Raw genomic sequence first — 72,089 nt, forward strand, 5'->3', positions numbered from 1 at the left:
GCACTCAGGGTAGAGTTAATAGTAGAGGGAACTACATCTGAGTGCCACACTAAAATAGGTAAAAATTTATCGGGTCGGGACGCCCCGAGGGTAGAGAAGGGTGCAATGTTGTGGATATGGGACTTGGCCTCAATATCCGCTTGTAAATACTCCCCTATTTCCCCAATACTCCCCAACTATCCCCAATCCCCCATTCCCTAGTCCCATTGCCTGTAAATAACACTCTGTAGAACCGACCTTCCCCTTTTTCCCCCATTAAATGTCGTGCCCAGGTCCACCGCATCTCACGTAGACAACTTTCGGACATCTTGCTAGTTATTCTTAGTCTATGTCAGTTAAGGACTCGTTTCCATTAATTCTGACTCTTCGTTGCACCAGAATGTGATTATATGGCACCAGTAGTGAGTTTAGGACCTTCCCAAACCTCCTCCCATCTTCTTCCCCAAACAACAACTACAACAACAACTACAACAACAACTACAACAACAACTACAACAACAACTACAACAACAGAGGGGCGCGGCGCGGCGTGCGGGGAGTGTGCGTCCTCACACCGGCGTGGTTAGCCGCCATTGCCCATGCGCTCCACGGGGTTACCACGAAGGGGCTGGCTGTCAGCTCCTCGTCAGGGGCGGAGCCAGTAACCCCCCTGCACCCAATAAGAAGGGCGGACCGATTCCATCTGGGGCGGAGCTAACTAGCCGAGGGCGTGTCACTCCCCGCCGGATATACGCAGCGACTTGCCGGACGTGACGTGAGATGCGCCCCCAGCTTGAAGAAGAGCCAGTCACCACCTCCAAGCGCTGAGCGAGCTCCACGCATCGACCCGGTATTGCAGTACCTCCGAGAACGGTGCACCCCCTCCGAGAACGGTGCACCTTGAGCCATCGACTGCCCGCTTTCCTTGCCATCAATCCCCGTGTGAGTCAGTTTTTGTCCTGTTTATCTGTCGTCTGTCAGGGAATAAGATAAGTGTGTCTAAGTGCCTGTCTTTCTATGCTGTCCCTCTTGTAGTTGTAATCTGACCTTCCGCCCTAATATAACCTCCTCCGGAGGTCTTGAGAACTGAACCCTTGGTGTCGTGTCATTTTAATCCCAGCCGTTGTGTCCTTTTCCATCATTGATTCAGCGTAGCGCGACTCGGCAACGTTCGAGTATAATCGGGTAACTTGTGCGGACACGGCGGCCATTCCGCTCGGCCCACCATAACATCAAAGTCGTGTCTGTAACAATATACAACTGCCGGGCAAACTGGATTTCCAAGCAGCCAAATTGCCGCAGACGTGGAGACGCTGGAAGGAGGAGTTGGAATTGTACTTGGACCTTGCAATGCATGATCAATCAGACGAGAGGAAGGTGAAGTTGATTCTCTACTTGATCGGCACAGAGGGTAGGGAGATCTATCGCACCATGTCATTCGACACGGCTAAAGATGAACGCACCGCAGCTGAACTCATGCAAGCTTTTGATGCCCATTGCCACCCACGTACAAACGAGATGGTGGAACGCTATCGTTTCTTCACCAGAGACCAAGAGAGTGGTGAGAACATTGACAAATATGTCACAGAACTGAGAATCCGAGCATCCACCTGCAATTTCGGAACGCTCCGGGTATCGTTAATTCGTGATCACATCATCTGTGGCATTAATGATTCCATGCAGCGTGAACGTTTACTCCGAGAGGCAGAGCTTGACTTGGCTAAGTGTTTGCAGCTTAGCTATGTCGTGCTCCAGAATTGTCGAAGGAACGTACACGAGCTATTGAAGTCATGCCTACATCATCAGTACATGCAGTTGTCCAACGCACAATGGGGGTCAGACCTAAGGCAAATATGTACAGAACAGACCGGAAAATGCCTGATACAACAGTTTTACCAAGTAATTGGAAGCAGACTCCTAATAGGAGAGATGCGTGCATGTATTGTGGTCAGATGCATCCCTGTGGGCCACGTTACTGCCCAGCTTATGGACAACGTTGTCGAAATTGCTCCGCATTGAATCATTTCAGTTCGGTCTGTATGCGGGCCCAGCAAGGCTCTGTCCACATTGTTCATATGGATAGCGAGTCTGCCGAAGATCCGAGCCCAGGTGAGGATATTTTAACGGTCACACTATCTCCAAATGTCTCAACCACCATGGAACAAATGAATGCTGTACGGACATCCTATCCAAAGCGGCTCCTCACAAATATGGACATCCATGGTAACTTGGTAACCTTCCAAGTTGATAGTGGTGCGACGTGCAATATTTTACCAATCAAACACCTGCAGGGACTGTGTTACGAGATTGAGGCAACTGAGCAGATTCTGTCGTTCTACAACAAGACCAAGGCAAAGCCGTTCGGTCGCTGTCGGGTGAAGTTGACCAACCCAAAGAACGGCAGACGGTACCGTGTGGAGTTCGTTATCATGGGAAATGACTGTTGCCGCTACTGGGAAGCAGAGCCGCATTGCAGATGCAGCTGATTGCTCTTCAACCGGAGAATATAAACCAGATTGTTACATCTCCGGATTGTCAACCTGGGCAGCATGTACAAGCACCACTATCGCTCAAAAAGGTCAGGCAGCGGTATGGAGATGTCTTTGAAGGCACAGGGCTGCTTGAAGCTGATTATCACATAGAAATTGACCCGCACATACAACCAGTTGTACACCCACCACGTAGAGTTCCTGTTGCACTCAGAGAGAAACTAAAAGAGGAACTTGACAGACTCCAGTATCTCAACATTATCACTCCGGTTACTACACTGACACCATGGGTCAATAGCATGGTGACTGTTGTAAAGCCAGCGAAAGGGAAATTGAGAGTGTGCATCGACCCGAAGGACCTCAACACGGCCATCAGACGTAGTCACTACCCCATGCCAACAATTGAAGAGATCCTTCCGGATCTGACCAATGCCAAGGTTTTCAGTACATTTGATGCCAAGAATGGTTTCTGGCATGTCAAACTCGACCACACAAGTTCTTATGCAACGACGTTCAACTCGCCATTTGGACGCTACCGTTGGCTGAGGATGCCATTTGGCATGAAATCCTCACCGGAGGAATTTCAACGTCTGGTCGACCAGGCTTTGGGAGGTCTGCCTGGATGCAAGAAAGTACATGATGATATACTCCTGTATGGGGAGGGACAGACGGTAGAGGGTGCCATCGCTGATCATGATCACAAGTTGATCCAGCTACTGGAAAGTTGCAGGGAGAAAGGGTTACATTTGAACCCAGAAAAAGTCAAATTTCGTCAGTCACAGGTTGCATATATTGGACATTTGCTTACATGTGACGGTGTGCAACCTGATCCGCAGAAATCACAAGCTGTGATGGAGATGTCAAAACCTAAGGATGTGTCAGCAGTACGTCGCTTCATCGGTTTTGTGATGTACCTTAGCAAGTTTCTTCCGAAACTGAGTGATTTGTGTTACCCGTTACGTCAACTTACACAAACAGATGTGGATTGGCATTGGTCAAACAACCATGACAAGGCATGCGATCAGATCAAGAAGCTTATCACCGCACACCCTGTCCTGAGATATTGTGATGCTGGACAAGAATTAACGCCACAAATAGATGCCTCAGCAAAGGGATTGGGTGTGGCGTTGTTGCAGCATGATCAACCTGTTGCATTTGCCAGCAGGGCCCTGACCGATCCAGAAACAAGGTATGCCCAGATTTTTTAAAATCAGTTTTAGCTTACTGAAAGATCTCTCGCCACCAGCAACAGTCACAGGCAGTGTGCAAAATATACGTAAAGCAATGCACACTTCTCCAAAAATGCTTTGCAGCTGCATCTTACAAATTGCATTCAGGAGACCAAGAGGGGACAAGTTAGGGGAGAAAGTGGTTAATAATTTAACATTGAGAATTTTTACCTAATGTTCTAATAATTTTTAGGGCCCCTGTCAGTGCAGGGCCCTTGGAATCATCCTAACTTTTTTCCCCCCCTACAGCACCCCTGGACGTATCACCGAGTCGTGGACATCCAGGCTGTAGGCCGGCCCTGTTCATGGCTGGGGTATAAAATGGCCCGTTTACATGTACACGATCGGGGAGGCCAGTCCGACGCCCAGTAACACTGAAGGACTACGTGTGACTTTGGCCGGTACATTTGAAAGCTTGGACAATTGATCCTGGAGGGTTGGAGAATGTTGTGGTTGTTTATTTTTCATAATTTAGTTATCATTAATTACTTCTGGTTTATAATTTAGATGTTATTATTAATTACTGGGTCATGATTACTTGTTCATATAGTTTAATTCATCAATGGGAAAAGGGGATGTTACAGTGTTCAAATGTTGTACAGTCCATGAGGCCGGTGCGCATGCGCGGATTCTCACTGGTGGGAATGGCGATGCTTGAGAATGGTGCTGGCTGAACGTGCTTCATTAAAGCCTGAATGACCCACCGATCTTTGTTCATGACTACTCATTGAAACACCAAGGGACCAAAATGGTGGCCATTTTGAAATCCAAGATGGCCACCGTGGATATCCGTGGATAAACTGGCAACATAATTTATATTACGAAGGTTTAAACACTGTTGCTAAGATTCTACGCAAAATAACATTTTTTACATTAGCTGGTATACTATAGGGCAGGTTCTGATAGATCAGGAACATGTCACATTGGGCACATTTGTCTCATTGGGCAGGGACCCATCTTTCAATGTGACAGCGACCCCAAACATACAGCCAATGTGGTGACAAACCATCTGGAACATAAAGAGGCTTATGGAGCACTCCCAAAGATGCCATGACCTGAACAAAATTATGAAATGAACACTATTAAGGTCTAATTGCTGCTATATCGGGTTACATGGATACTGAGAAAATAAAAAAGCAATCAAACACCTTGAATGAATTGTGAAAAGTGCAACAAAATACTTGGATAAACTGCAGTATGGGAGCATGGAAAAAGTGATATTGATATAATTAAACCAAAAACACTTTGTTTGTCATCAACTGTGATGTGTAGCGTATAACGCCACCTGGTGGTGGGAAAGGGTATTGCAAGTCAGCTGGGGAGATCACATACAATTTTGCACTGTTGGTCTCTTTCTTTCACCACACAGACAGGTTGGTGGTCTCTCTGTATTCTATCACCTCCTCTTTAGGATTGCACCCTCTGCCCTCTATTGGCTCTGTCGGTGGCCAGGTCAGGTTTCTACAGGGTGCACCTGGTATGCCAATAACCATCTTCTTGTTGAACTCCCAAAATCCAGGTTCACTGCTCACCTCCATTCATTCCTCTCCTCACTTCTCCCCTGCCCTCATTTCTTCCTCTTTTTTCTCGCCTGTGGAACCAACTTCCCCAGTCTGGTCAGCTCCGTTCTTCTTTACAGGGCTTCATGACAGCTGTTCACCACTTCCTCAGGTCAGCTCCCATCCATACTCATGATCTCTTCTACCCCCAAATGACCCCATTTCCAAGCACTCCGTTTGTCCAGGTTATTGTGATTTTTTCCCCCCTTCTCTCACCTCTTTTCATTTGTTAGTTGTCGGTTGGTTTGTTCCTTTTCTGTTTCAACCCCACTTTCCCTTTCCTCTTCTTGCTGAGTTCCATTCCGCTTGTAAGCCCGGTTTCCCAATTCAGTGAAGCACTTTGCAAATGCTGTTCAATTTGCAAGTCAATTGGACGAAAATTGACGATTTTTCAGATGAAAATTGATGAATTTGAAAGTTTGACATTGAGTTGACCTTTGACCCTTTGACCTCAAAAATAGTTGGTTTCCCAATTCAGTGAGGCACTATGAAAATGCTGTTCAATTTTCAAGTCAATTGGACAAAAATTGACGATTTTTCAGATGAAAATGGATGAATTTGGAAGTTTGACCTTGAGTTGACCTTTGACCCTTTGACCTCAAAAATAGTTGGTTTCCCAATTCAGTGAGGCACAATGCAAATGCTGTTCAATTTTCAAGCCAATTGGACGAAAATTGACTATTTTTCAGATGAAAATTGATGAATTCGGAAGTTTGACCTTGAGTTGACCTTTGACCCTTTGACCTCAAAAATGGGTGGTTTCCCAATTTATTGACAACATGCAAATGTTCAATTTTCAAGTCAATCGGATGAAAAATGGTAATTTTAGAAATTTGACCTCAAGATGACCTTTGTCCTCAAAATCAATGGGCTTCTTCCTTATAACCAACTCTACCATGTGGTGAAGTTTTGGGAAGTTCGGTTAAAAATTGTGACCTGTAGGCGATTGACAAACAAACAAACAAGAAGATGTCATGTGGAGCACGATACTTGCAAAATACGCCCCCCACCTCCCCAAGAAAAAAAAATTCCATTGATACAGCAAATTGTCCATTTCATCAAGATTAAAACTGACAATCTTGATTAAAGCTCGGGTCAATAGGAAGAAAATTGACGATTTTTCAGATCAAAATGATGATTTTGGAAGGTTGACCTTGAGTTGACTTTTGACCTTTTGACCTCAAAAATAGTTGGTTTCCCTATTTAATGACTCAATGTGCAAACGCTGTTCAATTTTCAAGTCAATCGAATGAAAATTGACGGTTTTTTCAGATAAAAGGTGATGATTTTGGAAGTTTCACCTTGAGTTGACCTTTGACCCTTTGACCTCAAAAATAGTTGGTTTCCCAATTCAGTGAGGCACTATGAAAATGCTGTTCAATTTTCAAGTCAATTGGACGAAAATTGACGATTTTTCAGATGAAAATGGATGAATTTGGAAGTTTGACCTTGAGTTGACCTTTGACCCTTTGACCTCAAAAATAGTTGGTTTCCCAATTCAGTGAGGCACAATGCAAATGCTGTTCAATTTTCAAGCCAATTGGACGAAAATTGACTATTTTTCAGATGAAAATTGATGAATTCGGAAGTTTGACCTTGAGTTGACCTTTGACCCTTTGACCTCAAAAATGGGTGGTTTCCCAATTTATTGACAACATGCAAATGTTCAATTTTCAAGTCAATCGGATGAAAAATGGTAATTTTAGAAATTTGACCTCAAGATGACCTTTGTCCTCAAAATCAATGGGCTTCTTCCTTATAACCAACTCTACCATGTGGTGAAGTTTTGGGAAGTTCGGTTAAAAATTGTGACCTGTAGGCGATTGACAAACAAACAAACAAGAAGATGTCATGTGGAGCACGATACTTGCAAAATACGCCCCCCACCTCCCCAAGAAAAAAAAATTCCATTGATACAGCAAATTGTCCATTTCATCAAGATTAAAACTGACAATCTTGATTAAAGCTCGGGTCAATAGGAAGAAAATTGACGATTTTTCAGATCAAAATGATGATTTTGGAAGGTTGACCTTGAGTTGACTTTTGACCTTTTGACCTCAAAAATAGTTGGTTTCCCTATTTAATGACTCAATGTGCAAACGCTGTTCAATTTTCAAGTCAATCGAATGAAAATTGACGGTTTTTTCAGATAAAAGGTGATGATTTTGGAAGTTTCACCTTGAGTTGACCTTTGACCTTTCGACCTAAAAATAGTATGTTTCCCAATTTGGTGACTCGATATGCAAATGCTGTTCAATTTTCAAGTCAATCGGTTGAGAATTTATGGCTTTTTAGATGAAAATTTATGATTTTAAAAATTTGACCTTGAGTTGATCTTTGACCTTTTGACCTCAACAATAGTATGTTTCCCAATTTGGTGACTCGATATGCAAATGCTGTTCAATTTTCAAGTCAATCGGATTTAAAATCGCGATTTTGGAAATTTGACTTCCAGATGACCTTTGACCTTTGACCTCAAAATCAATAGGCTTCTCAATTGGGACAACTTATACAACTTGGTGAAGTTTCGTGACGATCGGTTTAGAATTGTGACCTGTAGGCCGGTGACAAACAGACAAACAGACAGAACCACAAACGCAACTGCCCAATTTACTTGACACGATTCGTGTACTTTGTGATGCGATTATACAATCCGTGCGGTGTATAGGAAGGAGTAACACAACGTTCTTGGTATGCTGAAACTTAATATTGCATTGTAGAAACCAGGAATATCTATTAAAATTAAGAGAATTTAAATATATTGAATAAAATATAAATAAGGACGCTGAAATGAATCACTCTCTCAACGACATTCACCCCAGGAAGCTCAAACCCCTCAAACGGGTGAACATGACGTCACTGTTCGAGCGATCCAATCAGGACAGAGCTCTAAGCGTCGTGTGGTGTTTCTATGGAAACGGACAGCATGGTGAATCAAACAATCCAGGTATTCGCCAGGATCAGGCCAACGAAAAAGCCAACCGGTGTAAGTGGCTTTACATGTACGCGGAAGACTGCAGATTTATCTGAGATAAAAAGTTAATAATGGTTGTGATTACTTTTATTGTTTAATTGGATGGAGCAAATGGAGCACATACAACACACGCTGAGCTTTGATCTGTTTTGCGTGGGTTTAAGTTGTGCAAGTGGCTTTCCCACCGGTGGGGTGTGAGTTAGCACCGGTGGGGTTTGGGTTAGCACCGGTGGGGTTTGGGTTAGCACCGGTCGGGTGCGAGTTAGCACCGGTGGAGTGCGAGTTAGCGCCTGCGGGGTGTGAGTTAGCGCCTGCGGGGTGTGAGTTAGCGCCGGCGGGGTGTGAGTTGGCGCCTGCGGGGTGTGAGTTGGCGCCTGCGGGGTGTGAGTTAGCACCGGTGGGGTGCGAGTTAGCGCCTGCGGGGTGTGAGTTAGCGCCTGCGGGGTGTGAGTTAGCACCGGTGGAGTGCGAGCTAGCACCGGTGGGATGCGAGTTAGCGCCTGCGGGGTGTGAGTTAGAGCCTGCGGGGTGTGAGTTAGCACCGGTGGGGTGCGAGTTAGCACCGGTGGGGTGCGAGTTAGCGCCTGCGGGGTGCGAGTTAGCGCCTGCGGGGTGCGAGTTGGCGCCTGCGGGGGTGTGAGTTAGTGCCTGCGGGGTGTGAGTTAGCACTGGTGGGGTGTGAGTTAGCACCGGTGGGGTGTGAGTTAGCACCGGTGGGGTGTGAGTTAGCACCGGTGGAGTGTGAGTTAGCACCGGTGGGGTGTGAGTTAGCGCCTGCGAGGTGTGAGTTAGCGCCGGCGGGGTGTGAGTTAGCGCGGGCGGGGTGTGAGTTAGCGCGGGCGGGGTGTGAGTTAGCGCCGGCGGGATTTGAGTTAGCGCCGGCGGGGTGTGAGTTAGCGCCTGTGGGGTGTGAGTTAGCGCCGGCGAGGTGTGAGTTAGCGCCTGCGAGGTGTGAGTTAGCGCTTGCGGGGTGTGAGTTAGCGCCTGCGGGGTGTGAATTAGCGCCTGCGAGGTGTGAGTTAGCGCCTGCGAGGTGTGAGTTAGCGCCTGCGGGATGTGAGTTAGCGCCTGCGGGGTGTGAGTTAGCACCTGTGGGATGTGAGTTAGCGCCGGCGGGGTGTGAGTTAGCGCCTGTGGGATGTGAGTTAGCGCCGGCGGGGTGTGAGTTAGCGCCGGCGGGGTGTGAGTTAGCGCCGGTGGGGTGTGAGTTAGCGCCGGTGGGGTGTGAGTTAGCGCCGGCGGGGTGTGAGTTAGCGCCGGCGGGGTGTGAGTTAGCGCCGGCGGGGTGTGAGTTAGCGCCGGCGGAGTGTGAGTTAGCGCCGGCGGGGTGTGTTAGCGCCGGCGGGGTGTGAGTTAGTGCCGGCGGGGTGTGAGTTAGCGCCGGCGGGGTGTGACTTAGCGCCGGCGGGGTGTGAGTTAACGCCGGCGGGGTGTGAGTTAGCGCCTGCGGGGTTAGAGTTAGCGCCTGCGGGGTGTGAGTTAGCGCCTGCGGGGTGTGAGTTAGCGCCTGCGGGGTGTGAGTTAGCGCCTGCGGGGTGTGAGTTAGCGCCTGCGGGGTGTGAGTTAGCGCCGGCGGGGTGTGAGTTAGTGCCTGCGGGGTGTGAGCGGGCGCCGGCGGGGTGTGAGCGGGCGCCTGCGGGGTGTGAGCGGGCGCCGGCGGGGTGTGAGTTAGCGCCTGCGGGGTGTGAGTGGGCGCCTGCGGGGTGTGAGTTAGCGCCTGCGGGGTGTGAGTGGGCGCCTGCGGGGTGTGAGTTAGCGCCTGCGGGGTGTGAGTTAGCGCCTGCGGGTGTGAGTTAGCGCCTGCGGGGTGTGAGTTAGCGCTGGCGGTGTGTGAGTTAGCGCCAGCATGGTGCTGGTTGAAGCCTGTGGAGGTTGTAGTGGCATCCGCAGAGGTTAAGGTAGCACCTGCAGAGGGGGAAGTAACACCCGCAGAGGTTGAGGTAGCACCCGCGGAGATTGAGGTACTGCCAATGGGAACAGCGTTGGAGTTCCACGTAACTACGGAAAAACAGAAAGGGTTCAGTGGGATCCCCTATTGCATGACCTTGGTATGGCGACCGTCAAGAAGGAGCAGCTGAGGTGGAAAAGGTTGCTCAAGACCAGAAGCAGCTGCCTGGCCAGGTAAGTGGGTGCAAGAGGCAGTTGTCTCAGAGGATCATTACCTGCAGCTATGTTTTGACACACGAAGCTCCAAACTTATACAAGAAACAGCCTTGGGGGAATGTTATCCCCAGTGTGAATTTGGACCATGGGGAGATGTTGGGGCAGCAGTTAGACTAGCTTTGGTGGAAATTACCACCTTGTAAATTGGTATATGCCAGGAAGCCTGCGGGTTTACCTGGCTCGTCTTGCATTTAGTGGTGAAACCATCCCCCCACTGCAAGACCACATTTTGCAGAATTGCATGAAAACCACCCAGGTATGTGTTGGTGAAGGTACTAGCCAGGTCATTCGTTTGGTGGCCAGGGCTGGATATGAACGTAGAGGACATGGTTGGGTCATGTCCTGGTTGTGCAGACACTCAAATGTCTCCAAAAGCTGATCCGCTTTTCTTGTGGCCGTGGCCTACAGAACTGTGTCAACGGATCCCCATAAACTTTGCCAAAGAGAAAGGGCAAAAACATTTGATAGTGGTAGACAGCTATTCAAAATGGCGTAGATGGGAGGGTTTTGTGAAAGTTTTTCCTCTGTCCACTTCTTCAGCAAATGCTACCATTGTTGTGCTTCCAGTAGAAGCCGAGAACCAAATTTCAGTCCCTGTGTTGAAGTTACATACAGAGAAACGATCCCATATATAAACGGAGGGATGCTTTGCGCTTCCCTTGGTATTTTCGCCATTTTTCATCCAGCAAGTGGATGCTGGGGTTAAGCCGCAGCTCCTTAGGTTAGAGCAGCGATTTGGAACTTGCAGGTAATGGCTCCCCACTCTTCGTGAAGCACAAACACCAGGATGATGAGTCTATAACTCGGCCGAGATTCAAGCGAGACCGCTCAGAGGCGAGTAAGAGTGGGTTATATCTGGGAATTTGAAAAGGTCTGATATTTTTGTTTGGCCATGTTATGTTTCTGTAAACAGTTTCACTCCATAGAAGAACCTGAGAATGAGGACCCAAAACTGGAGTTTATGGTTCCACGTGATCTAGCAGATGGCTTTGTCAACAATAAAAGAGAGATTTACCAGTTCACGTAAGTTTTTCCTGTTTTATTTTTTAATCGTGGTCGTTGTATATATTAGATACTGTATCCCAGAGATTTGCTATATAACTATCTCACTTATATCAGCATGTTGGGTATCAAACATGCTATTTCTACTAAACACCTTGAACAATACGAGCTCATTAAAACGTATTCGATAGATCACTGTCGTGGGTCAATCTTCCCACCAAAATGGCCGTCTGACAACCCTCCCATCTACGTTCTTAACAATCCTCTTGCGGAAGTTCAGTCATTCAAACTCCTAGGTCTCACTATCAGCCATGATCTTTACCACATTTCAAAAGTTGACCACCGAAGCCAGTCGCTGACAGGATGTCCTCCATCCTACAAAGTCCTTCCTTGGCAAACCTGAACTTCTATCTACGAACAAGGCCTTCATTCGCAGCTTGATGGAGTACTGCTCTCCTCTCTGGGCTGGCTCTCCTGCCTCATATGTTGCTCAGCTTGACGCCATGGAAACCAAACCCTTTAAGATCATTGGAAATTCCCGTGATTAAGCCGAGACTATGGGCCTCTTACTTTGCCAGAACAGACAACGAAGTGGTCTTTAGTTCTTCTTCCGCCTCCTTTCTGGTCTTGCACCCCTGCCCTCTCAATCCTTTGTTTCCCCCTCCCTGGTTTCTGCGCACGGTCCACGATCAACCCACTGATAGTGAAACTCCCACAATGCAGAATCACTGCTCACCTCCCTCCACTCATTCGTTCCTCCTTTTCCCCACTTGTGGAATTAACTTCCACACTCTGAAATCTCATTCTTCCCTCCAGGTCTTCAAGACAGCTGTTCACCACCACATCGGATAATCCCCAATCCAAAATCATGATTTTTTTCTACCTCCGTTAAACCGCCACCCCAATTCCGAAATTTCCAATTTTTCCTTCCTGAAAGTTTGCTTCTGTGTCCATCTTATCCACAACCTGCATTCTCAACTACCCCTCATCCTTACCCGCATATCCCATCTCCATTTATTTATTTTCTCTCTCGGCCCTACTGTTGGCATTTCCCCTTCTCTCTCGACTGTTCCTTTCGTCCTTTTGCGTCCTGGTCCATTCTGTGCTCCAACTCTTCCAACTCTGTAAACAATTTTTTTTTGTAAATGATGAAACCATTTTATACAGCAAGCAAAATATCTGGAAAGAACCAGGAATATTGGAATTTCACGAAATGGGATTGACAGACAGGATACCTCCGGTTGGGTGCGGGTGTTAACTGAAGTATTAAAGCAAGAAATCACCGCATAGAGGAATTGTCGTCATGTCGCATACGTAACTCTTTCTTTCCTTGTCTTCTATTTCATGGAACAAATTGATAGGTTCCAGAAAGTATTCAACCAGAAAACGAAACAGGAAGAAATATTTGAAGTGATTGCAAGATCTGTTGCTGATAGGTAATGTTTTTGATAACAACCACCAAGTCAGCATCTGCTATATCCCAGCACATCATTTGAACATGCGTCTTTTGGTTTCGCCTCGATATGTTCACCTGGCAATTTAAACGGCTTGTGTTAGTGCTCTTTCAGGTTACAATGGAACTATATTTGCTTATGGACAGACCGGCAGTGGAAAGACCTTCACCATCACGGGTGGAGTTGAGAGATACGTCGACAGAGGAATAATTCCCAGAACCCTTTCCCATCTTTTCGAACAGATCAACAAGGTATGTTGTCACACAGACTTGCACTTATTACTGTCGTGTTGACTCATTGATTCGGCTACTGAAGGAAAGGACACCACGACATCAACTTCCGGTGATGTCAGCCATTGCCGGTTAATCGTTGCGGTTGTTCATCGACAGTCCAATTTAACTTTGGGCATTGTTACCTCATTCCCAAATGATAAAATACCTGAAACTTCTTCCTGTTAAATAACATAAAGCCTGATACATTTTCAAATAAAGGGCATTTAAACTCCAATTTCAAATTTGGCCCCTCCTCACATCTCTTTGGGATCCCTGGGTAATGGTGGGTGAGGCTGTGCAGTTGCCTGGTAGTCTGCCAACAGCTGACGTAGTTTCTAAGAATTTTCCATTGCTTACCCCATGAAGGTGTGCGACGTTAACAAGTGTCGTCACTGCAGAGAGACCACCATGAGTGACAACAAGGCAGTTCTGAATAGAATCACTGACCAGTTGCAGTTCTATAGACTCGACGACACCACTGACGACACCTGCAACCGCTGCCAGGTCGCTCCACACGCAATAAAACATATCATGGAAGACTTGCGGTCCTGGCTTAATGTAGCCAAGAGCACAACACCTTGGATGTGAGGGATCTCTGGGTCGCTCCTGTGAGATCGATCGGCTATCTCCAACCAGAACTGACCTGGGCAACACAACAATAACAATAACAACAACAACAACAAGGCAGTTCTTAGTTCTGGGTGTGTTTGTGTATGTGTGCACATACTTATTATTGTCGTATGCTTAGGGGTCATGACCACCCATAGACCACACTCAGGTGACCATACCCAGAAAGGCGATAACCACACCATGAGTCACGGAAACAGTTGAGGCCTCGATTCTGAGCGGTTGGAGTAAACAGGCTGTTTAAACAAATACGAGTGAAACAGGACTCATGCCACAAATAGCTGATCTGGTCCCCACTGAAGCCATGGCTCCAACAGAGCCCTTCTTTGGAAGGGAGATTTACCGAGCAGGCCAGCAATGGGAACCCTTCTGGTGAAATCATTTCACCAATCCGCTTCGTCTATCAACATCCTCTCCCTTAGTACCACGTGTTAACATCCGTCTCTCTAACTCCTTCCTCCATCTCTTACTGTTGTCTGTCTTCTGGACGTCTGGTTCACCAATTGTTATGGCGCGCATACCTGGCAGGCCCATGCCTCTCAAGGACCAATCACACAGCAGCATACATCCTCTCAGTCCAAACTTGTCGAGGCATGCTCTTGCCTCTTCCTTATCCACCACACCATGGACCTTTTTGATGACGATTATCTATCTATAATTCCAGCAATCTCTGTGTGTATGTTTGTATGTTTGTATGTTTGTATGTTTGTATGTTTGTATGTATGTTTGTCTGTGACCGCTGTTTCTCGACAACTACCGGTCCGATATACTTGAAACTTGCCAGGTATATTGCTGGGGACCCGAGGATGTGCCTTTTCAAGGTTTGAAATTAATCGGACAAGCAGTTACCGAGCTATGTCCAAAAAACGATTCAACCAATCAGAGAGCAGCGAGCTATCACGTGTGCCGAACGTGGCGAACAGACTCTGCCTCGGACGGCACATTTGAGAGCGTATTCATTTATTTCACGTTTGCAAACTATGTTGGCGCTATGTTGGCGTTAAACTATGTTTTAAAACTAATAAAAACTAATTTGCGATTCATCGTAACTGCGATATACGACCTTCCGGAGCTCCCGTGAGAGCGTGCGCCATTACGGATAGTAATTCAATTAAAAACATAAAAACATTGTCCCAATTCAGTCAGAGCGAAGGGCGTTGTTTTAAGCGAAGAGCGTTTTATTTTTCCCCTTAAATTCAGTCGCCGGACGGTGAAAGCTTTTTTTTGGGGGCAGCTACTGGCAGCGACGTACGGCCAATCACAGGACACGTTGTTGTGTCGACGTGCCGTGTTGTTTTCCCTCGCGGTTTGGAATGTTTTTCCTTTTCATTTCTTTTCTCTTCCTTACGGAAGTACGGGCATTTCCTTAAATTTGCGATTCTTTCGCTTTCCTGCGCGTTTGGGCACGCTATGGCGATTTCTTTACCAAACTCCGAAGCCGTTCGCTTTGGACCAAACCATTTCATGTAAATAGAGGGGGGGGATTGTCACCGTACTCGCAAGCCGTTCGCTTTGGACCAAACCATTTCATGTAAATAGAGGGGGGGGGATATAATTTTAGATATAGATATAGTACGGGCATGCCCTAGTCTATCTATAATTCCAGTAATCTCTGTGTGTATGTTTGTTTGTATGTTTGTCTGTGACCGCTGTTTCTCGACAACTACCGGTCCGATATACTTGAAACTTGCCAGGTATATTGCTGGGGACCCGAGGATGTGCCTTTTCAAGGTTTTAAATTAATCGCAGAAGTAGTTACCGAGCTATGTCCAAAAAACGATTCAACCAATCAGAGAGCAGCGAGCTATCACGTGTGCCGAACGTGGCGAACAGACTCTGCCTCGGATGGCACATTTGAGAGCGTATTCATTTATTTCCCGTCGGCAAACTATGTTGCCGTTAAACTATGTTTTAAAACTAATTAAAACTAATTTGCGATTCATCGTAACTGCGATTTGCGACCTTCCGGACAGTCAAATGAGGACGTCACTTCCGGACTTACGTAGCGGCTAGCGGGCGCCATTTGGAGGAGCTGGGAGGACTCAGTCGTGATAGAGTGAGCCTGAGTGAGTATATCAAGACAAGAACAAGATCTAGAAGGAGGTATGTACGGTGCGATTCATATAATATATTGTTTAGTTATCGTCGATGAGGAATTTGGGGGCCCGATTAACTGCAGCGCCATCCGAGCTGCGGCGTCGGGACGATACATTCATTGTACGGTAACATCACGCACTTACGGGCACGTCCTATATATATAGTACGGGCATGCCCTAGTAATAATAATAATAACAATAATACATTTATTTTATATAGCGCTTTTCAAGAAGCCCAAAGACGCTTTGACAGAGTACAAAAAACAAGTGCAAAAAGACAAAAATAAATAGGTAAATAATCAAAGCAAAAGGAAGGAGAAGGAGAAGAGATAGTCAGGGGTTAAATGCTGTGGGTTAATTGTTAAATATCAACCTAATTCGCGTTTCACTACTCTTTAGTAACTAACGAGGCATTCGGTAGAGCGCATACCTCCGCCAGGCTGAACAGTTTACGTTTCGTATCCCACTGAGAGGCCGGATCTGGATTCGGACCTGAACCAAAATCGAATCGATTCGTCCTTGTCACACACCCAATCGGTCTACAAAGTTTCGTCCAAATCCGTCCACAACTTTTTGAGATGTCCTGCTATATATCGGTTTTAGTCCTATCCATCACTCAATGGTGAAGAATCACCTAAAATTTAAATAATTCTCATATCCGAATACAAATTCAGATCTTCACCAAAATCGATTCGATTAGTTCTTGTCACATACCCAACCGGTGCGTCAGGTTTCATCCAAATCTGTCCATAACTTTTTGAGATATCCTGCTATGTATCGGTTTTGGCCCTATCACCCAATGGTGAAGAATCACCTAAAAGAATTATACGAGCCGGATCTTCACCAAAATCGAATCATTTAGTGCGTGTCACATTCCCTACCTCTCCACCAAATTTCGTCCAAATCCGTTGATAACTTTTGGAGATATCCTGTTCAGACACAGACAGACAAACAAACAGACAAAAAAAAAAAAGACAGACAAACAGATAAACAGAGATGTGTGAAAACATAACCTCCATCCACCTTTGGTGGCAGAGGTAATTATTGTATCCGTATCCGGATCCGGATCTTCACCCAAATAGAATCAATTTGTCCTTGTCGCACACCCAATCTGTCCACCAAAGTTTGTCCAAAGATATCCTGCTCACAGACAGACACAGGCAAACAAGGATGAAAACATAACCTCCGTCCACCTTCATTGGCAGATGTAATAATTCTACGACAAAGAAAAAACAATTGTGCAGGTACGAAATTCCAAGTCTCATAACAACAATAATTTCATCATCAAACATTCCACCAAGTCAAAGCAAAACATCAGACGCTCTAAGAATATGAATGAATGAATTATATTATTTATTAATATATTTCAGACGCTCTAAGAACTATATGGTATTCATAGAATACTAACCATGCGCAGTCAACTTGTTGCGAGCCAACTCTTCTGTTTTTGAACATTTTTTTCCTTGATCCAATATGGCTGCCAGACCACGTGAGCGATGACATCATAAATTTATATGCTCTAATATAATTGTTGCATAGATCACGCTCAATACATTTCAAACTGATCAAACTAAGCGTTGTCCCTGTCGAATTATGTCGTCATAATTATGGCACCAAAGACGTCATCGTTAACAACACCTATTCCCCATATGGAGTTCTTTACAATGAGCCATGTTTAAATTTTTTTCCATGCAGCGCTTTCAGAGATATAGAGGTGCAACATTTTTCGGTTTTTCCAAGATGGCGCCTGTACCACATGACCTATGACGTCATGTTATCATTAAAATATTCAAAAGGAGGGGGTGCTCCGATGGTGAAAATTTCGTGTCCATCAGACTAACAGTTGCTGAAAAAATAATCACAATGATCAGGTGGATAAGTGTTGTATTTGTCGAATTATGACGTCATAATGAAGGCACCGATGACATCATCATTAACATATCTTATTCCCCATGGGGAGTAGTTGACAATGAGCCAGGTCTCAATTTTTTCCATGGAGTAGTTTCAGAGATATAGAGGTGCGAAGTTTTTCCAATATGGCGCCTGTATCACGTGACCTATGACGTCCTAGTAATCATTAAAATATTCCACAGGAGGAGGCCCTCCTACGGTGAAAATTTCATGTCAATCGGACCAAAGGTTTGCGAGAAAACGAATTTTTAAAATGCAGACACGTACGGCACACGGCACACGCAACACGTACGTAACTGAATGCTTAACCCCGTTTTCGCTTCGCGAGCGCAGGGTAATAAAGCCACCAGCTTTGGTGTCCTCTCTGAGTCTGGGAGGTCAGTTTTGGTATGACCCCGGCCGAGTCATACCAAAGACTTTTAAAATGCTATGTGCTGCTTCCTTGCTTTGACACTCAGCATTTAAAAAGGAGAGAGCACTGACCAACATTCATAGGTTGGTAATAATAGCGTGGGCTTCGATTGGCCAAAATGGCTTCCTCCCGCATTGGCGTTCCTTGCAAGGGAACTCGTATTCTTATTACAATATTACATTACAGAAAGTCCCCGAGTTATGGACGGGTTCAGTTCCCGGACCCCGTTCGTAAGTCAAATTGTTCGTAAGTCGGATCCATGTTAAATCAATTTCTGCTTAGGGTTAAACACACATGACGTCATTACATACACCGATAATGTTCGTAAGTGCGGGTTTTCGTTACCCAGACGTTCATAAGTCGGGGACATCCTGCATATCACAACAGAATGCAGTACAGAAATTCGAATTTTTGTAACATATTTCATATTTGTCATTATTTATTTATTTCAAAATCACGAAGCTGGATTTGCTGCCGACTCGTCATTTTCTGGTGATTCTCAACTTTAATAAAACTGAATTTACTTTCCTTTGTCTTTTCATTGCTTATAGAACATGTCAATTTTTTATTTACAAACCATGACTGTTTAAGAAGTTCAAAAGGTGTTCTTCGTGCAAAAAAAATAATTTCCGATAAGTATTTTATTACATTTATATTCAAAGGAAACAAGTCAAGTTTTCACGATGCACGTTTCATATTTGGAAATATACAATGAAAATGGATACGATCTTCTTGATCCTCGACACGAAGTCTTGGGCCTTGAAAACATGCCGTGAGTCCTGAATACTACCCTTCCAATTTACATTCATCACACAGTCATTTGCTTGTTTGTAATTTGGATTTTAAAAAGAATTTCCCCAATTTATTGGCTTGCAGGAAGGTGGCAATGATGGAGGACATGGAGCAAAATATACACCTGAAGAATTTATCTCTTCATCAAACTAACAATGAAGAAGAAGCCCTAAATCTGTTATTCTTAGGAGACACCAACCGCATGATAGCAGAGGTTAGTGCAACTCCTGCACTTTTAATAAAAACCCCGAGCTTACTCCCATTCTCTGTCTGATTGAGTTTACTGTTGCGAATGCAAAGTTGATGAATCTGTACATTGGGAGATACGACTGAAAATTGTGATCAACTTTAATAATGTGTTTAATCTGAATTCCTATTGCCCGAGTTAGACTCCAATGAACCAAGCATCGACACGCTCGCATTGCATCTTCACTGTGCACTTGGCGTCTCATGAACCCAGTTCTTCAACCATTCGCCATTCCAAGCTGCATTTGGTCGACCTCGCCGGCTCAGAACGTGTGGGCAAGATGGGACTCGGAGGACAACTTCTGACGGAAGCTAAATACATCAATTTGTCTTTGCACTACCTTGAGCAGGTGAGGCCGAGTTGCACCGTTGCTGTGGAACTGGTGACAGGAATTCTAAGCATGTTCAGATTAACAATGCCTATGGTCAGGGTTCTTCCTGCTGGGGTGAAAGCAATGGAAACCACCTTTAGAGGCCATTTTTCCCCACAGAGCAGGGGTTGGCCTTTTTTGGGCACCGCGGTCCCCTTTTTGAAGCAATGTTTTTATGGCGTGATGCCCTTCCTGCCGCCAACCCTGTTAGTCGCCTCTTACGACACACAGGGAATTACCAGTGATCTGGTACTCAATTTGCCGACCTCGGAGGGATGACAGGCTGAGTCAACCCCCCTGGTGTTAATTCAGCGAGCGACCAGGATTCGAACCCAGGATCATAGGATCCCAAGCCAGCACCATAACCGCTAAGCCAACACCAGGCTAAGAGTCAGCCTAAGAGCAGAATGGGTTCAGATTGTTGCGTGAGACGACCTGCAACTGGCTAGGCCAGATGGAGGACTTGCGGCCACAAAAGGTACCCAGAGAGCGCTGAGCTCATGTAAAAGGAATCATCGCGGGCCGTTTGGCCAGCAGACCACAGGCCATGACGGCGAGATGAGCTGTAGAGCCTTGGGTGAGGGTGCAACACTTTATCTAAAGGCCGTCCCACAGAGCGGGACAGCCCGCAAGTAGTGGGCGGCCAATGACGGGACGTCAGGACCCGCTGCCCACATCCCCAGTGACGTCATTAGATATAAATTACGTTTAACCAATTATCGATTATTTTCGCGGAATTTTCACGGGTTCAACTAGTAATCATAGATAGGAGGGGGGTAGACTGAAAAACTGGACCCACAGGACAACATTGAGGCTCCTAACTAAATAATATCCAAACGTATAGGAGGTCGTTTTGCCTTCATTCAACAAAAATGCACAAGGAGGGTTGCCACTCTTTCCCAGCCATGCAACAATATGAATAATTGAAGTTGGATAAAAATCAAAAGAGAAATATATTCTGCTCACCTTTAATGATCCTTTAAATATATTAAATTATTTCAATGACTTCCCAAACCGTTCATGTACAGTGTACACTTTGTGTCTGTGTTGCATCAAACATATTTAGTGCAGGATAGTCACACTCAACCTTCATATGCATTGAATGAAAACAAAAAGTTACATCAATACATCTCAGTTCATTTCTCAGGTTCAAATAATTGACCATATGATGCATGAAACCCTGCAGGTGATAACAGCGCTGTCTGAGAAGAAACGGGTTCACATTCCATACAGGAACTCCATGATGACGTCTGTACTACGAGACAGCTTAGGAGGAAACTGCATGACCTACATGATTGCCACGTTATCTGTCGAGAAGAGCAACATTGACGTATGCCCAAACACTGCCTCCAATGTATGCCCAAACACTGCCCCCAATGTATTCCCAAACACTGCTCATGATGTATGCCCAAACACTGCTCCTGATGTATGCCCAAACACTGCCCCTGATGTATGCCCAAACACTGCCCCCGATGTATGCCCAAACACTGCTCCTGATGTATGCCCAAACACTGCTCCTGATGTATGCCCAAACACTGCCCCCGATGTATGCCAAAACACTGCTCCTGATGTATGCCCAAACACTGCTCCTGATGTATGCCCAAACACTGCCCCCGATGTATGCCCAAACACTGCCCCCGATGTATGCCAAAACACTGCTCCTGATGTATGCCCAAACACTGCTCCTGATGTATGCCCAAACACTGCCCCCGATGTATGCCCAAACACTGCCCCCGATGTATGCCCAAACACTGCTCCTGATGTATGCCCAAACACTGCTCCCGATGTATGCCAAAACACTGCCTCCAATGTATGCCCAAACACTGCTCCTGATGTATGCCCAAACACTGCTCCTGATGTATGCCCAAACACTGCCCCCGATGTATGCCCAAACACTGCCCCCGATGTATGCCCAAACACTGCTCCTGATGTATGCCCAAACACTGCTCCCGATGTATGCCAAAACACTGCCTCCAATGTATGCCCAAACACTGCCCCCGATGTATGCCCAAGCTGTCTTGTTATACCGCTCGCTTATGCTGATGCCCTGTGATTTACTAACATTGCAATTATGGAGCCCAGAGAACGTAGGAGTAGTAAATATTTCGGTGAAGAAAGCATCACTGTCTGGATAGTAACCATGGTTACCCACTGACACAGCTCTTGAATGGCAGTCTGACATTATTTATTTTGCAGGAGTCCATTTCTACATGCAGGTTCGCTCAGCGAGTAGCACTTATAAAGAATGAAGCCGTGTTGAATGAGGCACTTGAACCAAAGTTGGTAAGATACTGAACATGAAACAAAAAACTTTTGAGCTGCATTTGCATTTATTTTTGAGGAAAAAAAACGTTTTTTCAAAAAATTTGGATGGCTTCTTAAAGTATTTTCATCTGAAGCCTTGGCTCGTGATGCAGGGACATGATGGCATACACGTGCACCTCACTTTATTTTGCGATCTGATCAAAGATGGCCGACTGGTAGACTGGCGGCCATTTTGTTATTTACATGTGTCCCCAACCATTTCTCGACATGCATGCTCAGATTTTGTTCAAACTTGGCACAAAGACAATACATGAGAGTATACATAAGAAGAAGATTTAGTTTTGGAATCAAACCAAAGATGGCCGACTGACGGCCTTCAACTCTGTACAGCAAAATTACTAAAACCACGAGGGCTATATGACATTTTATGTCTCGTTATTTTATACCACGTGTTGTTCACTATCTTCGCAAAGATGTGCTTATTACAAAATACATTTGCTTCTACCTGTTTATAGACCGATCCGACGGAAGGATCAATGGACGGGCACCCTCTGTAGACGCCACCATAGTTGGGAGGCTTCCGCTTCATTTGGCTTGCTCTCCAGCATTCAGATTACATGCAGTTACCGGTCTCAGTTCACTTTGCCGAAAGAATATCGATACAAAATATATTTGTTTGTTAGATTCATAGGAGAAGATGGAATCGTGGACGATACGACCGGTCCACCGAGCTATACGACCGGTGAGGAGCCGGTGTGGCGGCCTGCGCGGAGGTGGACTCTGAGGGAAGAATCCATGCGGGGCGGCAGTGATACACCCGCCGTGACCTGGCCGTATGGAAGAGACGATGAAGCGATGAGGAGCCGGTGAGGCGGCCCGCGCGAAGGGACGGAGGCCCAGTAGGGTCTGCCAGATGAGTCGCGACCCTAGTGATAAAGGAACTTGGGGCTCGGCAGCGGCCACTTTGCGCCTAGCCGTAGTTGCCAGAGGTGGCCAGCCCGGGCAGGGGTGGACTCTGAGGGAAGAATCCATGGTATGGCCGCCAAGACCTGGACGTATGGAGGAGTCGATGAAGGGACGGGCACCTAGTCGGGTCGGTCAGAAGAGTCGTTATCGTAGTGGTCGAGAAACTCGGGGCTAAGGCGGAAGTAGGCTCGGCATGGCGTACCATAGGGTACACGGTTGCTAACAAAATAGGTTTGGTGCAGGTGGAAGTGGAAACTGGGTACCCCCAGGTGTCAGGTGCCTTCAGGGCGGCATGGCCGTGCACCTACGGCACCCGGCGATATCGCTGAAAACGGGGTTTGTATCGTGTGCCTTCAGGTGCCAGGTGTCCACGACCGCTCCACACGTATGGAGAAACACTTGAGAACGATTATCACGGACACTTTTCATGTACGATCGCGATGATAGTTGTGCTGGCGCAGCCAGCTGGAGTTAAGTTTGGGTCGGAGCGCCTCCCAGTAATGGCGGATGCAAGAGCGCCGCCTATCGGCGAAGGGGGCACCATCGTCCTTATCGGATCGGTCTATAGCTTGCAACAGAGCATTGATTGGTATTTGATTGTTACTTAGTGAAATACTCATTTCCATATTGACATATTGACCATTTGCTGCTCAGTGGTTTTGATGACGTTTCATAATGCAATGTTGCAGGAAATTATTCAGCTGAAGCGAGAAGTGCAACAACTCAAGGATGAACTCAAACTGGTGACAGGAGAGCAGCAAGTTGACAGCCTCAGCCAAGAGGACAAAGACAGGTCACTCGGAACAATAATATTAATATGTGTAACAATTCAGCGGGTGGATTTCGTGATATCAGGACCTATCATCCAACATATTGCAATTTTTTTGATTTCAATGCAGGAGGCCATCCGGCCCTTCAAAGTCTGTGTAATGTTTGCCAACACATGGTTGTTTTCCATGCTCTATCTTTTTTAATTTCAAGGAAGTCGCACGTACCGTTCTTGGTCTATGGTATGACTCGGCCGAGGTCAGGTTCGAACCATTACCCTCCCCGACTCAGAGTGGACGCTCTATTACGCCACCAAGTCGTTATACAGTTTTATAACGAAAAATGCACAAGAATATTTTTATATTGTGGCGCACACAAGCAAGGGAAACGAATTCAGCGCACCAGCAGGTGGCGCGAACGTCCAGGTGGGGAACTGGAATGCATGCCCCGCCTATCGACCGATCGGCCACGCCCGTGGACGAGGCGTGGCCTCGGCACATATATGCGGGCTCTAAGCTCGAGCCCGCCCAGTGCTGCAGTTCGAGCTTTCACAATAAAGACTCTTGGTTTTATCAAACGTGTTGTGGCCTACCTCTTTGGCAAGCAAGTTTTGTGCGCAGCACCACACTTCACTGGTGACCCCGATTGGTTCAGCCGTTGCTGACCACCGAACGCGCCATGGCCAACAACGCCGTCGCGGTAAAACTCCCAGAGTTTTGGGAAGCACAGGCCGATGTGCGGTTCGTGCAGGCCGAAGCGCAATTTCAGCTTCGAGGCATAACGGCGGACGAGACCCGTTACTACCACGTGGTCGCCGCCCTCAGGCCCGGCACGGCCGCCCGAGTCATGTCCATCCTGCGGTACCCGCCGGCCGACCACAAGTACAGGGCGCTCAAACATCTCCTCATCGCCACGTTCGGCCTCACGGAGATCGAACGGGCCGACCGCCTCCTGGACCTTCCCGAACTCGGCGACACACGACCATCCGTGCGGATGGATTAAATGCTGTCGCTGCTGGGTGACCAAGCCCCGGATTTCTTATTCCGGGCGCTTTTCCTATGCCAGCTACCTCTACAGGTACGCCTCGTGCTGGCCGGTTCCAACATAAGGGAACCCCGCGCCCTGGCCGTAGAGGCCGACAAGTTCTTCGCGGCTTGCGACACGCGGTCGAGTTACGGTGCGGCCATCGTGGATCCCGAGGCTGATGCTACTGCGTCCCTCGTGGCCGCTGCCGCGCCCCGACCACCATCGCCGCCGAGAAAACCGCGGCCGCCGAAGCCCCCGCCGCCGCAAGCCTGGTGCTCTTACCATGCCAGGTTCGGCCACAAGGCTAAGAAGTGTTGCCCGCCGTGCTTGTTTGACAAGTCGGGAAACGACCGGGCCGGCGCTCGGTAGCGGCCCTGAGCGTCGGCCATTCCGGCAGCCTCCTATTCATCACGGACACCTTGTCCGGGCGCCGTTTCCTCTGCGATACAGGAGCGCAGGTAAGCGTCATCCCAGCCTACACGTCCGACAAGCGTACCGCGGGCCGGGGCCCCATGTTGCTTGCCGCCAACGGTACACCCATCTGCACGTTCGGGAAGCGCTGCCTCTCCCTGCGGTTCGGAGGGCAGCGCTTTCAATGGTCGTTCGTGACCGCCAGCGTGCCCATGGCATTGCTCGGTGCGGACTTCCTATGTGCGCATGGGTTGTTGGTCGACGTAAAGCGCAGACGGCTCGTTCAGGCCGAAACCTTTAGCTCGCTCGCTTGTTCGCTGAGCAGCTCGTTGAGCGGCTCACTGAGCGGCTCACCGAGCGGCTTGCCAAGCGGCTTGCTGGACGGTTCCGTCCCGGCGAGTTTAATTTGCACGCTTCCGGCAGCGGACGACTTTACCCGCCTCCTCACCAGTTTCCCGGCCCTCACGCGGCCCACCTTTTCAGCGGTGGCCGTCAAACACGGGGTGGAGCATCACATCCCCACGGTCGGGCCGCCGGTCTATGCCTGGGCACGCCGACTCGAGCCCACGAAACTCGCGGTGGTGAAAGCGGAGTTCGCCATGCTGGAGCGGCTGGGGATCGTGCGGCGCTCCAACAGCGCGTGGGCTTCCCCGCTGCACATCGTGCCGAAGCCCGGCAGAGGATGGCGGCCGTGCGGGGACTACCGCCGGCTCAACGATGCCACCACCCCCGACCGCTACCCGGTCCCACACATTCAGGACTTTTCCACCCGGTTGGCCAACACGACCGTGTTTTCGAAGGCGGACCTCATCCGGGGCTACCATCAGGTCCCCGTCCAACCGGACGAAGTCCCGGAGACGGCCGTCATCACCCCTTTCGGCCTCTTCGAATTTCTAAGGATGCCCTTCGGGTTGAAGAATGCGGCTCAGGCGTTCCAGCGGCTTATGGATAGCGTCTTGCGCGACTGACCTTTCCTGTTCGTCTACCTGTACGACATCCTAGTCGCGAGCGCGTCCCGGGAGGACCACCTGCTCCACCTCCGCACGCTGTTCGAATGCCTGGGTCAGCATGGCCTAATCATCAACCCTGCCAAGTGCCGTTTCGGTGTCACCACCATCGACTTCTTGGGGCACTGCATCACCGAGCACGTGGCCGTCCCTTTACCGGCCAAGGTGGAGGCGGTCAGGGATTTCCCGTGGCCCCGCACGATCAAGGGGCTCCAGGAGTTCCTGGGCATGGTAAACTTTTACCACCGCTTCGTGCCCCACGTCGCCCAGCTCCTCCGCCCCTTGCACGAGGCCCTTCGGGGCAATCCGGGCAAAGGTGACATCGCATGGTCTGAGCCGATGGCCGCGGCGTTCGCGGGCGCAAAGCTGGCTCTGGCCGACGCTATCATGCTGGCGCACCCGGCGCCCGATGCATCGATCGCCCTCACCACCGACGCGTCGGATTACGCGGTGGGCGCGGTGCACGAGCAATGGGTGCGTGGTGCTTGGCAACCGCTGGCGTTTTTCAGCCGGCAGCTTCGCCCGCACGAACGCCGGTACAGCACCTTCGACCGCGAGTTGCTCGGACTCCACCTGGCGGTCCGACACTTCCGCCATCTGCTGGAGGGCCGCCCGTTCACGGCCTTCGTTGACCACAAGCCCCTTGTGTTCGCGATGGCTAAGGTCGCCGAGCCATGGTCAGTACGGCAGCAGCGCCACCTCTCTGCCGTGTCCGAGTACACGATGGACATCCGTTACGTGGCGGGTAAGGACAACCCGGTGGCGGATTGCCTTTCCCGGTCCGTCATGCACGCGGTCCACCTCGGGGTCGACTATGCCCGGATGGCGGAGGCCCAGACCGCCGACCCCGGCGTCCAGGCCTTGCGGACCGCCGTCACTGGCCTCCGCATCACCGAGGTGCCGTTCGACGCCACGGGCACGGCCCACCTATGCGATGTCTCCCTCGGCCGGCCTCGCCCCATCGTGCCCGCTGGCTGGTAGCGCCCGGTGTTCGACGTCATCCACGGCCTGTCCCACCCTGGCGCGAGGGCATCCCAGAAACTCGTCGGGGCAAAGTTTGTCTGGCATGGCCTCCGGAAGGACGTCCGCGACTGGGCCAGGACGTGCCTCGCGTGCCAGCGCGCAAAGGTCCACCGCCACACCCAGGCACCGTTGGCCCCGTTTACGGTGCCCTAGCGGCGGTTCGACCACGTGCACGTCGACTTGGTGGGACCTCTGCCCCCCTCGCGAGGGTTCATCCACCTCCTCACCTTGATCGACCGCACCACACGGTGGCCGGAGGCCGTCCCATTGGCGGCGACGTCTGCGGCTGAGGTGGCGCAAGCCTTTATCGCCACTTGGGTTGCCCGGTTCGGTGCCCCCTGGGACATCTCGTCCGACCGCGGCCCCCAGTTCACCTCGGAGCTCTGGGCCGCGGTGGCGCAAGGGCTCAGGGTGAAACTACACCGCACCAAGGCCTACCCCCCCCCCCCCCCCCCAGGCCAATGGCCTGTGCGAGCGCTTTCATCGCTCCATGAAGGCTGCGCTCCGGGCCAGCCTCTGCGACGGCGGCTGGGTCGACAGACTCCCCTGGGTCCTGCTGGGCCTTAGGACGGCACCCAAGGACGACCTGCGCGCGTCCTCGGTGTAGCTGGTCTTCGGGCAACCACTGCGGGTACCGGGTGAATCTATCCCCGACTCCAGGAGACCGCCCGGAGGTTCGCCCCGGTGCCAACGGCACACCATGGTTGCCCGCCTTCCCACGTCGCCCCGGAGCTTCGCACGACGAAGTACGTGTTCGTCCGGCACGACGCCTACCGGGCACCGCTACGGCCCCCGTACGACTAGCCCTTCCGCGTGTTGGAGGCCGGGTACAAATTTTTCACGGTCGACATCGGCGGTGCCCCGGATCGCATTTCCGTGGACCGCCTCAAGCCAGTCCACCTCAATCCTGACCACCCCACGCCAGCGGCTCTGCCTCCGCGTCGAGGCCGCCCCCCGGCGGTCGGACCCCCGGCACCCCCGCCAGCAGCTCTGCCTCCGCGTCGAGGCCGCCCCCCGGCGGTCGGACCCCCGGCACCCCCAGCCCCGCCGGCCCGCCACCCCCCAGACCGGCACCCATCGCCAGGGGGCGTTTCGGCCGGGTCATCCGGCTTCCCCGCAAACTCACCCTTCAGGTGCGCGGGAATTCTGGGGGGGCGCCTGTGGCGGACACAAGCAAGGGACACGAATTCAGCGCACAAGCAGGTGGCGCGAACGTCCAGGCGGGGAACTGGAATGCATGCCCCGCCTATCGACCGATCGGCCACGCCCGGGGAGGAGGCGTGGCCTCGGCACATATATGCGGGCTCTAAGCTCGAGCCTGCCCAGTGCTGCAGTTCAAGCTTTCACAATAAAGACTCTTGGTTTTATCAAACGCGTTGTGGCCTACCTCTTTGGCAAGCAAGTTGTGTGCGCAGCACCACACTTCAATATACTACTAGCAGAAGTACCTGGCGTTGCCAGGCGGGGGAGGGTGGGAGGTGGGTATGGGTGGGGGGATTGGGAGGAGGTGAGGGGGGCAAGGGGGGGGAAGGGGGTTCATATATATGCTGGTGGGTGAATGTGGCGTTCATCACATTTCTGAATTAACTGTGATGCCGATTAGGAAGAAGAAGAAGCCGTACTACCAACTTCGTACTCTTCCAGAATTGTTTGATTTATTTGTATTCAAATGTCTAGTGATTGTTTTGTATTTATTTATGCGAATGTATACTTGTATATAACTGTCATTAATTTAAAAAGGCCAAGGCTCTATCAAGCGATTTTTTTTTTACTCCAAAAAACCGATCTTTTTTTTCATAATTTTTTTCCCTTCCTTGCCTAAACGACTCCCAGGCATTCACTGATGAACCTCTGAAAGTTTGACGAAGATCCGTTCAGCCATCTCTGAGAAAAATGGCGACACAGACACACAGACAGACATCTCTCTTATATAGTAGACTAGCAAAAGTATCCGGCATTGCCAGGTGAGTCAAACAATGAGTCACTTCCTAATGGGAAGATGAAGAGAGGAGGGGGGGGAGAGAGGGGAAGGGAGTGGGGGTAAAAGAGGATGGAAGGGGAGGAGTGGGGAAGGGGAGGTGAGGAGAGAGAGGGAGGGGGGGGGAGCGTGGAAGGGAGGAGGAGGATTAGTATAATCGCACAAAAATGTTGGTCAATAAAAAAAGGGAGCTCTGTCTGTCTACTCTAACGCCATGGCTTGCAAAAGCAGCCTGAATAAAAACAAAAAGGGAGCTCTGTCTTGCCGCTCTGAGAATGAAGGCTCAGAAGTCAGGGGCAATAGGGTGGAAGTGGTTTAAGGTGAAGAGAGTCATTCTTCAGTGCCGGTAACACCAGGTAGTAAGGAGACGGAGAAGGAGGTGTTAAATAGTGGGGGGGGGGGGGGGGGGAGGGAGGAGGGAGGCAAGGTGAGTGAGAAGACAGCCACCAAGGGTGCGATGGATTGGGACTCAGTGCATCAGGAAGAAGGGGCAGAGGAACCTGCATTTAAATTGGTTAGATGGAGGTCCACAAGACTGATGCAGGGTTCAAAGAAATCATGGGACAGTAGAACTTCCAGAGGAAGGGATCGTTCTCCACTAAACTACTCCTCAGATGGACCGCCTCAAGATTCTGTCAGTAAACGTTCGAAGTATTCCAAGGCCAAGTCGGAGGGCTGCGGTCTTGAGGGAGCAGGAAGATAAGCAAAATGAAGGAATCACAAAGCCTAAACCAAGTTACATACATGAGTGATGAGTGCAATAACAAATTGATACTGGATGAACAAAAATATATAATTATTGAATCATGGAGTGCTTACAGTTATCAGTTGTTAAACACATCACATTACCTTACAAGGGACTGCAATGCAGGAGGAGGCCATTAGGCCCATCAGGCCTATGCAATGGTTGTCACCCAATGCTTGTTCGTTTGACGTTTAAAAGAAAAAAAGCCTTCAATTTCTGATATTTAGCCTTTTCATTTGGGCCTCCCAATTGAAGCCCTGCCCGTAGGACGGGTACCGTTGCTCGTGTATGTAACTTGGTTGAGGGTTTGTGATTCCTTAATTTTGCTTTATACTTTGCGTTTGACTTTTGCAATTACACCTTGACCCCAGGCTTCGCCTCATATAAATCAGAGGTATATCATCGGTTGAAGTTCATGTCTTTCATCACAAGGATACTTCGTTTTTTCTTCACCACAAAATAATTTGATCATAATGCGTGTTTTTTTTTTTTAACAGGCTTTGGAAAAGGGTTCAGACTTTTATGGAAGATACCGATGTGGAGGCAATCCTGGATGTTGATGCTGACATGAGAAAGATTAATTATTCTTTCATGTTATTAAAGGTGATTACCGAAATGGCATGTGCCACTTAATACGCATTTTAAACCTTAATGTGCAGCACATTAGTGTTCTTTTTTTCCCCCAAATGCAGTGATGTTCAAAAGTGTCATATTTCTTTCTAGCGATACCCGCTCCCACTGGATGCAAAATATGGTGTCAGGAGATCACTTGCATTATGCCACATCTACAGGTGTGAAAATTGCAAGTGCTAAAGCACAGTATAGCAAAACAGAAGTCTACGCATGTTTTAATGGGCAAATTCATTTTATACACACAAAGACAATTGGAGTATTTCCGTATGAAGACTGAAGTACGATAATATTCCCTGGCAATTACCTAGTAATAAAACATGGACCGTGAATTGTATAGGTATAGCATGGTTAATACCTCAGCACACTCATTGACCTTGTGAGAAATTTTAATGCAAAATTTCACGACACAGGTGAATCCTTGAGATATTTGCACTTGCGGGGACTTTCCAACACGTTTTTCTTGCGATTAATGATCATGCAGTGCTGGCACATCAAGCGAAGATATTAATGCACTTTAACATCAATTTCAAAGGCATATTAGTAAACGATTGATAAACACAGATGGTATATGCGATTTGAACCTGCATTTCCTACACGGTGAGCCAACAATTCAGATGAAAACACTACTGTGGCCAACACACCTTTACAGGTTTTTGGCTTTAACCCGAGTTTTGGCTCTAACTGGCTTGGGGTTTATTCTTGTCTTAAATGAAAGCTGAGAAGTAACCATACCCCCATTGATATTGTTACATTTGTGGGTGTACCATTTAGGGTGGCCCAAAACCAAAAAAGTTTGAAAAGTCACACTCCTACCTCTTGCCCCTGTTCCTTTGACCATTAAAAGTATACACCATAAATTTCAGTCAAATTGAATAGTATTTAGAGGTCGCTCCAAAATGCACATTTCCACCCCAACAACAAGAAATACAGATTTTGTAATTTAATGTACACAAATTGACCAACCAAAGCTACTAAGTTAAACGGATATTTCAAACACATATATGAAACACGGATATTTCTAACTCAAACACATTCTAGCATTATTAGATGGGTAATTCAAAATCAGAACACTGAATCAATCATACAACAATAATTATTTAAAAATCCAAAGCAACGATCCATAGTTAGTTGGCACACATCACATCCAAAATCACATCTTGACTATTGCCTTGGTGGACGTGGGCTTCCCTTTGCGGTGGGTTGCCACAAGGAGGAGGAGATCCTGCAGTTCATCCTCCTTAGTCGTCAACTGGCTTCTGTAAGCCTGGATGTGTGCTATAACTCGCTCGGCTAGTCGTTTACGACCTTGAGGTGCTTAACCCTGGCGCTCAGCTCCATGTAGTTTGCATCGGTCATCCAAGCAGTGGGTGGTTTGGTCAGGAATATCGCTGCCTTCTCACGGCCGGCTGTGGCCAGGAGGTCGAACAGCAGCATCGACCTGGTCGACACGTAGCTTTCCAGTGGTGCTTGCAGGTCGAAGGTTTTGCCATCAAAATGCCTGAGTACCTGAGGGTCGGCATGCCGCCAGAAATTGGCGACCATTCTCCCTTTGGTCACATCGGGCACGCGGTCATCGAAGAGGGCGAGGCAGATGAGGTGTTCCGAAAAATACCACAGATGCCGCCGAAATGTTTTCTCTGCTACATCGCACACGGGGCTATTGGGGAAGTAACTGATGCTAGTGAGGAATTGGATGTCATTGCGAGGGGCGCACTCGGACAGCGAGGCCTTGTGCCAGAAGCGAGCGTAAACGAGAGCAACGAATACTCCCACTTGTGTCAGACCCGCCTTCTCACACGCATTCAGCTTGAACTGCGACTGGAATAAAAGCATCTTCAGTGTGTAGATGGCCTTGGTCATCCACCGGGCGTTGTGCATGGCCCCCGGAGCGCGGAATGGAGGAATGTAATCTCCACCACTCAGGAACGCCAGGGAAAACTGCAGCAACTCGTGATAATCCTCGCGCACCTGGCTTTCCTGGACAGCATTGACGTAGAATGCCTTAACTTCCTCATGCATGATGCCCAGTGGACCCGGGAAAAGCTCGTCCTCCGCCGCGCTGACCTCCGCTTTATCGATGAACACCCAAGCCTTTTGGAAGCGCTTGAAGAGAGCGATGTTGGGGCCGTCCGATGGCCCAAGGGCAGTGGCAAAAACAGCGGCGAGTACGATTTCGTACACGTGGTGGTGGCATGCGATCCAGATCAGCTCCCGGCCCAGAGCCTCTTCAATGAAGGTGCACGCTCCCAGCTTCAGGCCGGTGTTGGACGCAGTGGTGTCAAACACCAATCCTCGCACGAGATTGGCGATCCCCCACTCCTTCAACCAGCGAAGACAGGCTTGGGCCTGGTTCTGGCCAGTTCCCCGACCCATTTTCGGTACGGCCAAGAGCTGCTCCTCGTTGCAGCCAGTCACCAGTATGGCGACCCGATCCACCAACTCCTTTCCTCCGGAAATGTTGGGAATTTACTTTCCATCCCAGGCTGCTTGGGGGGAAAAGCGGTGCTTGACGGCGTCCAAGATGGCTTTCCGAGCGGCGTTCCGGGTGTGGTGGATAGTGTTTCGGGACGTCGTTAAGGTTGCAGCCGAGGCCCTGAATGACGGCCGCCGTTACAAAAGTGGTGCCTCGGTCCATCGCAACCGCTACTTCTGGAGTGATGATCGTGCAGTGGCGCTTGCACCTGGGGGACGACGGCTGCAGCTTTGGTCGGTACTCGTCGTCGTCGTTTTCGCTGCTCTCCTCTTCGCTGCTGGTGGCAGTCCCTGAAGGGCCGGCTGTTTCAAAGGAACTTGGCAAAGCATTTGCCTTTTGCTTTTGCGTGTCCTCGGCAGCCTTGCGCTGTTGCTTGCAGGTTTCTTTTTGGGCTTGCATGACATCCATCCCAGCCATAGAACAACTCTGCGGGTCGTCCCGCTGCATGAGGAGAAACTGCATGTCCTCCTCGTTCTTCATTAGCATGAGTGCATCTTGATGAGCAATGTCGAAAATATCATGTAGGTCTGCCATGAATATTTCCTCCTTAGCACGGTCCGAATCTCTCTTTCAGCCTCAATTCTTCTTCAGAAGGAGGTAAGCATTCCATTGCTTCGTGAGCTTGGTTGCGGCGTTATCAGGGCGCTGGGTGGGAATACCGGCTTTCTCCCAGAACTCATTGACAGCTTGGATTGTGAGTTTCGCGCTCTCTCGTACACTCATCCCGTTCTCCACATGGTGGTGAGCAAAGAGCCGGAGCACACTGCCTTTTCTAGGCAAACCGGCGCCTTGGGTACTGGACTGGGCTTTTCCGAGAAACCAAACTTCGGACGAACTCCTTGTCATTGACATCGTGCGTGCCTCACTACAACCATGAGATGGAATGAATCAAAAACTGACAAAATTCTTTATAGATGACAATGACCTTAAAGCAGAAGATTGAGGTCGTCCAATCACGACAGCTGGAGGCAAATTCAAATATTCAAAAAGTCACTCACAAAACGCAGGCAGAAACATAGATATCTACAACAACAGACAGCATAGAAAATATCAATGGAAAGAACACACACACTCAACTGACGACAACAGCAAAAGTCGTCATTTGGAGCGACCTCTAAATGTAATCCAATTGTCTTGATTTTTAGTTTTCCAACTCCTATTGTCTAATGGAACAAGGGCATCGGGTAGGAGCGGTATATTTCAGACTTTGAGACTTTACCCTCTAGGCTTGGGCCAGCCTAGTGTACATGATGGAATCCCAAGGTACAGGTAGGATTGTATAGGTATAGCATGGATGCGTAGGAGACATCTCAATGTATTTAAGTAGGGAAACTAGCTTAAGATTGTTTGTGTCTTCACGTGAGGGGTGAAGCTGGGTTAACTAGTTATGGATTAAGGTTAGTTCTCCCCAGTACGTGATATTCCCTCTGTGATTTTGTCCCTATGTTTTTACAATTACAAGGCTGGCCATGCAAAACTCCCATGAAACCACCACAACTGCCGACAAAACCTGAACATTGCCGATCGGCAAGTATGCCCCGCCTTAATTAACACTCACGCCATGCAAGGTCGGCAGGCCACGCCCCTGAGCAGAGACGGTTGGTCAGGGTGACGTCAGAGCAGAGACGGTTCGAGAGGAGTGAGAGGAAGAAGAGAGCACGTCTCTCTCTCTGGGCTCGGCTGGGTTTTTGCTCGAACAAGAAAGGGGTTATCTTGCCATTTGTGAGCTGGTCGTTTTGGTGTCACCAAGGAGCTCTGAACTGCATTGGCAGTGTTTCGGCGTCTGCTGGGCTTGTGGTGGGTTCCAGGCTGTGATGTTCGCCACAAGGACGAGGAGGGTCAATCTCAAAGGTGGCTGTCTTGGCTGCTTGCTTCGAGCCTGGGCATTTTCGACACACGGCGCCGGCGCCATTTTGGACGGGAGCCTTTGAGTATCTCTCTCTCTCTATATATATATATATATATATATATATATATATATATATATATATATATATATATATATATATATATATATGTATTTATATATATATATATATATATATATATATATATATATATATTGTTACAGACGTGGCTTGGATGTTATTTACCGAGCGGTTTTGGTATGACCACGTCTGCACAAGTTACCCGATTATACCCGAACGTCGACTAATCGCGCTGCGCTAGGTCAATAAAGGCAATAAAGGAAAAGGACACACGGCTGGGTTTCAAATGACACGACACCCAGGGTTCAGTTCTCAAGACCTCCGGAGGAGATTATATTCGTTCGGAAGGTCAGATTACAGGGACGAGAGGTACAACATAGAAAGACAAGCACTTAGACACAATCTTATATTATTCCCAACAGACGACAGATAAACGGGACAAAAGGCTGACTCACACGGGGTTTGATGGCGAGGAAAGCGGGTATCGATGGCTCAAGGTGCACTCTTGGCTCAAGGACAGGGTACAGTACGGTCCAGTAGATGCAGGGAGGTCGCAGCGCTCGGATGGCGTCTTGTCTGCTCAAGCTGGGGGCGCATCTGACGTCACGTCCGCTACGTGGCCGCGTATATCCGGCGGGGAGTGACACGCCCTCGGCTCGTTAGCTCCGCCTCGTGGAATCGGCACGTTGCTTCTCATTGGGTGCGTGCGGGGGGTTTACCAGGCCCCGCCCTTGACGAGGAGCTGACAGCCAGCCCCTTTGTGGTAACCCCGTGGAGCGCATGGTCTGGAGCGCATTGTCAATGGCGGCTAACCGAGCCGGTGTCAGGACGCACACTCCCCCCCGCGCAGCGCCGTGCCCCTCTGTTGTTGTTGTTGTTGTTTGGGGAAGAAGATGGGAGGAGGTATGGGAAAGGTCCTAAACTCACTACTGGTGCCATATAATCACATTCTGGTGCAACGAAGAGTCATAATTAATGGAAACGAGTCCTTAACTGACATAGACTAAGAATAACTAGCAAGATGTCCGAAAGTTGTCTACGTGTGGTGCGGTGGACCTGGGCAAGACATTTAATGGGGGAATAAGGGGAAGGTCGGCTCTACTGATTGTTGTTTACAGACAATGGGACTAGGGAATGGGGGATTGGGGATAGTTGGGGAGTATTTGGGAAAATAGGGGAATATTTACAAGCGGATATGGAGGCCAAATTCCATATTCGCAACATTGCACCCTTCTCTACCCTCGGGGCGTCCCGACCCGATAAATTTTTACCTACTTTAGTGTGGCACGCAATGTAGTTCCCTCTACTATTAACTCTACCCTGAGTGCGACAGTTTTACAGATATTCACGAATGAGTAAATATGTCCCCCTGCGACGTTGCACCCTTCTCCTCACAGAAACACACCCACAGGATAACCGAATCCGGAAAGAATTCTCAAACTAAACATACAGCCGGTAGGGAGCATTATTTACACAAGACTACGCTGATATTTACACTACGATCCAGGACCTGTTTTTGGAGGAACACATGCAGATGTTATGCATAGAGAGAGCACGCATGCTAGCATCGATACACCAACCCACGAGTGCTCTGTGGCCTACGGCCTTTAATAATGTGCAGAGCACCCCTTCCAAGCATCAAGCACCACCCCATCACACAGTGAGCACCATCCGGTGCACCAATAAAGTGTCTATAAATCACCGGTGGTGTCGCAGCCGGCCGATGTTCTGCCGCTGGTCTTGCCTTCGTGTGGTGCACTTGGCCTTCTTGCCTCTTTCAAAAAATAAAGAAAGGCGCCAACCGCGTCCATTTCTATATTGTGGCCTTCAGTGGTGTCAACTGTTAGTGGTTCACCTGTTTGGCATAGGTGCCACGTTGACCCATAGGTCCTTCCACGGGTGGTGCTTGGCCGCAAAAGAGCTGCGGTCCATTGTGGGTGGCCACAAACATTGCGGTCCATATGGTGTATCGATCCAAGCAGCAAGCAGCGAAAGTGCAGGCCCACAACTGCGTAGCCAGCACCTCTCTCTCCTCTCTCTCTACCCCAAAGCCAGATCCTCGGAGGTGGGAGACAAAAGAAGCAGACAAGTGAGTAAGGTGGTAAGAGCGCAAAAGTGCACGCAATACAAGATGATGCACACTGGGGGCACATGGGAACCAGGTGAGACAGGTACGTTTCTATCGTACGCCCCCCCCCCCCCACCAGGTAACCTACATGGCCCCTCCCTTACCCCTTACTGTATCCACACAACACAACACTACCCATAAACATCTACTTTACAAATCAACAAACATCCCTACTGTCTTCCCCGTTCCTCCCATAAACCAAATTCGTCTTCTCTCCCTCCTAACCAATCAAATTTGCCATTTTCAACTTTCATCAAAATTTGCCATCTCCAACTCAACATCATAATTTGCCATCACCAATTCATCATCAGTCCCTCCTAGGGAGGGAGAGATGGAATCACTCCAATGTCTCATCCACGTCGTGATGCGTCTCACAATCCACACAGCAATTTCATTTCCTGCAACAAAACAAAGAAAACACAGGTGTGGAGTCATCATCATCACCACAGGTAAGTGGCTGCGTATGGTGCGACAGGTTCATCAATCCTAACTATTTCCTAAATGACTTTAACAACTTTACACTACCCGGGGTCTTTCTCCGGCCAAACCATTGGCCCTCTTACACTATGGGTTCTAAAAACCAATTCCCATTGGCCAAACTGTGGTGCTTTTCAATTTGGGGTCTCACTCCCCCGATTCATCTCCCGGTGCCCTCGCACAATTTCTGGGCTGTGGCGTGTACCTCTCCCAGTGGGTCTACCCACCTGCACACCTCCACCACTGCAGTTGCCTCCGAGCTTACCTGCTCCTCACCCTAACCTAACTACCTGGGGAAGGCCCTCTGGCACTCTCCCCACTCGGTGCCCTCTCTGGCACTGGGCTACCCGGGTCCATCCTCCGGATCCTCGGGCCCCATCCACAACTCTACCGGCTCCCAGAGCCCACCTGCGGCCTCACCTGGCCGACATCCTCACAGTGGTGGAGTGCCCAACCAACTACACACACTAACAGGCTACACGCCCCGCCATTTCCACAACACTAATGCACCCATTCACAACACCATTCTGCAACCGCACCACAAATGCCAATATCCAACCACAACTTACCTATACCCTCTACCTAACACTTACACTACCCGCCCCGGGTATTCGTGAAAGGGGTCCACTCTTCCCCCATCCACACCTTCGCACCATGCACACCACTCCGTACCACTTACTCCAACTCTCTCCACACACCTGTACTTGCACACCTGTGCTCTCACACTTGGTGCCACCTGCACCCTTCTCTCCCCAAGCGCATTCGCGCTGATCCACACACTCACTACTCATACACTGCTCCACACACCTGTCCAGTTGCACACCTGTGCAATCACACCTGTTCAATTCTCACACACACGGCATCATCTCAGCTAACTACTCCCTTCTGAAACTTGCGCTTCCCAGTCGTCCCTTTAAACTATTGCGCTCCCTCGTCATTATCATCCACACTAATCTACCTGCGTCCCCACCACAGGTATCAGTCACTAACTAATCTTAACGTTACCTACTGTCATCTTCTAGGTCCCTATCAATATCCTAACCCACCCGGGCTAGTTTTCACTGCCATACACCCCATAATCTATTGCGCATTTGCCCCCACTTGGGCAGGATGGTGGATTTGCCATCCCACCACATCGGGGGTCTCTCACTACCAATTTTGCACATCAAATTTCCACAAATTAAAAATTTGCCAATCACTGCCCATCATCTGCCAATCACTACTGCCAATCCCTTGCCAATCATCAAATTTTGTTTTTCTCTAATTTTGGGGCCAAAACACTCCTCATCACCCAGTCGACTCACTAATACCTCTCGGTGCGCCAATCCCTGTCCAAAGCCCGGCTTCGTAAAGCCAAGCAATGGATGCTGGTTGTTTTGTGCCAGCGGCTGGATGCGTCCGGCACTCGGTGCAGGGACGGGGGCTTACCCGGGCCGAGATCCCACGCATCACCTCGGCGTGGAGCCATCCAATGTCCCGATCTCGACCTGCCGGCACGTCTCAACAAAACGTGGTCGCCATAACGACCCTTCCTATCGGGCTGCCCGCTCCGCCTAGTGGAGCACGGACGCGGCCGTTCAAAGCGAGGCCCAGCACGCACCGAGGGCCCGATTCGGCTATAAGTCGTTCTAAACTCTACCCCGGTCACCGTTGATGCTTCACCTGGATGCTTACACCCCGCAGCCCGTTCCTTGCTCACACATCCAGCTGTGCCCATGCTCCTCGTACCTTTCCTTACACACCCAGGTACCCTCATTCCACTCACAGCCTTGGTCACACACCTGACCACCGAACACTTTGGCACACATTCGTTGCTCGCACACCTCACCAATACACCGCTTCGCGCCCCCTCCTCGGTCACCTCCTCTGTGACAATCACAGGTGTGCCCTCATTCGCACACCCAACCATGTGCCTCACCACCAACTCCAGCGTGCATTCCCACTCACGCTCTACCATTCCAGGTGTGCATCCTTCCATCCCAGGTGTACATCCTCGCTCACCTGTCACAACCAACTCACTCTCCTTGTCACTCTCAATACTCTCACCACCACTCTTGACAACGCACTCACCCTTACTCTTGACAGCGCACTCTTTCCTCATGCACCTGTCCGTCACACACCTTTCTCGCGCACACTCTCCAGTTACACCCTCTGTAACACTCACCACAGGTGGACACTCTTCCTTACTTCTGACAGCGCGCTCTTCCCTCATGCACCTGTCCGTCACACACCTTTCTCGCGCACACTCCGGCACACACTCTCCCGTCACACCCTCTGTAACACTCACCACACCGCGCTTCCATGTGCTCCCTCGCACACACGCTACGACCGACTCACTCTCGCCAGCACCCTCACTCCTTGGCACACACTTTTTCCTCACACACCCCAGAGTCGGACTTTCTCGCACACCTCCTTTTTCGCACACCAGACCTGTCGCACACTTCACCAACGGCCTCTCACGAACACCCGGGTCTATCTCGACCCCCAAGCTTCTTAAATCCCCTGGCGCATCATACGCACGACCATATTGGTCACCACTTACACCGGGTCCTCTTCCTCTTCGCTTCTCCTCCATCACCTGCGAATCCCTCATCCGGTTAATGGGCACATCATCACGATCCAAACACAGACTTTGGACCAATTCTTTTATCTCCTCTTTTATCTCTTTCTTATCCCCTCTCCGTCGCTTCTTAATTTCGCTCATCCCTTCTTCCACTTCTTCTAGTTTCTGCTTCACCTCTTTTATTCCCCGGTACGTCTCCTCAAGCTCATCCTCTAAGGCTACCTTGACCGTTTCCAGGTGCGTCCTCACCTGCCGGTCCTTCGTCTCCATTACCTCTATCACCTCGTCCAACCTCGTTGTCAGTCCCTCACGTACCATCTGACATTCCCTCTTTGTCGCTATCAGGTCGTTTTTTATGTCGTTTTGTGTCGCTTTTAAACCTCCTAATACCGCAGTGTTCCTTTGAACCTGCTCCACTAACTCCGTTTGTCCCACCGTCAGCTGCTCCACCTCCTGCGTCAGGTCCTCTATGCCCCCTTGTAACTTTACAGTCCCCTTTCTCACCTCCTTCTCCATGTGCTCCCTACAGTGCCTCACCTCCTCGCGCACTCCTCCGACCTCCTCACTCACTCCTCTCCTGATCTCCTCTCCCATCACTTGCATCTCCTGCCCAGATGCCACCCTCATCTGCTCCATTTCCTCCCTGTGAGCATCCAGTTTGGTTTCTACCCCCATTCTGACCCCCTCTATCTGCTGCCCCATTTGGTTAACTTCCCTTTCCGCTTGGTCCCTCATGTCCCTCAATTTGCCTTCCATGGTGTTTTCTAACCCCTCTAACCCTTTTTGCATCCCTTCCATTTGATTCTCTTGAGCGGCCATTCTGTTTTCTACCCCCGTTAACCCCTCCTGTATTTCCCCTAATCTATCGTCTAATTTCCCAAATTTCATGTCTAATCCCTTAAAATTATTGTCTAATCCCTTAAAATTATTGTCTAATCCCTCACTGGTACCCCTCGCTTCGTCCCTCATTACCCCCATTTGGTTTCCCATTACCCCCAATTGCTCACTCCGAGCCCTCGCTTGCTCACTCTGAGCCCTCATTTGCTCACTCTGAGCCCTCATTCCGTTCGTTATTTCTTCAATTTGGTTTCCCAATTTGTTCGTTATTGCTTCCATTTCAGCCATAATTAATTGCATGTCTTCCACCGTTGGTACAAAGGGCGCGGCAAAATTTGGTGCCGCTACACCCACATGCGTGAGGACGCCATTTTGTGCACCTGATACTTCGTGCGTGACGGCGCTATTTTGCGAACCTGCTACCCTCACTGCTTCGCTCTCCTCGCGTCCCTCAATTTGGTCCTGGATCGACCCTACCTCACTCTCCCCTACCGGACCCCAGCTGTCTTGGTCTGCCATAGCGCGACTTTCAAAATTCGGGTTTTTATACAACAAAACAAATTTCGGCCGTTATAATTTCGCGCGGGAAACGCGCTCCGAATCGATTCTACTTGTTACAAATTTGGGCCTAATAACGCGCGGGAAACGCGCTCCGAATCGTTTCTACTTGTTACAAATTTGGGCCTAATAAATTTAGTCCCGGGTTCGAATTCCACTCCTCGACACCAATTGTTACAGACGTGGCTTGGATGTTATTTACCGAGCGGTTTTGGTATGACCACGTCTGCACAAGTTACCCGATTATACCCGAACGTCGACTAATCGCGCTGCGCTAGGTCAATAAAGGCAATAAAGGAAAAGGACACACGGCTGGGTTTCAAATGACACGACACCCAGGGTTCAGTTCTCAAGACCTCCGGAGGAGATTATATTCGTTCGGAAGGTCAGATTACAGGGACGAGAGGTACAACATAGAAAGACAAGCACTTAGACACAATCTTATATTATTCCCAACAGACGACAGATAAACGGGACAAAAGGCTGACTCACACGGGGTTTGATGGCTAGGAAAGCGGGTATCGATGGCTCAAGGTGCACTCTTGGCTCAAGGACAGGGTACAGTACGGTCCAGTAGATGCAGGGAGGTCGCAGCGCTCGGATGGCGTCTTGTCTGCTCAAGCTGGGGGCGCATCTGACGTCACGTCCGCTACGTGGCCGCGTATATCCGGCGGGGAGTGACACGCCCTCGGCTCGTTAGCTCCGCCTCGTGGAATCGGCACGTTGCTTCTCATTGGGTGCGTGCGGGGGGTTTACCAGGCCCCGCCCTTGACGAGGAGCTGACAGCCAGCCCCTTTGTGGTAACCCCGTGGAGCGCATGGTCTGGAGCGCATTGTCAATGGCGGCTAACCGAGCCGGTGTCAGGACGCACACTCCCCCCCGCGCAGCGCCGTGCCCCTCTGTTGTTGTTGTTGTTGTTTGGGGAAGAAGTTGGGAGGAGGTATGGGAAAGGTCCTAAACTCACTACTGGTGCCATATAATCACATTCTGGTGCAACGAAGAGTCATAATTAATGGAAACGAGTCCTTAACTGACATAGACTAAGAATAACTAGCAAGATGTCCGAAAGTTGTCTACGTGTGGTGCGGTGGACCTGGGCACGACATTTAATGGGGGAATAAGGGGAAGGTCGGCTCTACTGATTGTTGTTTACAGACAATGGGACTAGGGAATGGGGGATTGGGGATAGTTGGGGAGTATTGGGGAAAATAGGGGAATATTTACAAGCGGATATGGAGGCCAAATTCCATATTCGCAACAATATATATATATATATATATATATATATATATATATATATATATATATATATATATATATCTATGTCTATCTCTATCTCTATCTCTCTCTCTCTCCTTTGGAGACATCTGAGGGCTGGCCAGATAAAATAAACATTTTATTTTCATTTCCCTGTGTGCGTATTTGAGTCTGCATGTGCGTTTGAACCTCAGTTAGAATTTTAGTCTTTACTTCAACTTTTATTTCGGCATTTACATCTTGCATTTACTTTCATTAAATTATTTGTTGAATTTATTTGTCGTGTCGTGTTTGTTCATTGTGGGTTTCGGATTAAACCCGTGTGCTTTGTCCAGGTAAGTACTCCGTTTCCTTCATTCCCGCGCGCGCCAAAAACAACCGCCATTTTTCGGGCAGTCACCTCGGAATTAAAGACCATCTGGCTATTCGTCCAAGGCTGGTGTTCATCGGCTATGGACAGGACAATATGAAATGAATTTCACTTGGACTACATTCTGTAATTATTCAACCAAGTTTATTGAACCAGCGACAATGACAGAGTAACCTAACAATTTTTTGAAGGGAGATAGAGTGAGAGAGAGATAGAGTGAGAGAGAGATAGAGTGAGAGAGAGATAGAGTGAGAGAGAGATAGAGTGAGAGAGAGATAGAGTGAGAGAGAGATAGAGTGAGAGAGAGATAGAGTGAGAGAGAGATAGAGAGAGATAGAGTGAGAGAGAGATAGAGTGAGAGAGTGAGAGAGTGAGAGAGTGAGAGAGAGAGAAGGGAGGGAGAGTAGGAGAGTGAGAGGAAGAATGGAGAGAGCGAAGGGAGTGAGAGGGAGAAGGGAGAGAGCGAAAGGAGTGAGGGGGAGAAGGGAGAGAGCGAAAGGAGTGAGAGGGAGAAGGGAGAGAGCAAAGGGAGGGAGAGTAGGAGAGAGAGGGAGAAGGGAGAGAGTGAAGGGAGAAAGAGAGTGATGGAGAGAGTGAGGAAGAAGGAGAGTGATAGAGTGAGAGGGAGAAGGAGAGTGACGGGGAGAGAGAGTGAGAGAGTGAGAGAGATAGAATGAGAGAGTGAGAGAGAAAGAAAGAAGGAGAGTGATGGAGAGAGAGTGAGAGGGAGAAGGAGAGTGAGATAGGGAAGTGAGTGAGAGTAGGAGAGAGAGAGGGCGAGTAGGAGAGAGAGGGAGAGTAGGAGGGAGAGTGAAAGTGAGAGTAGGAGAGAGTGAGAGTAGGAGAGAGTGAGAGGGAAGGGAGGGAGAGTATGAGAGAGAGGAAGAAGGGAGAGAGAGTGAGAGGGAGAGTAGGAGAGAGAGGGAGAAGGGAGAGAGAGGGAGAGTCGGAGAGAGAGTGAGTGGGCGAGTAGGAGAAAGAGTGAGAGGGAGGCAGAGTGAGATCGTGAGAGGGAGAAGTGAGAGTAGGAGTGAGAGAGAGAGGGAAGGGAGGGAGAGTAGGAGGGAGAGCGAGAGGGAGGCAGAGTGAGATAGGGAAGTGAGTGAGAGTAGGAGAGAGAGAGAGAGAGAGAGGGAGAGTAGGAGAGAGAGTGAGAGTAGGAGAGTGAGAGAGTGAGAGGGAAGGGAGGGAGAGTATGAGGGAGAGAGAGAGAGAGAGTGAGAGAGAGAGTAGGAGAGAGAGGGAGAGTAGGAGAGAGAGAGAGAGTGAGAGAGAGAGTAGGAGAGAGAGGGAGAGTAGGAGAGAGAGTGAGAGTAGGAGAGAGAGGGAGAAGGGAGAGAGAGGGAGAAGGGAGAGAGAGGGAGAGTCGGAGAGAGAGTGAGTGGGCGAGTAGGAGAGAGAGTGAGAGGGAGGCAGAGTGAGATCGTGAGAGGGAGAAGTGAGAGTAGGAGTGAGAGAGAGAGGGAAGGGATGGAGAGTAGGAGGGAGAAAGAGTGAGAGTGGAAGGGAGAGTAGGAGGGAGAGAGAGGGAGAAGGGAGAGAGAGGGAGAGTAGGAGAAAGAGGGAAGGGAGAGAGAGGGAGAGTCGGAGAGAGGGAGAGGGGAGAGAGAGGGAAGGGAGGAAGAGTGAGAGAGAGAGGGAAGGGAGGAAGAGTGAGAGTGAGAGAGAGAGGGAGGGAAGGGAGGAAGAGTGAGAGAGAGAGGGAAGGGAGGAAGAGTGAGAGAGAGAGAGGGAAGGGAGGAAGAGTGAGAGAGAGAGGGAAGGGAGGAAGAGTGAGAGAGAGAGGGAAGGGAGGAAGAGTGAGAGTGAGAGAGAGAGAGGGAAGGGAGGAAGAGTGAGAGAGAGAGGGAAGGGAGGAAGAGTGAGAGTGAGAGTGAGAGAGAGAGAGAAAGACATTTTGCCCAGGTTATAGAATATAGATGAAGCTGCTTGTCAAAACTAAGTACTGCATTAGAGGTCAGACCGAGGGTTAAGGCAGCAAAACCAACCACATTGGCCTGAAACAATCAAATCAATGGTTATGTTCTCCCTTTACAAAAAGACCGATTAAAATGGCAATGCCATGCATCATGTTCTCAACAGCTTGCAAAACAGAACCCAAGCAAGAAATGGATTAGCCAGCGAAATGAAAATGTATTTGCGATCAGTGTACGGGCGTCCTGTGATTGCAATGTCGGGTTTCTGTGCTGTTCATGCGTTACTTGGTGGGAATCCATCATGACGATCACAGGGCATTCTGGTGTGTTCAGCAGTACAACATGGAAGGCAAAAGAGTCCGAGCAGAGCAGCAGCAGCAGAACACAGACGAGAAGCAAATGGTGGTAGACAACAACCCAACCACCAAGCTCAGAAAACTTGAAGAGCTGCTGCAACAACGCGACAAGGAGATAAGTATCCTTCTGCAGGCCTGTCAGTCCCATGGCCACAGCGTGTACACATTTACATGTTCACACCACATCCGGTGTGGTACATGTTGCTGTAGTAAAGCAATTGTGTGGCATCAAAGTTGTCCTGCTAATGAGCAAACACTCACTCTAACCTATAGATGTTATGCTGAGTTTCCATTAACAGGAAGAACAATGTTGAATCTGGAAAAACAAGACCACAGGAAGGGGAAGACCTTTTGATAATAACCACCTGCTCTGTGCACGTGCTTTGTGAAGCCTCAACTTTGTGACCTTGCAGGCATGCTCGTGCTCATGCTGAAGAAGGAAAAGTTGAAGGTTCAGGAAGCCCTGGGCATTTCGTCATATCGGGATGACAACTTCGAGAGCGGAAAAACTCCTGCGGAAAACACGGTCACCTGCCTTCCACCTGAGAACGTCAAATTACATTCCGAAACAAGTGGTCAGCGACCAGGCCCAGGTGTCTTTCCACTGAACTTTCATCGTAGCCCACATACATTCCCACCAATGGATTTTTAAGTGTTTTTTAAATGGACAAACAAAGCTCCACGAATGTGGATATACACCCCAAATTGGAGAAGTTTTTGCAGAATATGTCATCACTTCTCCACTCTCAGCATATCAGTAGCATATCAGTGGATGTTTGCTTTCGTTGCAATACTAGGATTAAAACAAACTAACGTAATAGTGTCTTCTTGTCAATAACTCTTGCTGGGACTTGGCCTGCAGCGCTTGAGACATAATGGCGTCGACTTGACACCCGAGCCTTGGCCTCGCGCTCAAAACCTTATGATTATGATTTGGCCCCAAACCTGGGAGATCATGACTAAGGCTCTCAATACCACAAAGCAAAACCATAACTTTGCTCAATAGAAGATGAAGAAGCACCGACTAAGGAAGAAACACAACATTTAGCCCAGAGAGCAAAGTGTAGAGAGTTGTGGGTCCTTTTTGCCCTTTTTTTGCTGTTAATACAAGTTAACTAAAAAACAAACTTTTAGCAGTCCACAAAACAATAATCATAATGCCTTTTGCAGTTTTTTTAAATCAAAGTATGTACATATGATATGCAAATGCACATAGATCTGCTTTCACCAAGTTATTATCTCCACCACCAAAGGTGGACAGACATTATGTTTTCACCCCTGTCTGTCTGTAAGCAGGACATCTCAAAAAGATGTGGATGGATTCGGACGAAATTCGGTGGACATATTGGGTGTGTGACAAACACAAATTGATTAGATTTCGGTGAAAATCCAGACACAATAACTGATTTTTTTTTTTAGTGATTATTCACCATTGAGTGATGGGGCCAAAATGATAGAACCACCTTTAGAGGCCATTTTTCCCCACAGAGCAGTGGTTGGTCTTTTTTCTGGCACCTTGGTCCCCTTTTTTGAAGCAATGTTTTATGGCCGGATGCCCTTCCTGCCACCAACCCTGTTAGTCGCCTCTTGCGACACACAGGGAATTACCAGTGAACTGGTACTCAATTTGCCGACCTCGGAAGGATACCAGGTTGAGTCAACCCCCCTGACGTTAATTTAGCGATCGACCAGGATTCGAACCCAGGATCCTCGGATCCCAAGCCAGCACCCTAACTGCTAAGCCAACACCACTCATTTATTTGGTGGATGAGTTGGGTAAGTGACGAGAACAAGCCGATTAGATTTTGGTTCACGTGCGGATCCAACTCTGTAATATAGCAATACTATAATATTTGTAACAATAGAATAGCAAACAATAGGTTCGCATAGTTCTTGTTCACATCATTCAAAGCATTCACATGTGCAGGTGCGGATCCATATTCGGCCTGATGAGTATGATACAAAACGTAAACTGTTCAGCCTGGTGGAGGTATGCGCTCTACCTGTGCCGTTCTCTGTAATATAGCAATACTATAATATTTGTAACAATAGAATAGCAAACAATAGGTTCACATTGTTCTTGTTCACATCATTCAAAGCATTCACATGTGCAGGTGCGGATCCAGATTCGGCCTGATGAGTATGATACAAAACGTAAACTGTTCAGCCTGGTGGAGGTACGCGCTCTACCTGTGCCGTTTCTCTGTAATATAGCAATACTATAATATTTGTAACAATAGAATAGCAAACAATAGGTTCACATTGTTCTTGTTCACATCATTCAAAGCATTCACCTGTATGGCTGTACATCTCATCGACAGCCGTATTATCAATGGATCGCAAAGAAGCATTTGAATTATTCAGAAAGAATTATGAAGAGAATGCAATGATCGAAGACACCAAGTGCACACTCAAACAGAGGTAATTCTCCGACTTGGCGAACCGACAAATGGAAAGTGGAAAATAGACGTTTACGATTAAACCGGAGGATGTTGCATGCAATCCACAGATGTGCAGATGCAAGGACACTCGGAGGGAGAGTCAATGAATCCAAGAGCAAAATAAGTAGGTCAAAAACACATCTGAATGTGCTTGAAACATGTTGCTGCACCGAATTGTTTTTGAAATAATTCCTCTTTTCTTGTTTTTAATTCGATGCAGACGAAATGAAAGTGAAAATTGAACAGTGGCGGATGCAGAGAGCAATACAAGGTTTGCACTGAACATCACAAACAGCGATACGAGCAAAAATGGTTGCACGATTTGATTGCTTACCTTGCACTGGATATCCAAACAGGACTGAGTGGAGAGACCGGCGATTCTGCTCGAGAAGACGTCGTCGAAGAAAAGCTGCGTGTACAAATAGAAGAAGAAAAACGAAGGTGAGTGTCTGCGGCCCTCATGACCGAGGCCTCTCACACCATGGTAAAGAGAACGAACATCACGTAGAAGCCTGGTGTTTCTAAAACAAAAGAACTTGCAGATTTAGCTTCGAATAGAGTTGGGCATTGACACATGGAACTAGTTAGTGCATCAAAGTTGAACATTTTAGAAGAAATGGCATGCTATATATTGTTGCGTTTGTAGGGGGTAGGCACTGATTACCTTAATCCAGGTAGAATTGCATCGGTAGTGTGCTCCAACTGTCGTGAAGAAGAAGAAACTCCATGTATCATAAGTAGGAAATTCGTTTAGACCGGATGTCGTGTAAGCGCGTGTCTTCGTTCCCATCACAAGGGGTGGGGTTATGTTAATTAGTTAGGGATTATGGGTAATTAATCCCCTGTATGTAATGGCCTCTGTTATTTTTCCTCTGTTGCTTATGACAACGCAGCACACACACAAGCTAAGAAATCGCGCATTGATAACACTAAATAAAATTGACCGGAACAAGACATTGAACAATACCGCTGGCACTGCTAGCAGCCAAGTCACCACATCAAGCAGGCAGGTTCGGGAGGCCATGCCCCAAAGAGCAGCGATTGGTCAGGACACCAAGAGCGATGAGGTGGCACTAGCTGATAGGAGTGGACACGCAGACATCGTCAAATGACGTCAGAGCCTTGAGTACAAAGGAGTTGAAGGGCGGACATTTTGTCTCTCGCTTTCTGGGTTGTGGTTTGCAAGCGGTCGTCTCCCGGACAATTTGGTTTCTTGTGGCTTTTCTCTCTCTGAGCTGGCCTCCATAGTGAACGGTCACACATACGGTGCCTCTTGAGCTGGACTTGGAGGTGGAAGGCGGACGCATTTGTGTGCTCTCTTTGCGTGGGGTTCCGATTGAAGGCACGGCCGCATTTTCCTTTCCTTGGCACGTCGGTGTTGGTGAACAAGATCGACAGGGACGAGCAGGGGTGAGTGGAATGGGTGCGGCCTGCTGACTTCGCGCTCGGCGGCGAGAGAAGCGGACTGCATGGCAAGGCCTAGTTCCCGCTTGCGGGCAGTGCAGCTTATGGTTCCCGCACAAGGATGTGGAGGCCTGTGACTATCCGGGACGATTCCTGATGAGGTTCAAGAGACGCTCAGAGCTAAGTGCCCACACACACATATTTATTTTCCAGTTATTTTTCCCCTTTGTCTGTATACAGGTCTGGGTGGGGACGTCCCATTTAGGATATTAGTTTTATCGTGCATTTTCTTGTTTGCTGGCATTTATTTTCATGAAACCTGTTTATTTGTTGCAATTTGAATTCCGTGTCAGTTTGAGTTAGTTGTCGCAGGTGCAAAGACGTCTGGTGGAGCCGTCCAGGTAAGTTTGTCATTCTCCTTTCCCTCGCGTGTAAAGAACGCCATCATTTTTCACTGAATGCCTCGGAGTTAAAGTTCGTTTGGTCATCCGTGTCGCCTTGCGGTGTTCACTGCACGGCAGACACACGACAATATTTTTAATCAAACTCTTCCTCCAGCAGTGCAGATTTAAACTGCAGCTGATGTACTAAAACGTTATTTTCATCCTTCTTCCCTGACAGGTATAATGCAGGCTTAAAAGAACTGAAGCTCCTGAAGTCAGAGATAGAGCACCTGCACCACCTGCTGGAAAAAGCCAAGCTGAGGCTGCAGAAGGAATTTAACACCTGGTGGACCACACGGACGGCCGAAGCGATATTCACGCAGGTGGTTCGAATAATTATGGCATGTAACCTATGTAGTCCCAATTAATCTTCGTGATGCCTTCGGGACTCATTCCATCGTTCCCACATCACAGTATTTTGTGATTTTGCAGCAATCTTCAAAATGAGCATTGACAAATTCCAAAAAATACAAGCATGGCTCAAGGTTGATATGGACCTTTTTATTTTAAAATTTGTATGACCTTAAAACTCCCTACATCTGGCAAATAAAATACATTTACTTCTTCATGTATCTGTATGAATCAAATTGGCACCCCTTTATATTAACTTTTCCAGGGCATTACCTCCTAAGGTTCCTCCTAAGAACACAAGGGTAGTCCAGCATGCACACAATATTTATTTGAACGTCCCTTCTTTTCTATTGTTTGGTATTTTCTACATGCTATGGAATGTCCCTTCTTTTCTCTACTTTGCCACATGGCACATACCCTTATATAAAGGGGCCTTTTCTATACCACTGGCATTTTTACCAATAATATCATTCGCAACTTCTTTCTTGAGACATTATTTTAATGTTGTTTTTCACACATTCACGCATGTTTTCTTTGGTCTGCCTCGATTTGCCTCAAAACTTACTATGTCCTTAATAGGTTCATCCTCAACACTATTAGCTACATGACAAATCCTTCACCTCAATTTGATCTCGATACTGCAAGTTTACAAGATTCACACTCCGTTGCTTATATCTCAATGAAGTTCAAAACATCAGTCTTAACAACCTCATCTCTTTTATTTCTCTTATTTTCATCTTCCATCCTCAAGGTCCATGTTTCACAACATTACAATGGGACTGGCGTTATACATGATAAATACACTGGTTGCCTTTACCGCCTTCGGCATAAATTTGTTTGTTGGAATACCTCCCAACTCTTTCCATTTATTACCCCCGCCACCAAGGGTGGATGGAGGTTATGTTTGTCTGTCTGTCTGTTTGTGAACAAGATATCTCAAAAGGTTGTGGGTGGATTCGGACGAAATTTGGTGGAGAGGTAGTGTATGTGACGAGGAAGAAATGATTCGATTTTGGTGAAGATCCGGATTCGAATCCGGATCAGAGAAATTTTAAAGTGATTCTTCACCATTGAGTGATGGATAGGGCTAAAACCGATATATAGCAGGATATCTCAAAAACTTATGGACGGCTTTGGACGAAACCTGGTGGACAGGTTGGGTGTGTGAAAAGGACAAATCATTTCAATTTTAGTGAAGATTCGAATCTGGATCCAGATACGAGAGTTTTTCTTTAATTATAAGTGATTCTTCACCATTAAGTGATAGGGCCAAACACGAAATATATCACATCTCAAAAAGTTGTGGACGAGCTATGACAAAACTTGGTGGATGAATTGGTTTGGTGACAAGAAGAAGCCGATTACATTTTGGTTCAGGTCCGAATCCAGATGCGGCCTATCAGTGGGATACAAAACGTAAACTTACTGTTCAGCCTGGCGGAGGTGTGCGCTCTACTGAGTGCCGTTTTAGTTTCAATTGAATGATATACTTGAACACTGTAGAACACAAATCACCTTTTTGCGCTTTCAAAACCCTTCCGTAATGGCAGTACTTGGACAAACTATTACGGCATTTTATGTCATCAAGACCAATCAAATTGTCTGTTTGCAGACCCCACCCATCCTTATAACAGATCTACAGACCTTATAACAGGTCAGCATCGGATACACCCATTTTGTTTCTCAAGACTGTGCGGGGTAAGGTGTTCTATGAACTCTCTAGTTTATTTCTCGAGTTGGTGGAACTCAAGAGCTCGGAGTAGGATTTCCTTGGGAGTTATTATACGATGATGATTTGATCTTGACAGCTGAAACAGAGCAACAAGCACAGATGATGGAGAATGAAGAACTTCAAGTAAATGTGGATGAGACCAATAACCTACACCAGCCATAAACTGTAGAAGAAAAAAAAATAAACAATTCCTTTCATGGTTTGACTTGAGGTAGAAACATGGCTCGTGCACAATGAATTTATAACAGGTCAGGTCGGGTCAGGTATGGGAGTATGCACCGGAGCAGCGTGTCGCCACATCCACTTTCCAACGGTACTCCAGCGGCTTCCGTCTGGCCATCCCCTAGGCTGAAGCCTGGCCCATCCCTATCTCCTTGAGATACCGATCAACCTGCTGCAACCACGAAGTACGCGGTCGACCCGTTGGCCTCCTCCACTCACGAGGCTCCCTTGCTGCGAGTATCTGGTGAGCTGGATCAGCGTATGGAAAACGAGCCACATGTCCATACAGCCGCAGCTGACGCTCACGGACCATACAGGTAACAAATCTCATCTGAGTCTCTCTCAGTAACCGCTCGTTGGACACAAAGTCCGACCAGCGATAGCCAAGGATTCTCTGAAGAGACTTGGTTCTGAAAGAGTTAAGTCTCATTCTCTGGCCTTTGGTGAGGGTCCAAGTCTCGCATCCATAGAGCAAGACTGGAAGCACCAAGGACTTACATACTCTTGACTGTCGTCCTCTTGCATAGAATCCAGTAAATCCACGACTCCCCAGGCCCGACCCAGATGTCTATCAACCTCTGGCTCCCAACATGCGGAGACATGAATGACACTGCCAAGGTAAGTGAATCTCTTCGTGACCTCAACATCTCCGCCATAGACAGGCACAGACAAGACAGCATCATCCAAGATGTCATTGAAAGCCTGGATCTTGGTTTTGACCCGACATCCGTAGTCCCAGTGGCTCCACCTCCTCATTCAGTGCCTGGAGGGCCCCCGTAAGAATATCCAGCGTCTCCACAAAGATGATTCCATCATCTGCGAAATCAAGGTCAGAGATCTTGACACTCCCAAACGATGCACCACTGCCTGACCTCTCCGACATCCTCCCCAGAATCCAGTCCATACAAGCACTGAAGAGTGTGGGAGCCAGTACACACCACTGCCGAACTCCACTAACAACTGGAAATGTCAGATATGGAGCCACCACACCTCACAGCACTCTCAGTACCAGAGTATAGTTCAGAGATCAAATTTTATATTTATAACGAATGTGAATTTATAACGAGTGCCCTTTACTGCTCTTGCAGGAACCACAGTGGTCTGAGGAACCACGATCACCAAACACCTTATCGAGGACCCCACACGAGCAGTCAGTTCCTCCACCCGATCAGCTCCTTCCTCTGGGGTAAGCTCCCACCATCCCTCCAAAGTGATCCTTCACAGAATAATGACATGTACATTCCCTATAGAAAGACTTCACCCCCTTGCATAATTTTCAACTTTTGTTGCCTTAAAGCCTGGAATTAAAATGCATTAAATCAGAGTTTTTCCACCTTTAATTACACATCGTCACCAACAACTTCCAAGTGAAAAACAAATTCTACAAATTTCAGAAAAGTAATGAAAAATACAAAACTAGATTATCTTGGTTGGATAAGTGTCCACCCGCCTGAGTTAATATGTGGTGGAAGCACCTTTGACAGCAATTTCAACTGTCAGTCTGTTGGGATAGGTCTCTACCAACTTTGCACACCTTGACAAGGCAATATTTGCCCATTCTTCTGGACAAAACTGTTCAAGCTCAGTCAAGTTGTGTGGGGAACGTTGATGGACAGAAATTTTCAAGTCATGCTACAGATTTTCGATTGGATTTAGGTCACAGCTCTGACTGGGCCACTCATTGACATTTATCTTTTTGTTCCTTAGCCACTCCCGTGTATCTTTGGCTGTGTAGTTCGGGCCATTGTCATTGTCATGCTGAAAGGTGAACTTCCGTCCCAATTCCAGCTTTCTTGCAGAGGGCAGCAGGTTTTCCTCTCGGACTTTTCCGTATTTTGCTCCATCCATTGTCTCTTCTATCCTGACAAGTGCCCCAGTCCCTGCTGATGAGAAACATCCCCATAACATGATGCTGCCACCACCATGCTTCACAGTAAGAATGGTTTTATTTGTGTGATGTGCTGTGTTGGGTTTGCACCAAACATTAACATTTTGCATTTAGACCAAAAAGTTCCATCTTGGTTTTTTCAGACCACAAAATTTTTTGCCACATGACATCAGAATCGCTGGAGTGGTTTTTTGCATATCTCAAATGGGACTCAAGGTGGCCTCTTTTGAGTAATGGCTTCCTTCTTGCCACCGTACCGTACAGGCCGGACTTGTGGAGTGCTTGGGATATTGTTGTCACATGCTTTGACCAGTCTTTGCCATAAAGGCCTGAAGCCCTTTCAAAGTTGCCATTGGCCTCGGTGTCCTTTCTGATCAGTCTCCTCCTTGCTTGGTCATCCAGTTTGGAGGGACGGCCTGATCTAGGCAGGGTCTTGATGGTACCATTTGCTGTCCACTTCTTAATGATCGTCTTGACTGTGCTCCAAGGGATATTCAAGGCCTTTGAATATTTTATACCCATCCCTGATCTGTGCCTTTTTGAGTACCAGTTTACTGGCAATTCCCTGTGTGTCTCAAGATGCGACTAACAGGTTTGGCAGCAAGAAGGGTATCCGGCCATAAAACATTGCTTCAAAAACGGGGCCACAGTGCCCGAAAAAGGCCAACCCCTGCTCTGCGGGGGAAAATGGCCTCTAAAGGTGGTTCTTCTGTTCTTTCCTGATCTGTGCCTTTCCAAAACTTTATCCCAGAAGTCTTTTGAAAGCTCCTTGGTGCTCATAGTTGAGTCTTTGATGTGAAATGCACTACCCAGCAGAAACCACTGATTTTATTCTGAAATAATCAGAATCACCACAAATCACTACAATTTAACACAGGTGGAAGCCAATTAACTTTGTGTGTGATTTTTAAGGTGATTGGTTACACCTGAGCTAACTTACAATTATTGCTTTTACAAGGGGGGTGGACACTTATCCAACCAAGATATTCTAGTTTTGTATTTTAAATTAATTTTCTGAAGTTTGTAGAATTTGTTTTTCACTTGGAAGTTGTGGGTTACGATGTGTAAGTAAAAGTGGAAAAAGTCTGATTTAATGCAATTTAATTCCAGGTTATAAGGCAACAAAAGGTGAAAATCTTGAAAGGGGGTGTAGACTTTCTATAGGCACTGCATTTTGAACCAATGGAGGTTCTAATGTACAGGAAATCCTATTTCTCAAAATCCTATTCAGGTCAAATAGCACCGCAGGAACACAGATTCCTCTAACGGGGGACAGCAAGATCGATGCAGACATACTCGCATTTGTTCAAGCCAGACAAGCTGTTCTGCAGCAGAATGGTACGGGTAAAGCAAAAGTACATATTGGAAGTCCAACATCACACTAACCACACCACTATGGATGAACTTGTGCAATACAGAAAAGTTAACGTGCCGTGGGCTTTGCAGTCGGCCATTCCATCCGCCAATGCAGTAAGGTTACACTTGCGTTTGCAGTAGCCAATAACCGGTGCAGTAGCCAATCAAAATACTTGCGTTTGCTATGAAATACAAATCAATTTTCTCTTATTTCTCTTAGATCGTGGAAAGAAATGAAGAGCAATGGTGGGAAGGCAGCGCACTGGTATCACACCTTAATGCATTTTAGTGCCTTCAGAAAGTATTCACACCCCTTGACCTTTTTCACATCTTCTTGTGTTACAGCCTGAATTTAAAATGGAAATAAATTGATATTTTTGTCACTTATCTACACATAACACCCATAATGTCAGTGAAATTTTTTTCCAGAAATTTTCACAAAATAATTAAAAATTAAAAGTTTAAATGGCTTGAGTCAATAAGTATTCAACCACCTTTGCTATCAAACTCCAAATTGAGCTCAGGTGCATCAAATTTCCTTGGATCATCCTTGAGATGTCTACAACTTGATTGGAGTCCAGCTCTGACCAATTTAATTGATTGGGCACGATTCAGAAAGAAACATGCCTTTCTATATAAGCTCCCACAGTTGACAGTGCATGTTAGAGCAGAAACTCCACCATTAAGTCCAAGGAACTGTCCGTAGCACTCCGAGATAGAATTCTGAGAAGGCATAGATCTGGGGAAGAGTACAAAACAATTTCTAGAATGTTGAAAGTTCCCAAGAGTACAGTGAACTCCTTCATTAGGAAATGGAAAGAATATGGAATCACCCAGACTCTTCCTCGAGCTGGCCCCGTGACCAAACTGAGCAAGAAGAAGGTGAGGGAGGTGACCAAGAACCCAATGACCACTGACAGAACTAGAGTTCCTCTGTTGAGATGGGAGAATGTGCCAGAAGAACAACAGTTTCTGCAGCACTTCACAAATCTATTCATTATGGGAGAGTGGCCAGACAGAAGCCACTCCTGAGAACTAGAACGACACATTTTGACGTCACGATGTCGACCGATATGCCTCCGCTCACATTATTACATCATTATACATACTTGTAACAAGTTTGATTGAAATCTATTCAGCCGTTCTCAAGTATCACATTTTTACCTGACACGACCTCTGACCTTCTGATGCCATAATCCAATGAGTTCATCTTTGCATCATATACACCGATACCAAATTTGTTAAAAATCCCATCACTTGTTCACACGTTGGCATGGCAACATCAATTTTACTTAATATGACCTCTGATCTTCGACCTCTTGGTGCCAAAATCGAATCAGTTTATCTTTACATCATTATACATACCTACACCAAGTTTGAATTAGATCCCTTCAGCCATTCTCAAGTTACAGACTGATTACAGACTTGGACCTCTGACCCCAAAATCAAGTAAGTTCATATTTTCATCATGGTACATATCTGCACCAACTTTGGTCAGAATCCCATCACTGGTTAACACGTTATAGTGGTAACAGGAATTTTTACCGAACATGACCTCTGACCTTTGCCCTCGTGACCTCAAAATATAATCAGTTCATCTTTACCTCATTATACATACATGCACCAAGTTTGACGAAGATCCCTTTATTTACTTTACTTTACATAATATGTTACTCACTCATCTCCTCTCTTCCCTTTACTCCTCTCCCCCCACTCCTGTCCAACCCCTCAATGTGCACACTGCACAGGGTAGAGCATCACACACAGGGAAGAGCATCACACACAGGGGAGAGCATCACACACAGGGGAGGGCATCACACACAGGGGAGGGCATCACACACAGGGGAGGGCATCACACACAGGGGAGGGCATCACACACAGGGGAGGGCATCACACACAGGGGAGGGCATCACACACAGGGGAGGGCATCACACACAGGGGAGGGCATCACACACAGGGGAGGGCATCACACACAGGGTAGCGGGAGTGACACATTTACCTTGACTTGAGAGGAGGGATGAGGATGGAGAACCTGCCTTGACTCAGTTCTGGTGTTCATTATTGAACTTGAAACTTGTGTTACAGGCCTTCATGTCATTTAAAATGCATGGAGGGTAGAGAACCAACCTTGACTCTTCTTCATTTTTAACCTTGAAAGTATCGAAAACTTTCGCTTTACAAGGTAAAAATAGATTAAAACCAAACGTTATTAATAAATATTGTATTCCATAGTTAGTTTACATTATTATGTAGATTATTTGAGGTACTGGATTGTTTAATTTTATGGTTGGAAAAGAGTTGACTCACCTTAAACAAACTCTGTATGTACACCCCAGGAATATGGAAAAATCGAATTAGGCTACGGTTCGATCCCGAACTTCAGCATGCATCAGCTTCAGCATCCCGAACTTCAGTCACTGTACTTTTACTAAGTAATAATAATAACTAGAACTGCCACTTTATAACTGCTGGCAGTGATGACCGGTTTCCTCCGCCTTCCCGCTTTCATACAACCCCGCTTTTGATACAACCCCGCTTTTGCCAGACACAATTTGATGCTACCCCGCTTTCATCAGACACGCTTTGCTACAACCCCGCTTTCATCAGACATGCTTTGATGCTACCCAGCTTTCATCAGACACGCTTTGAAACAACCCCGCTTTCATCAGACACGCTTTTATACCACCCCGCTTTCATCAGACACGCTTTGATACAACCCCGCTTTCATCAGACACGCTTTGATACAACCCCGCTTTCATCAGACACACTTTGATACAACCCTGCTTTCACCAGACACGCTTTGATACAACCCCGCTTTGAAACAACTCCGCTTTCATCAGACATGCTTTGATACAACCCCGCTTTGAAACAACCCAGCTTTCATACAACCCCGCTTTCATCAGACACGCTTTGAAACAACCCCGCTTTCATCAGACACACTTTGAAACGGCCCCTCTTTGAAACAACCCCAATTTGAAACAACCCCGCTTTGAAACGACCCCACTTTGAAACAAACCCGCTTTGAAACGACCCCGCTTTGAAACAAGCCCGCTTTGAAACGACCCCGCTTTGAAACGACCCCGCTTTGAAACGACCCCGCTTTGAAACGACCCCGCTTTGAAACGAACCCGCTTTGAAACGACCCCGCTTTGAAACAAGCCCGCTTGAAACAACCCCGCCCGCTTTCATCAGACACGCTTTGAAATGACCCCGCTTTCATCAGACACGCTTTGAAACGGCCCCTCTTTGAAACAACCCCAATTTGAAACAACCCCGCTTTGAAACAAGCCCGCTTGAAACAACCCCGCCCGCTTTCATCAGACACGCTTTGAAATGGCCCCGCTTTGAAACGACCCCGCTTTGAAACGAACCCGCTTTGAAACGACCCCGCTTTGAAACAAGCCCGCTTGAAACAACCCCGCTTGAAACGACCCCGCTTTGAAACGAACCCGCTTTGAAACGACCCCGCTTTGAAACAAGCCCGCTTGAAACAACCCCGCTTGAAACAACCCCGCCCGCTTTCATCAGACACGCTTTGAAATGACCCCGCTTTCATCAGACACGCTTTGAAACGGCCCCTCTTTGAAACAACCCCAATTTGAAACGACCCCGCTTTGAAACGACCCCTCTTTGAAACAAGCCCGCTTTGAAACGACCCCGCTTTGAAACAAGCCCGCTTTGAAACGACCCCGCTTGAAACAAGCCCGCTTGAAACAACCCCGCCCGCTTTCATCAGACACGCTTTGAAATGACCCCGCTTTCATCAGACACGCTTTGAAACGGCCCCTCTTTGAAACAACCCCAATTTGAAACAACCCCGCTTTGAAACGACCCCGCTTTGAAACAAACCCGCTTTGAAACGACCCCGCTTTGAAACAAGCCCGCTTTGAAACGACCCCGCTTTGAAACAAACCCGCTTTGAAACGACCCCGCTTGAAACAAGCCCGCTTGAAACAACCCCGCCCGCTTTCATCAGACACGCTTTGAAATGACCCCGCTTTCATCAGACACGCTTTGAAACGGCCCCTCTTTGAAACAACCCCAATTTGAAACAACCCCGCTTTGAAACGACCCCGCTTTGAAACAAACCCGCTTTGAAACGACCCCGCTTTGAAACAAGCCCGCTTTGAAACGACCCCGCTTTGAAACAAACCCGCTTTGAAACGACCCCGCTTTGAAACAAGCCCGCTTGAAACAACCCCGCCCGCTTTCATCAGACACGCTTTGAAATGACCCCGCTTTCATCAGACACGCTTTGAAACGGCCCCTCTTTGAAACAACCCCAATTTGAAACAACCCCGCTTTGAAACGACCCCTCTTTGAAACAAGCCCGCTTTGAAACGACCCCGCTTTGAAACAAGCCCGCTTTGAAACGACCCCGCTTGAAACAAGCCCGCTTGAAACAACCCCGCCCGCTTTCATCAGACACGCTTTTAAATGACCCCGCTTTCATCAGACACGCTTTGAAACGGCCCCTCTTTGAAACAACCCCAATTTGAAACAACCCAGCTTTGAAACGACCCCTCTTTGAAACAAGCCCGCTTTGAAACGACCCCGCTTTGAAACAAACCCGCTTTTAAACAACCCCGCTTTCATCAGACACGCTTTGAAACGACCCCTCTTTGAAACAACCCCACTTTGAAACAACCCCAATTTGAAACAACCCCAATTTGAAACAACCCCGCTTGCATTCAACCCCGCTTTCATCAGACACGCTTTGAAACGACCCCTCTTTGAAACAACCCCAATTTGAAACAACTCCGCTTTGAAACAACTCCGCTTTGAAACAACCCAGCTTTGAAACAACCCCACTTTCATCAGACACGCTTTGATACAACCCCGCTTTGAAACAACCCCGCTTTCATCAGACACGCTTTGATACAACCCCGCTTTGATACAACCCCGCTTTGAAACAACCCCGCTTTGAAACAACCCAGCTTTCATCAGACACGCTTTGAAACAACCCCTCTTTGAAACAACCCCACTTTGACACAACCCCGCTTTCATCAGATATGCTTTGAAACGACCCCTCTTTGAAACAACCCCGCTTTGAAACAACCCCAATTTGAAACAACCCCGCTTTCATACAACCCCGCTTTCATCAGACACGCTTTGAAACGACCCCTCTTTGAAACAACCCCAATTTGAAACAACTCCGCTTTGAAACAACCCAGCTTTGAAACAACCCCGCTTTCATCAGACACGCTTTGATACAACCCCGCTTTCATCAGACACGCTTTGATACAACCCCGCTTTGATACAACCCCGCTTTGATACAACCCCGCTTTGAAACAACCCAGCTTTCATACAACCCCGCTTTCATACAACCCCACTTTCATCAGACACGCTTTGAAACAACCCCGCTTTCATCAGACACGCTTTGAAACGACCCCTCTTTGAAACAACCCCGCTTTCATCAGACACGCTTTGAAATGACACCTCTTTGAAACAACCCCGCTTTCATCAGACACGCTTTGAAACAACCCCGCTTTCATCAGACACGCTTTGAAACGACCCCTCTTTGAAACAACCCGGCTTTCATCAGACACGCTTTGAAACGACCCCTCTTTGAAACAACCCCGCATTGATACAACCCCAATTTGAAACAACCCCGCTTTGAAACAACCCCAATTTGAAGCGACCCCTCTTTGAAACAATTTTAATTTGAAACAACCCCGCTTTCATCAGACACACTTTGAAATGACTCCTCTTTGAAACAACCCCTCTTTGAAACAACCCCGCTTTGAAACAACCCCGCTTTCATCAGACACGCTTTGAAACGACCCCTCTTTGAAACAACCCCGCTTTCATCAGACACGCTTTGATACAACCCCGCTTTGAAACAACCCTGCTTTGAAACAACCCAGCTTTCATACAACCCCGCATACATCAGACACGCTTTGAAACAACCCCGCTTTCATCCAACCCCGCTTTGAAACGACCCCTCTTTGAAACAACCCCGCATTGAAACAACCACAATTTGAAACAACCCCGCTTTGAAACAACCCCAATTTGAAGCGACCCCTCTTTGAAACAACTTTAATTTGAAACGACCCCAATTTGAAACGACCCCTCTTTGAAACGACCCCAATTTGAAACAACCCCGCTTTGAAACAACCCCGCTTTGAAACAACCCCGCTTTGAAACAACCCCGCTTTGAAACAACCCCGCTTTCATCAGACACGCTTTGAAACAACCCCGCTTTGAAACAACCCCGCTTTCATACAACCCCGCTTTCATCAGACACGCTTTGAAACGACCCCTCTTTGAAACAACCCCGCTTTCATCAGACACGCTTTGAAACGACCCCTCTTTGAAACAACCCCAATTTGAAACAACCCCGCTGTGAAACAACCCCGCTTTCATCAGACACGCTTTGAAACGACCCCTCTTTGAAACAACCCTGCTTTGAAACAACCCTGCTTTCATCAGACACGCTTTGAAACAACCCCGCTTTGAAACAACCCCAATTTGAAACAACCCCGCTTTCATCAGACATGATTTGAAACTACCCCTCTTTGAAACAACCCCGCTTTCATCAGACACGCTTTGAAACAACCCCGCTTTGAAACAACCCCGCTTTCATCAGACACGCTTTGAAACGACCCCGCTTTGAAACGACCTCGCTTTCATACAACCCTGCTTTGAAACAACCACGCTTTCATCAGACACGCTTTCATCAGACACGCTTTCATATAACCCCGCTTTGAAACGACCCCAATTTGACACAACCTCGCTTTCATACAACCCTGCTTTCATCAGACGCGCTTTCATACAACCCCGCTTTCATCAGACACGCTTTCATACAACCCCGCTTTTACCAGACGCGCTTTGAAACGACCCCGCTTTGAAACAACCTCGCTTTAGAACAACCCCACATTGAAACAACCCCGCTTTCATCAGATGCGCTCTGATACAACCCCACTTTCATCAGACGAGCTTTGATACAACCCCGCTTTCATCAGATGCGCTCTGATACAACCCCACTTTCATCAGACGAGCTTTGATACAACCCCGCTTTCATCAGATGCGTTCTGATACAACCCCGCTTTCATCAGACGAGCTTTGATGCAACCCCGCTTTCATCAGACGCGCTTTGAAACAACCCGCTTTGAAACAACCTTGCTTTCATCAGACGCGCTTTGAAACAACCCCGCTTTGGAACAACCCCGCTTTGGAACAACCCCGCTTTGAAAAAACCCCGCTTTCATCAGATGCGCTCTGATACAACCCCGCTTTCATCAGACGAGCTTTGATACAACCCCGCTTTCATCAGATGCGCTCTGATACAACCCCGCTTTCATCAGACACGCTTTGAAACAACCCGCTTTGAAACAACCCCGCTTTGATACAACCCCGCTTTGATACAACCCCGCTTTGAAACAACCCCGCTTTGATACAACCACGCTTTGAAACAACCCGCTTTGAAACGACCCCGCTTTCATCAGACACGCTTTGAAACGACCCCCCTTTGAAACAACCCCGCTTTACAATGTGATATGTCTCAATTTTTCTGTGCAGTGGTTTTGGAGATATCGAGGTGCAAAGTTTTTAGGTTTTTCCAAGATGGCGCCTGTACCACGTGACCTGTGCCGTCATAATTACCATTAAAATATTCTACAGGCAAAAAACCCATGCTACTCCATTATGACGAGGCGCTCCTATGGTGAAAATTTCCTGTCAATCGGTCCAACTATTGCAGAGAAAATGATTTTTAAAGGATAAATTCAAAAAATGGCAATGGCGCAATCTGTTACATGCCCTGAGAAGAAAAAGTGTTGTGTTTCTTCTTCTTCCAGCAATAACGACTTCTACCTTTGAGACCGTACCACCAATCATGTTCAAATTTTAAACACTTATTCCGCTTGATGAGAGCTACATTGCATTAAAATTTCAAGCCGATCAATGCAGCGGCTCAAGAGATATAAGCTTTTAATGATTTTCGTTCAATTATTTATTGCAGCCAAACCATGTGACTTATCGAAACTTCTCAAGTAAAGTTTTAACTTCCCCACATGGGGAACATTTTTGTAAAGTTTCCACTCGTTATCTTCAAAAATTATGGAGGAGATAGGATTTTAAGTTTATGCTTAAAAACGTCACAACTCCTAAATGGTATGACGTCGTCATGCGGGAACTTTTTGTTTGTCATGGGCATGCGATTCTGCATGCAAAGTTTGGGATTGATCTGTTCAGGAGTTGGAGAAAAAGGGCTTTAGTGTTTTTCACAAAAAAATAATATGGGGGGCAAGCCATGTGACGTATGACATATAAATTATTTGCATTCTGAATTTTTTTAATGAAGGTTATGTAAAAAAAATATATTAGTGGCATCAAGGGGTCTATTTGTTGAATTCTAACCTCGTAACGTTAGCACTTTTAATATCCTCAATAAACATGTTTTTTGGTCCCATTGCAGAGTTCTTTAGAATGAGCCATGACAATTTTTTCCATTAAGCCGTTTCGGAGATACAGATGGGCAAAGTTGAAAGTGTTTTCCAAGATGGTGCCCATACCACGTGACCTATGACGTCATAATTCCAATCACTTGGTGAAAATTTCGTGTCAATCGGACCAATGGTTGCTGATAACATTAATTGTGAATACTTTCTGAAGGCACTGTACGTTGATCACATAACCAACAGACTACACACAGCCAAGATCAGTGATAGATTACCACAAATTAAAATCCATAAATTTATTACAATGCTTTAAATGTTTGTTTTGAAGGTAAATATTGACTTCTTGTGTATAATACAGACAATTGATAGTGATGAAATTGAGATGCTCATCAGGGCACGCAGCCATCAAGAGTGTGAACCTTTTGTCTATGCCATGTACAATCATTCGAGCCATGCTTTTTGCAGCAACAGTGTGGAGGCGCTGGCGTTTACTCTCCTTGTACCAACCATCGTTTACAAGGGGAAAAAGTTCAAATTGTTGTCATGAATGCCGACTGGACGGTCGTTGGCGCATCAACACAGTCGTTTTGCCATTTTTCTCTTATTGCCCGAGGTCTGCCCGGACGCTTGTCTTTTTTGTATTTTCTCTTCCGAGACTTTCTCCATCGACTCCCACAAGTCATCCTTGTCTTCCTCCTCCTCTTTTACTTGCACCTCCCCTTTCCCTCCCTGAACTGCATCCAGGTGCTGATCCACTGCTGGTTCGACCTGGCGGATAAGCATATTACGCATGCATTTTTATCAGCACCCAGCCATTCCTTATTTATAGTAAAGTATAGAAATAAAATAAAAACATCAAATGTTGAAATAAAAATTGGACTCACCTCCCAGTTTTCTTTACTTGTTAGCAGCAAACAGTTCAACCTGGATTTCAAGTACACCTGCACAACAAGTTTTGCACATACGGTAGTTTTAGCCGACTTCAATACTCATCCGTCGTAAATGTCATCGTCTTGTAAACTATCAAAACCACATGGCAATTTCTAAAGCAACTCTTCAAGCTGGCCACACACTGGAATGATTTGTTTATAGCTGGGCCAATGTTCAAAGTCAGGCTCGACAGATTAGAGGTGAGTGTGCATTAGGGTGGTCCAAAAATGCAAAAAAATCACTTTTTTATCTGGATTTTGATGCTCTATTGGATTATTGTTAGAAATAGTCTAAATCATTCACCCAAAAAATATTTTGCATCTGAGTCATCCATAAACTCATACACACTCAACATATAAATTTGTCATTTTGGTCAATTTTAATGAAAATAGTCCATGTTGAGAGGCTTACAAAGACTTTAGAAATATTTTTTTCCTAAATAATGTCATTGATGGTACATACCCCTGTGAAGTCCTCATGGTCGAAACATGAGTCAGACATGTATGAACATGTTTCAAACATGTTTCAAGCATTGTCAAACATGTTTTGACCATGATGATTTCACACTCACAGGCGCAAGCGCGTGCAAAAAGTCATGAACCACAAAATGGCTTAGTACAATAGTGCATGTACTTTTTCCACCTCGGTTGCTATTGGATTGTTCTCATTTAGCCAAATTTGGTGAAAAACGCCATATTTCAATTGAAGTGTGCATGAGTTTGTAGATGGAATTGAGCCAAAATATTTGGTGGGTGAATGTTTTAGACCATTTCTCACAATAATCCAAAAGAGCATCAAAATCGGAGAGATCGATGTTTTTTGGACCACCCTAGTGTGCATACCCCTAGATATCCTGCCAGCCACAGAGTGGAAGTTGAGCAGTGAGGTAATAATTGAGGATTGAAACTAGATAAGAGTTGCTCGCTAAGCATATTTGATCTTGTGGGGCTGTTTAAGTCCGCCTGGACCAACTCGACCTGAGGTGGTAGAGAACTGTTAAGCCATTCATCGATCAGTCTGTGGCAAGAGAATAGGATTGTCGATTCACATCACCTTATGTAGCAGGCGCTTATTCCGCAGGTCATGTACACGCATAAACCGGTCGAGGCCACAAGAAGCAACCAGTGGCAGGCTCTTGTGACACTGAAGTGCGGTCACACTTCCAACAAAACCTTTCAGGCAGCAGCCCACCATGCCTGGACACAAGATGACATGACAGCTTTCAGGGAATGGCCAAATTTGTAACTCCAATATGAAAGTTAATAGAATTCTCAGATTATATACTGTAACGTTAACGTTTCTAGAACAGCACTCTTCGACGTCGCGACGCCGACCAATATGCCTCCACCCACATTATTACATCACTACACATACTTGGACCAGGTTTGATTTGAATTCCTTTACCTGTTCTCAAGAATCCCATTTCATCTGACACGACCTCTGGCCTTTGCCACTGAAATCTAATCAGTTCATCATTGAATCATAATATAAACTTATACCAGGTTTAGTCAAAATCCCATCACTGGTTCACAAGTTAGTACAGTAACATAATTTTTAACCTAATAGGACCTTTGACCTCTTGACCCCATTACCAAATCCGTTTATCTTTGTACCGTTATACATACTTGTACCTAGTTTGACTTAGTGCATATATAATATTGTGGTTATATACCTGGGATCATTCCAACTGCACTGGGCCATGGACTAACACCCAGGCCTAAAGCCGTGCCGATCCGTGCTGCTTTATGCAATGGCGGCTCAAAATTTTAATTGGGGTGGAATCTGGTTAACTGTCTGGCCATTAAGAAGTTGCCAGATATAATTAGATTGCAAGCAGGTGATTTTCCTTTACTTTGGAATTGAACTCACCTGCGGTGAGTTGCAGGTGCTTGCAATATAAAAATCAAGCATTCAACCAGTTTGAATAGAGAAAAGGAGTCATTCTGCTGTTTTGTGTCACTGTGTGCACCACAATGAGCATGAAGAAAAGACAGAAAACCAGAGAATTGTCCGAGGAAGTCAGACACAAGATGGGAGCCAAGCATGGACATGGACATCAGTGATGTTTTGGGGTAGCTGTGTTGCCTTTGGCACTGGGTGCCCCGAATGTGTGCATGGCATCATGAAATCAGGAGATTACCCAGGCATTTTGGAGCGCAATGTTCAACCCAGTGTCAGAAATCTGGGTCTCTGTCGTAGGTCATGGGTCTTGCAGCAGGACAATGACACCAAACACACTTCAAAAAGCACCCAGGAATGGTTCAAGACAAAACTCTGGACTGTTCTGAAGTGGCCAACGAGTCCAGATCTAAATCCCATTGAACACCCGTGGGGAGATCTGAAAACAGCAGTTGGGAGAAGGTACCCTTCAAATCTGGGAGAAATTTTTTTTTTTTTTTTTTTTGTATACAAGATCGAGGCTCGTGAAAGAGCTAACATTAATCACACAAAAAGACAAACCGACACACAAAACACAAAAAACAAGGGGAGCGGCAGACAAGATGGGGAGAGAGGGGGAAGGACACAAAAGAGAGGGGGAAGAGGGGGAAGGACACAAACACAACATTTGAGAGCAGGGACATCGGGAGGACTTGGGGGGAGGTGGGAGAGGATTAAAACATATGAACACTGCAAGGACTCTGGGGTGAATTACCGGGGGTAGAAAGGATCAAGGTTTTCGATGGGGGAAGATAAGAGATGGTGGTGAACAGCTGTTTTAAAGACCTGGAGGGAGGAGTGGGATTGAAGGGAGTGGGGGAGTTTGTTCCAGAGGCGGGAGAAACGGGGAATGAAAGAGTGAAGGTGAGCAGAGAGCCTAGACTTTGGCAGTTTAACCATAAGAGGGTTGCAGGCAGATCTTGTGTGACCTGAAGGAATATTGGGGGGACAGAGCACAGAGAGAGCTGGGGGAGCAAGGCCGGAGAGGAGTCGGTAGAAGACAGAAAGACCACCAACCTGCCTGCGGTGAGTGAGTGAAAGGCCCTCGGCGTTGACTACATCGCAGGAGATTCCAATGATTCTGAAAGCTTTGGCCTCAACAGCGTGAAGCCGAGCAAGGTGTGAGGCAGGAGTACCAGCCCAGAGGGGGGAACAGTATTCCATTGAGCTGCGGATGAAAGCCTTGTATGTGGTGAGGAGCTCAGGTGTGCCAAGGAAGGACTTCGCACGACGGAGGATGCCCAGTCGGCGACTGGCTTTGGAGGCCAGCTTGGAAATGTGGTTTTCCCAAGAAAGATCATGGCAGATAGTGAGACCCAAAAGCTTGAGCGACAGAACTTCTTGGAGAGGATTGTTGAGAAAGTAGATGGGAGGGTTGTCCAGTCGGTCCTTTCAGAGAGACATTGTAAGAGTGTGAGATTTGTCAGGATTGAAAGACATGTTCCACTTGTTTGACCAGTCTGTGATTTTGTCCAGGTCTGCAGAGAGTGAGGAGGCTGCAGACTGCCGATCTGAGGGATGAGGAATGGAGCGACAGAGAGTAGAGTCGTCAGCAAAGAGATAGAGAGGATTTTCAAGAGAGTCAGAGAGATCATTGATGAAGACCAGAAAAAGCACAGGGCCCAGAACACTACCTTGGGGAACTCCAGCCTGAACAGGAAGAGGAGATGAGAGAAACCCATTCAGGGCCACACGTTGACTACGACCAGAGAGGAAGTCCGCCAGCCATGCGTGGAGATTTCCATGGATACCAAAGGAGGAGAGTTTGGTGAGCAGAGCAGGGTGCCAGACCGTATCGAAGGCACGTGAAATGTCAAGGGAGACAGCTCTAATTTCCTGTTTGGCGTTGAGGACCTCCATCCATTGTTGAGAAAGCAGAAGCAGCATGTCCAGAGTAGAGTGACCAGGTCTGAAACCAAATTGATGATCAGAGATCAAGCCATTGGAGAAGAGGAAAGATTTAATATCTGAAGCAATGATGGATTCCATGACTTTGCTGATAATTGGGAGAAGGCTGATTGGTCTGTAGTTGCTGGGATCTGTTTTTGCACCTTTTTTGTGCAAAGCGGTGATGTTGGCTGATTTCCAAGCAGATGGCAGATGACCTTGAGCAAAAGAGAGGGTGAAGAGAACAGAAAGAGGGAGTGAAAGAGCAGAAGAACATGATTTTAGGACCCGTGGGCTGATGCCGTCAGGACCAGTTGCAGAATCAGAGTCGAGGGTTGACAGAAACTTTTCCACCTTGTCAGGAGGAAAGGACACAGAGTCCAGGAGCAGCTGGGTACGACTGGGTACGGTGGGTACAGAGAGGGATGGGTTTGGGACACAAGATTTAGAGGCAAACACAGAGTTGAGGCATTCAGCTTTTTCACGTGCAGAGTCAGCCGTTAAGCCGTTTGAGGTGAGGGAGGGGATGGAGGGGGAACAAACACCAGAAACAGATTTGACCAGACGCCACCAGGATTTGGAAGAGGGAGACAGATAAGAGAGTTCGGTCTTGAGAATGGTGAGATATTGTTTCCTGGCTCTCCTGAGGGTGGACACACACTTGTTTCGGGCTTTGTGAAAGGAAATGAGATTTCCTTCCGTTGGATTTGCTTTCCAGGAGACGAAAGCAAGTTGTTTCAGGGCAACAGCCTCACCACAAGATTCCATGTACCATGGACGGGAGGAAGGGTATGACAACTGAAGACGAGATGGTATAAATCTGTGCATGAGAGAGAGCAATTTACTTTGAAAGAATTCCCAGGATGAGTTGATGTCAGAGGCGGTAGAGATGGGAGACCAGTCCAGATGATTGATGGCTGCTTGAAGACCGTGCCAGTTGGCCTGAGTGAAATGCCAGACTCGTCGACGCTGAGGAGGCTCTCTGAGAATGGTCAGAGAGATGTCCACTTTGACAAGCACATGATCAGATGAGCCGATTGGAGCAGAAGAAGAGCAGCAGACATTTTCAGGGAAGTTTGTCAAAACCAAATCCAGAAGAGAAGATGCTCCGTTGACTGAGATCCGGGTCGGGAAATTGACAGATTGTGTCAGTCCCAGTGAGTCGCAGAAGTCCTTTGCTGAAGAGCCATGGCTGGTGAGAGAGGTACCCACACCCAGCCAACTGGCATGGTGACAATTGAAATCACCACATATGAGGAAGAGAGAGTTGGGATGGGTAGATAGAAGTTGGTCCATATTATCAGACAGTGAGATGTAGATGGAGTCATCGCTGATTGGTGGACGGTACAACACACATATGAACAAAAGGTGGGAGCGAAGGGGAAGCCGTAGCCAAAGGTATTCCTGGGGGTGAGGTGGAGAGAGGGCAGTGGAGGGCGAGTGAGGAAGAGAGTTTTTTATAAAGATAGCAACCCCATCTCGAGGACGAGGCTCAGGTCTATCATACCGGAGGAGGGAGTAACCTGGGAGAGATACCAAGGCATCAGAGACATCATGAAAGAGGAAAGTTTCTGTTAAGCAGCTCACATCTGGTTTGTCAGAAGCAACCTGTATGGAGAGGTCAGTCAAGTTTGAGCGAAGGCCCGGGATGTTTGAGGTCCATACCGTTAATGAAGAGGAAGGGGGAGCATCGGGTCCAGAACAGGGGGGGGGGGGGAGGGGTAGGGTAAGATGTGGAAGAGGAGGAAGAGGTAGGGAGAGCTGTTGAAGGTGTGTCAGAGATTTCAGAATAGCTTGGAGAAAGGGAAGAATGGGGCGGACAAAAGGTTTGATGGAGATTTGGTGAGGCACAGTGAGGTGTTATTTGAGGAGGGGGAAGAGCAAGGCAGAAGGTTTGCGGAGATGAAGGTGAAAGTTGGAAGGAGGAAGAAGCAGGGAGGATGCTTTGAGGAGGGGTGAGAGGGGAGTCTAGGAGGGGAGGAGCGAGGGAGAGTCTCGGAGGGGAGGGGTGTGGGGGGAGTTTAGGAGGGAGGGGAGGGAAAGGGCAAGGGGGGAGATTTGAAAGGGATGGGTGATGGGGAGGATTTGGAGGGGAGGGGTGAGATTGGATTTTGAAAAGTGTACGATTCATGGGAAACTAACATTTTTTGCAAAATGAGTTTGAGACCTTCGAGTCAAAAATACGTTTGAGGACACTGGAGGAGGGATGGAGTTCTGGATAGTTTAGGGAATGTAGAAAGGAGGAACTGTAAGAGATGGTATTATATATATTTTTTGGAATGAATAGATTTGGTGAGCAAGACGAAAGCATCCTTTTGTAGGAAAAGAAGAAAAGGGTGTTATAATATATGAGAGAAAATAGTTGTTCAGGGGAGAGATTATACATTTCTAACCGCGTGATCGCGAACGAAGAACGAACGAACAAAAAGAACAACAAATAAACGAATAAGACCTGGGAAGGAAATATTTTTTTTGGGGTTTTTTTTTTTTTTTTTTGTGAGTACAGATATTAAACAAGGAGGTACGGGGTGAACGACTGGTACGAAACAGAGAACGAAAATAATTTCAGCGCATTCGACGAATCGCTGAGAGAAAAACAAACCACAAGGTCGGAGACGGTACGGTAGCCTAAGCCTACGAGTACTAGGCCGCAGAATACTCGATACCATTAACCGACGATTGTGTATACATGTACGAAAAATTAGCACCGAAAATTTTCCAAAAGATATGCTATAGGTACATACACCGAAAGATAGATACAGTCTCGACAAAAACACAATTGAGAAATATCACTTAGCTTCGAAAGCGTGAGCGCATGGAGCAGCTTCGAAAAGGAAGTTTGCCCAAGTTTGCCCAAAAACTTTTTGTTTGCCCAAAAATGGAGCAGTTTGCCCAAGAAGAGTGGGCCAAACTGCCAGTAGAGGTGTAGGAAGCTCATTCATGGCTATAGGAAGCACTTGACTGCAGTTATTTTGTCCAAAGTCTGTGCTACCAAATATTTAGTCTAGGGCATTAATAATTTTGTCAATGCCATTTCTTTTTATTTACTCATTTAAAAGGATATATTAAGTTCTGAATCAAAAACAAAGGTTCTGTAATATTAACAGTGAAATAAAGAATTGTGGAGACCAAATACTTTTGTCAATTTCAAACTTATTTTTAGAGAAAATTGTGAGTTATTTAAAAAAAGTGCAAGGGTGCCAATATTTTTGGAAACGACTATGTGACAATGGAGACTATTGTTGACTCATTATTGTTTTGCTGTCATGAGACTGCCCCACATCTTACAATGTATGACTTAGCTAGTAAGCTTGCTACTTAATGAGAATATTGTTGAAATTTTTTTTTTTTCCAACTGGCATAACATGCTACATACTTCAGTGAAACAGCTGCACCTCCTGCAACGATGCTGCCTGCAACCACATGCTGCATATGAAAGAAGATGCTACATACTTCCTGTTTACCTGCACTGTCAGCTTTGGAAATGTATTACCATCCAGAAACATAACCTTTAGAAAAGTAGCTTGTGGTTTACAGGGAAACAGACTCGTCTCTTTCTTTGTAGTATGAACTCTGGAAATATTTCATTGATAAAGTCGACGAAAACATCGATCATATAAAACACAATGTCAGTTTGTGCATTTATAGTACAGATGTATGTCCCCTTCAAAAGGCTATGTTTTAAAGGCCAATCTTTTCACACGAATGTGTGTTCAATACGGTCTATTTTGGGGATTAAAACAAACTCGAAAAACATTTTCCATAAAAGAGTAATTATGTCTCTTGTATTGGAATTGTAGACGGTGGCTTGCAAAGCGAGCCTCAATGGCGGTA

The 72,089-nt window shown here is 47.5% G+C and overlaps 2 protein-coding genes across 2 annotated transcripts in view; one reads left to right on the plus strand and one right to left on the minus strand.

Moving 5' to 3' along the window:
* The first annotated feature begins 8,181 nt into the window (after positions 1 to 8,181).
* Positions 8,182 to 55,361, plus strand: KIF6 (kinesin family member 6). Its single transcript, XM_078785125.1, has 21 exons — positions 8,182 to 8,242; positions 11,307 to 11,416; positions 12,757 to 12,831; positions 12,953 to 13,100; positions 18,830 to 18,939; positions 19,044 to 19,173; positions 19,349 to 19,555; positions 20,763 to 20,906; positions 21,773 to 21,859; positions 23,497 to 23,600; positions 30,263 to 30,368; positions 45,239 to 45,598; positions 45,632 to 45,854; positions 47,583 to 47,682; positions 47,771 to 47,826; positions 47,923 to 47,973; positions 48,059 to 48,143; positions 49,728 to 49,872; positions 52,943 to 53,040; positions 54,974 to 55,080; positions 55,319 to 55,361. The coding sequence occupies exons 1-21, from the start codon at positions 8,183 to 8,185 to the stop codon at positions 55,333 to 55,335; spliced, it is 2,523 nt and encodes an 840-aa protein (XP_078641251.1). The 5' UTR covers position 8,182; the 3' UTR covers positions 55,336 to 55,361.
* Positions 55,362 to 63,781: 8,420 nt separating this feature from the next.
* The window catches only part of WDR74 (WD repeat domain 74), a 26,835-nt gene continuing 18,527 nt past the window's right edge, over positions 63,782 to 72,089 (minus strand). The window contains exons 9-11 of the mRNA XM_068128448.2: positions 65,484 to 65,626; positions 64,385 to 64,441; positions 63,782 to 64,268 (exon numbers count right to left, since the gene is read on the minus strand). Coding sequence (XP_067984549.1) covers positions 64,074 to 64,268; positions 64,385 to 64,441; positions 65,484 to 65,626 — 395 coding nt within the window. The 3' untranslated portion in view covers positions 63,782 to 64,073. The remainder of the gene's footprint in view (positions 64,269 to 64,384; positions 64,442 to 65,483; positions 65,627 to 72,089) is intronic.

This window comes from Myxine glutinosa, chromosome 9 (assembly GCF_964187855.1).
Source record: "Myxine glutinosa chromosome 9, kmMyxGlut1.1, whole genome shotgun sequence".
Taxonomy (NCBI): domain Eukaryota; kingdom Metazoa; phylum Chordata; class Myxini; order Myxiniformes; family Myxinidae; genus Myxine; species Myxine glutinosa.

What these genes read in the sequence shown, in the direction of transcription:
- KIF6 (XM_078785125.1), top strand. Translation starts at nt 8,183, where the DNA reads ATGGTGAATCAAACAATCCAGGTATTCGCCAGGATCAGGCCAACGAAA. An exon ending in TTTTCGAACAGATCAACAAG is followed by an intron (nt 13,101 to 18,829) that starts GTATGTTGTCAC and finishes TTATATTCAAAG; the next exon opens with GAAACAAGTCAAGTTTTCAC. An exon ending in ATTCTTTCATGTTATTAAAG is followed by an intron (nt 30,369 to 45,238) that starts GTGATTACCGAA and finishes TGGTGTGTTCAG; the next exon opens with CAGTACAACATGGAAGGCAA.